The sequence below is a fragment of the Manis javanica genome, chromosome 10 (assembly GCF_040802235.1).
Source record: "Manis javanica isolate MJ-LG chromosome 10, MJ_LKY, whole genome shotgun sequence".
NCBI lineage: Eukaryota > Metazoa > Chordata > Mammalia > Pholidota > Manidae > Manis > Manis javanica.
In genome coordinates, this window is record NC_133165.1 from 49,279,988 (window position 1) to 49,350,567 (window position 70,580).

At 42.9% G+C, this 70,580-nt stretch overlaps 2 protein-coding genes across 5 annotated transcripts; one reads left to right on the forward strand and one right to left on the reverse strand.

Moving 5' to 3' along the window:
- Positions 1 to 32,307: 32,307 nt before the first annotated feature.
- ZKSCAN2 (zinc finger with KRAB and SCAN domains 2) lies at positions 32,308 to 49,274 on the forward strand. Its single transcript, XM_017657494.3, has 7 exons — positions 32,308 to 33,439; positions 34,467 to 34,653; positions 36,859 to 36,944; positions 37,279 to 37,399; positions 39,717 to 40,397; positions 41,952 to 42,443; positions 44,699 to 49,274. Exons 1-7 carry the CDS (start codon positions 33,035 to 33,037, stop codon positions 45,619 to 45,621), a joined length of 2,895 nt encoding a protein of 964 aa, XP_017512983.1. The 5' UTR covers positions 32,308 to 33,034; the 3' UTR covers positions 45,622 to 49,274.
- Positions 34,669 to 60,260, reverse strand: AQP8 (aquaporin 8). Of its 4 annotated transcripts, none has more exons than XM_036992454.2 (6): positions 60,144 to 60,260; positions 59,774 to 60,027; positions 57,139 to 57,265; positions 55,366 to 55,580; positions 53,777 to 53,911; positions 34,669 to 35,426 (listed from the first exon to the last, which is right to left on the reverse strand). In XM_036992454.2, the coding sequence occupies exons 1-6, from the start codon at positions 60,153 to 60,155 to the stop codon at positions 35,423 to 35,425; spliced, it is 747 nt and encodes a 248-aa protein (XP_036848349.1). In that variant the 5' UTR covers positions 60,156 to 60,260; the 3' UTR covers positions 34,669 to 35,422. The 4 variants fall into 4 exon arrangements, with proteins under 4 accessions (XP_036848349.1, XP_073071485.1, XP_036848348.1 ...); XM_073215384.1 differs by lacking the exon at positions 34,669 to 35,426 and adding an exon at positions 49,776 to 49,929; XM_036992453.2 differs by lacking the exon at positions 34,669 to 35,426 and adding an exon at positions 51,679 to 52,361.
- Between the last annotated feature and the right edge of the window lie 10,320 nt (positions 60,261 to 70,580).

A 70,580-nucleotide genomic window follows, 5' to 3' on the forward strand; every position in this document is an offset into this window, starting at 1 on the left:
GTAAAAAATGTAGGAGTACTAGTTTCCACATTTTCAATAGTATCAAAAGATACTGTCTAGAGATAACAAAATAAGAAATTAAAGTTTAAAGATCTACTTTGCAGGATAATTGCTACAAGAACTACATATAAAAAAGTAGCTGGTCCATGGACATACAATGAGGAAATGACAGCCTCTTCAACAGCTGGTGTTGGCAAAACTGGACAGCTACATGCAAGAGAATGAAACTGGATTATTGTCTAACCCCATAAACAAAAGTAAACTCGAAATGGATTAAAGACTTGAATGTAAGTCATGAAACCATGAAACTCTTAGAAGACAACATAGGCAAACATCTCCTGAATAAAAGTATGAGCAACTTCTTCCTGAACCCATTTCCTTGAGAAAGGGAAACAAAAGCAAAAATGAACTCATGGGGCTACATCAAACTAAAAAGGTTTTGCACGGCAAAGGACATCATCAACAAAACAAAAAGGCATCCTACAGTATGGGAGAATATATTTGTGAATGACATATCCGACAAGGGGTTAACATCCAAAATATATAAAGAACTTACACACCTCAACATCCTAAAAGCAAATAACCTGATTAACAAATGGGCAGAGGATATGAAGAGAACGTTCTCCAAAGAAGAAATTCAGATGGCCAATAGACACATGAAAAGATGCTCCACATCACTAATCATCAGGGAAATGCAAATTAAAGCCATAATTAGATATCACCTCGCAACAGTAAGGATAGCCAGCATCGAAAAGAATAAGAACAACAAATGTTGGTGAGGATGCAGAGAAAGCTAGTTCAACCATTGTGGAAAGCAATATGGAGATTCCTCAAAAAACTAAAAATAGAAATACCATTTGACCCCGGAATCCCACTTCTTAGAATTTACCCAAACAATACAACTCCTCAGATTCAAAAAGACATATGTGGGGCTGAGCCAAGATGGTGGCATGAGTAGAGCAGCAGAAATCTCCTCCCAAAACCACATATATCTATGAAAATATAACAAAGACAACTCTTCCTAAAATAGAGACCAGAGGACACAGGACAACATCCAGACCACATCCACACCTGCAAGAACCCAGCACCTCGCCAAGGGGGTAAGATACAAGCCCCAGCCCGGCGGGACCCGAGCGCCCCTCCCCGCAGCTCCCGGCGGGTGGAAAGGAGTCAGCAGGGAGGGAGAGGGAGCCCAGGACTGCTGAACACACAGCCCCAGCCATCCAGACAAGAGCACAGACACAGTGCATGCATGGGGTCCAGGATACTAGGGAAACAGGGCGGCAGGACCAGTGAGCAGGTGCCTGAGGCTGACACCAGAGAACAAAGAAACGGGAGAGGCCATTTTTTTTTCTTTCTCTTTTTTTTTTTTTTTTTTTTTTTTGGCGAGTGCTTATTGGAAGTCTTAAAAGGACAGGGACCACAATACTAGGGAAACAGGGCAGCAAGACTGGTGAGCAGGTGCCTGAGGACAAAGAAAATCATGTGTTTTTCTTTTTTTTTTAATTATTTATTTAATTTTTTTTTCTTTGTTGCTGTTGTTCTTTTGGTTTGGACACTGCTTTTTGCAAGTCTTAAAGGGGCAGGACAGGACACTTAGTCCAGAGGCAGGGAATCTGGGGATCTCTGGGCACTCTAACCTCCTGGGGAGCAGGGAGCACGGAGGCCCCTTACAGAGATAAATAACCTCCTGGCCACTCCCCCTCCAACGGGGCTCCACGATTTTGGAGCAGCAGTTGGAGCCAGGCCACACCCACAGCAACAGCAGAGATAAACTCTATAGCAGCTGGGCAGGAAGCAGACGCCCTGTCTGCGCAGGGCTGCCCAGCAGAAGTCACTAGAGGTCACTATTCTCCCAGGAGAGGAAGGCCACAAACCAACAAGAAAGAAAGCTCTTAAAGCCGCCACTCGTACCAGCTCTGCAAACTATCTTTATCACCATGAAAAGGCAAAACTACAGGCAGACAAAGATCACAGAGTCAACACCTGAGAAGGAGACAGACCTAACCAGTCCTCCTGAAAAAGAATTCAAAATAAAAATCATGAACATGCTGACGGAGATGCAGAGAAAAATGGAAGAGCAATGGGATGAAGTCCGGAGGGAGATCACAGATGTCAGGAAGGAGATCACAGAAGTGAAACAAACCCTGGAAGGATTTATAAGCAGAATGGATAAGATGCAAGAGGCCATTGAAGGAATAGAAACCAGAGAACAGAACATATAGAAGCTGACATAGAGAGAGATAAAAGGATCTCCAGGAACGAAACAATACTAAGAGAACTATGTGACCAATCCAAAAGGAACAATATCCGTATTATAGGGGTACCAGAAGAAGAAGAGAGAGGAAAAGGGATAGAAAGAGTCTTTAAACAAATAATTGCTGAAAACTTCCCCAAACAGGGGGAGGAAATAATCAAACAGACCACAGGAATACACACAACCCACAACAGAAAGGATCCAAGGAGGACAACACCAAGACACATAATAATTAAAATGGCAAGGATCAAGGACAAGGGAAGAGTTTTAAAGGCAGTTAGAGAGAAAAAGGTCACCTATAAAGGAAAACCCATCAGGCTATCATCAGACTTCTTGAACAGAAACGCTATAGGCCAGAAGAGAATGACATGATATATTTAATACAATGAAACAGAAGGGCCCTGAACCAAGGATACTGTATCCAGCACGACTATCATTTAAATATGAAGAAGGGATTAAACAATTCCCAGACAAGCAAACGCTGAGGGACTTTGCTTCCCACAAACCACCTGTACAGAGCACCTGTACAAAGCCTGCAATGGCAATAAGTACATATCTCTCAATAGTCACCCTAAATGTAAATGGACTGAATGCACAAATCAAAAGACACAGAGTAATAGAATGGATAAAAAAGCAAGACCCATCTATATGCTGCTTACAAGAAACTCACCTCAAACCCAAAGACATACACAGACTAAAAGTCAAGGGATGGAAAAACATATTACAGACAAACAACAGTGAGAAGAAAGCAGGGGTTGTACTACTAATATCAGAAAAAATAGTCTTCAAAACAAAGAAAGTAACAAGAGACAAAGAAGGACACAGCATAATGATAAAGGCCTCAGTCCAACAAGACGATATAACCATTCCAAATGTATATGCACCCAACACAAGAGCACCAGCATATGTGAAACAAATACTAACAGAACTAAAGAGGGAAATAGACTGCAATGCATTCATTTTATGAGACTCCAACACATCACTCACCTGAAAGGATAGATCCACCTGGCAAAAAATAAGTAAGGACACAGAGGCACTGAACAACACACTAGAACAGATGGACGTAATAGACACCTATAGAACTCTACATTCAAAAGCAACAGGATATACATTCTTCTCAAGTGCAGATGGAACATTCTCCAGAAGAGAACACATACTAGCCCACAAAAAGAGCCTCAGTAAATTCCAAAATATTGAAATTCTACCAACCAATTTTTCAGACCACAACGGTATAAAACTAGAAATAAATTGTACAAAGAAAAAAAAAGGCTCACAAACACATGGAGGCATAATAACATGCTCCTAAATAATCAATGGATCAACAACCAGATTAAATGGAGATCCAGCAGTATATGGAAACAAGTGACAACAACAACACAAAGCCCCAACTTCTGTAGGATGCTGCAAAAGCAGTCTTAAGAGGAAAGTATATAGCAACCCAGGCATATTTAAAAAAGGAAGAAGAATCCCAAATGAATAGTCTAATGTCACAATTATCGAAATTGAAAAAAGAAGAACAAATGAGGCCTAAGGTCAGCAGATAGAGGGACATAATAAAGATCAAAGAAGAAATAAACAAAATTGAGAAGAATAAAACAATAGCAAAAATCAATGAAACCAAGAGCTGTTTCTTTGAGAAAATAAACAAAATAGATAAGCCTCTAGCCAAACTTATTAAGAGAAAAAGAGAATCAACACACATCAACAGAATCAGAAACGAGAAAGGAAAAATCACGACAGACCCCACAGAAATACAAAGAATTATTAAAGACTACTATGAAAACCTATATGCCAACAAGCTGGAAAACCTAGAAGAAATGGACAACTTCCTAGAAAAATACAACCTCCCAAGACTGACCAAAGAAGAAACACAAAAGTTAAACAAACCAATTACGAGCAAAGAAATTGAAACAGTAATCAAAAAACTACCCAAGAACACAACCCCGGGGCTGGACGGATTTACCTCGGAATTTAATCAGACAAATAGAGAAGACATAATACCCATTCTCCTTAAGGTTTTCCAAACAGTACAAGAGGAGGGAATACTCCCAAACTCATACTATGAAGCCAACATCACCCTAATACCAAAACCAGGCAAAGACCCGATCAAAAAAGAAAATTAGAGACCAATATCCCTGATGAATGTACATGCAAAAATACTCAATAAAATATTAGTAAACAGAATTCAACAGCATATCAAAAGGATCATACACCATGACCAAGTGGTATTCATCCCAGGGATGCAAGGATGGCACAACATTTGAAAATCCATCAACAACATCCACCACATCAAAAAAAAGAAAGACAAAAACAACATAATCATCTCCATAGATGCTAAAAAAGCACTTGACAAACTTTCAACATCCATTCATGACAAAAACTCTCAGCAAAATGGGAATACAGGGAAAGTACCTCAACATAATAAAGGCCATATATCATAAACCCACAGCTTCCTCTGAGATCGGGAACTAGACAGAGATGCCCACTCTCCCCACTGTTATTTAACATAGTACTGGAGGTCCTAGCCACGGCAATTAGACAAAACAAAGAAATACAAGGAATCCAGATTGGTAAAGAAGAAGTTAAACTGTCACTATTTGCAGATGACATGATACTATACATAAAAAACCCTAAAGACTCCACCCCAAAACTACTAGAACTGATATTGGAATACAGCAAAGTTGCAGGATACAAAATCAACACACAGAAATCTGTGGCTTTCCCATACACTAACAGTGAACCAACAGAAAGAGAAATCAGGAAAACAACTCCATTCACAATTGCATCAAAAAAAATAAAATACCTAGGAATAAACCTAACCAAAGAAGTGAAAGACCTATACCCTGAAAACTACAAGTCACTCTTAAGAGAAATTAGAGGGGACACTAACAAATGGAAACTCATCCCATGCTCATGGCTAGGAAGAATTATTATCATCAAAATGGTCATCCTGCCCAAAGCAATATACAGATTTGATGCTATCCCTATCAAATTACCAGCAACATTCTTCAATGAACTGGAACAAATAATTCAAAAATTCATATGGAAACACCAAAGACCCCGAATAGCCAAAGCAATTGTGAGAAAGAAGAATAAAGTAGGGGGGATCTCACTCCCCAACTTCAAGCTCTACTACAAAGCCATAGTAATCAAGACAATTTGGTACTGGCACAAGAACAGAGCCACAGACCAGTGGAACAGATTAGAGACTCCAGAAATTAACCCAAACATATATGGTCAATTAATATTTGATAAAGGAGCCATGGACATACAATGGCAAAATGACAGTCTCTTCAACAGATGGTGCTGGCAAGACTGGACAGCTACATGTAGGAGAATGAAACTGGACCATTGTCTAACCCCATATACAAAAGTAAACTCAAAATGGATCAAAGACCTGAATGTAAGTCATGAAGCCATTAAACTCTTGGAAAAAAACATAGGCAAAAACCTCTTAGACATAAACATGAGTGACCTCTTCTTGAACATATCTCCCCGGGCAAGGAAAACAACAGCAAAAATGAACAAGCGGGACTATATTAAGCTGAAAAGCTTCTGTACGGCAAAAGACACCACCAATACAACAAAAAGAAACCCTACAGTATGGGAGAATATATTTGAAAATGACAGATCTGATAAAGGCTTGACGTCCAGAATATATAAAGAGCTCACATGCCTCAACAAACAAAAAACAAATAACCCAATTAAAAAATGGGCAGAGGAACTGAACAGACAGTTCTCCAAAAAAGAAATACAGATGGCCAAGAAACACATGAAAAGATGCTCCACATCGCTAATTATCAAAGAAATGCAAATTAAAACTACAATGAGGTATCACCTCACACCAGTAAGGATGGCTGCCATCCAAAAGACAAACAACAACAAATGTTGGCGAGTCTGTGGAGAAAGGGGAACCCTCCTACACTGCTGGTGGGAATGTAAATTAGTTCAACCATTGTGGAAAGCAGTATGCAGATACATCAAAATGCTCAAAACAGACCTACCATTTGACCCAGGAATTCCACTCCTAGGAATTTACCCTAAGAATGCAGCAATCAAGTTTGAGAAAGACAGATGCACCCCTATGTTTATCGCAGCACTATTTACAATAGCCAAGAATTGGAAGCAACCTAAATGCCCATCGATAGATGAATGGATAAAGAAGATGTGGTACATATACACAATGGAATACTACTCAGCCATAAGAAGTGGAAAAATCCAACCATTTGCAGCAACATGGATGGAGCTGGAGAGTATTATGCTCAGTGAAATAAGCCAAGCGGAGAAAGAGAAATACCAAATGATTTCACTCATCTGAGGAGTATAGGAACAAAGGAAAAACTGAAGGAACAAAACAGCAGCAGAATTACAGAACCCAAAAATGGACTAACAGGTACCAAAGGGAAAGGAACTGGGGAGGATGGGTGGGCAGGGAGGGATAAGGGGGGGGAAGAAGAAGGGGGGTATTAAGAATAGCATGCATGGGGGGGAGGGAGAAAGGGGAGGGTGGGCTGCACAACACAGAGAGGACAAGTAGTGACTCTACCACATTTTGCTAAGCTGATGGACAGTAACCGTAATGTGGTTGTTAGCGGGGACCTGATATAGGGGAGAGCATAGTAAACATAGTATTCTTCAGGTAAGTGTAGATTAAAAATTTAAAAAAAAAAAAGAAAGAAAGAAAGAAAAGGGGGATTACTCCTTAACAGGATAAAACTATTGGTAAATCAAAGATCAACGCATGCTTTAAATATCCTTAATGTTGATCACTTAAAGGGTGTCAGATGATCAGCTATGGAGGTACTCTTTTCTGATAATATTCCTTTCTCTTAATTAAAAAAAAAAAAAAAAAAAAGCAGTTACTGTGTGCTGACCTCCAATGAGTTCTGCACAGTGGTATAGAGGGCATGTCAAAGTGTGGGCAAAGGGTCTGTTTGTTTCTACGCAGAAGATCAAGGCCTAGCTTGGATACCCAGAAAATGAACTAAGATACGATATGAGGAGGAGCTTCCGGCATCAGCACTCTCTGGAGGACTCGTGCCAGGGGATGATCATCAAAAAGCCTCCACAGGGATCCGGACGATGCTGCGGTTGTGGCTGCATCCAGCCCACCGTCTCCTGGACTTGCCATAAGAAGGAAGAGGGAGATGTCTAGGCTGGCATGTGCATACAGTGAGACAACGAATTTGACTGGATCTGTACTGTTGGAACTCAACCAGGAGTTGGGAGGGGTGCAAGTTGTAGCACCCCAAAATCTCATGACTATAGACTATCTATGGTTAAAAGAACATATGGGATGTGAACAGATCCCAGAAATGGGCTGCTTTAATTTGTCTGATGGTTCAAGTACAGTTGGACAATATCCATCATATCATAGATAAATTTTCACAAATGCCTAGGGTGCCTAAATGGTTTTCTTGGCTTCACTGGAGATGGCTGGTAATTATAGATTTGCTTTGTTTATGTCACCGTATTCCTATTATGTTAATATGTGTGTGCAAATTAGTTAGTAGTTTAAAACCTATACATACTTAAGGTACTATACAAGAAGATATGTCAAAGAAATAATCAATCCTCCCAAGTTTCCTTCATATGCTACATCTATAGCTTTTCTTCTTCCTTCCTAATTACAAACCTTAAATAGAATTCGTGCCTCATATCGAATTTACCGAGTATCATAATTCCTCCAGGTGGTAAAGATACCTCGAGACAAGTGCTGGGCATAGAAGCCACAGGGCATAAATCTGCAAAGAAGTAAAAAGCTAACCTTTGCAAACAATATGGCTTCTCTCTCACTTACCAACTTTACATTTCCCTGTATGGCCCCGGAAGATGACTGGTTAGCCAGAGACGGGTAAGATTCCTCAAGGGAGGAACAACCTAAGACAGGCACAGTCGCAGGGGGGCCATCAGGTGAGAATTTGGGGATCAACAGAGGTGAGGCTCAGAACCTCACCCCCCCTGCTTTGAGAGAAATCTTCTGCATCCGTGGATGTCTTGCTGCCCTTGTCTAGCCTGGATTAATACTTAGTCCATAGGCACACACCTGATCATCTGATCATCTACATTTGCCTTCTTACAGCACTAAACTATGTTTTCTACCTTTATCTTGCATCTACCTACCACTTCAGCATTTTATTAAAAATAAAAATAATAATAATAATAGGAGAAATGTGGGATCAACATATAAATCAAGTACAAAAATCAAATGAATATTCATATTTGACCTGATGGTTTATAGGTCATATTGCATGATCAAAACCGAAAGTTTCTGTGATGAATGCCCTTGTACTGTTCACCATGTAAGAATTTATTCACTCTGTAAGAATTCGTTCACCATGTAAGAACTTGTTCGTTATGCTTCAGAAGATTGGAGACTGACGAGAATTAGGCTTGAGATGGATTAATGATTGTACATTGAGCATTGACCCCCCTATACTGAATTTTATTGTTGTTAACAACCATTTGATCAATAAATATGAGAGATGCCCTCTCAAAAAAAAAAAAATAATAATAATTATCTACAAAATAAATAAATAAATAAATAAAATAAAAATAATAATAATAAAGGGAGAAATGTGGGATTCACATATAAATCAAGTATAAAAATCAAACAAAAAAAATCAACTGGTTCCACTGACTTCCTTAACTGTTTTTCTGCTTCCATTTCATTTATCTTTAATTCTTCTGCTTACTTTGAGCTTAATTTTTTCTTATTCTAGATTCTTAAGGTCAAAGCTGATGTTATTGATTTAAGACCTTTTCTGATATGTGTTTATAAATTTCTATAATCTATAAATACATAAATTTCTAAGAGCTGCTTTACCTGCATTTCAAAAACTTTGATGTCTTTTCATTCAGTTTAAAATGTTTTTCTTCTTTGACTTATTGGTTATTTATTAGTGTGCAATTTAGTATCCAAATATTTGGGTATTTTCCAGATTTCATATTTCACTGATTCCTAATTTAATTATGTTGTGGTCAGAGAACATACTTTGTACGACTTGAATCTTTTTAAATTTACTGAGACTTGTTTTATTCTCCAGGCCATACATGTTCTGTTTGCCCTTGAGCGTGCATTCTCTTGTGGTTGGATGGAGTGTATATAAACAGCAGGAAGGTCAAATTGGTTGAAAGTTAAAAAAAGCTAGAATGAGAACTCATATACCCTGTTTTCAGCCCTGGGCTCTTCTTACCAAATGATGAGTGTACCTATACACTAGTCAAAGGGTCACTGGTGGCAAAAAACACTAGACTAGGAATCAAAAACCTATTTCCCAACTAGAAAGTAGCATGAGGGAAATTTCTGAAGGTAATAAAATGTTCTACATCTTGACTGGTATTATATAAATACATACATTTATCAAATGCACCAACTGGACACCTCAGTTCTGTGCCTTTTATGATATGCAAATTACAGCCCAATTAAGTTTGTTAATAAAAATACATGTTTTTCAGCCCCCCCCCAAAAAAAAAGACATATGCACCCCTATGTTCATCACAGCACTTTTTACAATAGCCAAGATATGGAAACAACCTAAGTGTCCATCAGTAGATGAATGGATAAAAAAGATGTGGTACATATATACAATGGAATACTATTCAGCCATAAGAAAGAAACAAATCCTGCTGTTTGCAACAACATGAATGGAGCTGGAGGACATTATGCTCAGTGAAATAAGCCAGGCAGAGAAAGACAAATGTCAAATGACTTCCCTCATTTGTGGAGTATTACAATAAAGCAAAACTGAAGGAACAAAATGGCAGCAGACTCAGAGACTACAAGAATGAAGTGGAAAGCAGTATGGAAATGAACTAGTGGAAACTAATGGAAAGCAACAATTCCTCAAAATGCTCAAAATAGACATACCATTTGACCCAGGAATTCCACTTCTAGGAATTTACCCTAAGAATGCAGCAGCCCAGTTTGAAAAAAGACAGATGCACCCCTATGTTTATCGCAGCACTATTTACAATAGCCAAGACATGGAAGCAACCTAAGTGTCCATCAGTAGATGAATGGATAAAGAAGGTGTGGTACATATACACAATGGAATATTATTCAGCCATAAGAAGAAAACAAATCCTACCATTTGCAACAACATGGATGGAGCTAGAGGGTATTATGCTCAGTGAAATAAGCCAAGCAGAGAAAGACAAATAGCAAATTATTTCACTCATATGTGGAGTATAAGAACAAAGAAAAACTGAAGGAACAAAACTGCAGCAGAATCACAGAACCCAAGAATGGACTAACAGTTACCAAAGGGAAAGGGACTGGGGAGAATGGGAGGGAAAGGAGGGATAAGGGCGGAGAAGAAGAAAGGGGGTATTATGATTAGCATGTATAATGTGGTGGGGAGGAATGGGGAGGGCTGTGCAACACAGAGAAGACAAGTAGTGATTCTACAACATCTTACTATGCTGATGGACAGTGACTGTCATGGGGTTTGTGGTGGGGACTTGGTGAAGGGCAACCCTAGTAAACATAATGTTCTTCATGTAATTGTAGATTAATGATAACAAAACAAAAAAATTTAAAAAAGAATGAATTAGTGGTTACCAAAGGGGAGGGGTGTGGGAGGGCATGTGGGGAGGGAGGGAGAAGAGGACTGAGGGGTATTATGTTTAGTACACATGGTGTGGGGGATCACGGAGAGAACAGTGTATCACAGAGAAGGCACATAGTGGATCTCTGGCAACTTGCTGCACTGATGGACAGTGACTGCATTGGGGCATGGGTGGGGACTTGATAATATGGGTAAATGTAGTAACCACATTGTTTTTTCATGTGAAACCTTCATTAGAGTGTAAAGCAATCATACCTTAATAAAATAAAAAAGTAGCTGGTTAAATTTGTAGGTGGGATTTTAAATAAGACTATTCCTTAACTTTCAAAATAGAGCATCCATAAATACTGCCTACATATGATAAATAAAAAAGTAAAAGTATATCATTTAAGTTAAGGAAGCAACAGCCAGAATAACTGAAAAGAAAAATGGTTAAAAAGTAGATGATTCTGGGGAGTGGAATGAGAGGTGGGAAGTCTGCAATTGAAAGACTTTTGCTTTTCATGCTATGCCTTCTTGTATTGCTCAGCTTTTTTTTTTATATTCACACTCTAATTTAATAATGATTTTTTAATGTGTTAAAATATTAGGGCAACCACTGAAGAAAAGAATAGGATCTATAACTTCTAAAACCCAATATGGATAAAATGAACCAAAGAAACAGTCAATGTGACAAGATGCAGGAGAATGTGGGAGGAAGACAAAGAACAGGAACAGTAAACAGAAAATATAATGGAGAACAACAGATACAAAACTCTTAAAAGGCAAATTGATCAGAAGATAAATCCATTGTACTAAAGGAGAGAAACATATTAATTTAAGAAATAAATTTACAAAGGGCTTGGATAAATTATGTGTGTCATGTTAATAGCAATAAATTAAGTTGTACATTCAGGGAGGACCTTTGGGGAAAAAGATGTGAAGAAGAGAGAACAGAAGGTTGCATATTCTTGGGGCCACAGGAGTACTGAGAGCCAAAACCACAGCTGAGCCTGGCCAGGAGCAGCAGGAAGTCCAGCTGTGGTTAAATGGGGCCAAAGCTGTGTCTGAGCATCCATAAGACAGTGTTAGGGGCTGAATTTTAGGGGACATCCCTCCAAAATCCATACACTCAAATTCTCTGAATGTAACTATACTTGGAGATAATGTCTTTAAAGGGGTGATTAAGTTAAAATGAGGTCATTCGGGTGGCCCTAATCCAATCTGATTGCTGTCCTAAGAAATGGGAAGACCATGTGAAGCCACAGGGAGAAGACAGCTATCTGCAAGTCAAGGCAGAAAAAAACAACCCTGACACCCTGATCTTGGACGTCCAGTCTCCAGAGGTGTGAAAAAATCCATGTCTGTTATTTAAGCCCGTGGGTATGTGGCCATTTGTGATGGCAACCCAAGCAGACAAACAGAGAGGGTTCTCCTCTTCTTGATAATGATATTATAATTAGTAAAGTCAAAATGCAAATGAAGGGGACAGATTAAACAGTAATTACAGGCAGAATAGCATATGGTCTAGCCAGCTCCACTTTGGCAGAAGGTCTGGGGAGTAGTTTGGCAGGTTTTTGAGCAGTTAGCAAAGGATTAAAATGAGATGGGCTTGGGATATAAATTCAAGGAAGTGGGCTGAAGCTGGGGGCTCAGGAAATTCTTAGCTACTGCAGTCCTATTTTATCTTTCACTGACATGGCCATAACTTATGTAGAAAATGTTTGTAAATCCATGTTGCTTAATCCTTTTACCTGACGACCATTGATCAGTGGAAGGAAACACCAGTACAAATAAAAACAGGGCTTGTTCTCCTTGTTTATAAATCTGCTTCCTAGCGGTTGGTCAGCTCTCTGCCTTCTTTGCTTTTCTTATCCCTTGCTATTACCAAGAAAGATTAGGCCTGATCAAAGAAATTAGGATATATAGAAGGGATACACTGGTATCTCTAGGATTATATATAGAAGGATTACATCAGTAATCTCTAATTCAAAGACACAGACTCAAATTAAGGATACACAAATAGATAAATGGAGAAAAGAGTCCAGGAAGACTTATACTTATTAAACCCACTTCTTTTCAACAGAAGTGCCAAGTCAATGAAATGAAGAAAGGGGAGTATGTTTAGCAAACGATTCTGGAATATCAAATATTCATATAGGAAAAAATAAATAAAAACCTCCACCCCTGCCTCACTCCATACACAAATATGAATTTGAAAGGAACCATAGATTGAAATGCAAATGGCACAAAGCTTCATTTCTTTTAAAGGAATAAATCCTTGAACAGGAACTTCATATGCCAATAAGCACATGAAAAGGTGCTCACCATCAGTCATCAGGGAAATGCAAGACAGAGAGACTCTTTGGTTGTTTTTAAGTTCTGCTAGCCAGCAATGGGCTGTGCATACTTAAAACAAAGATACCTCCCTTAAAAAAGTGTGGGAAATGGATAGAAAATAAGCACTCACACATCATTAAGAATGCTAACTGGCACAGCTTTTTTTGGAGAGCAAACAGGCAGAATTTAACATCATGTCCCACACAATGACCTGTACACAAAGATGCATGTACAAAAACGTTCACTGTCGACTTGTTGGGAAGAGTGAAGATTTGCAAACTCTCTAAACTGCCCAGTTTGGGGAATGGTTAAGTAAGTTATGGTGCATCCATTTTTCATATGATAGATGTAACTGATAAAATAACACAGTAGACATGTATTTACTAACATGCAGAGATTTCTAAGATATACAGACCTACTGCTAAGAGAAAGAAGTCACTGAACAATGAAGGTGATTGTGTTTATATTATTAAAGATTTACATGAAAATACACCTTTTTGTAAGTAAAGGCAAAGGTAAATATCTAGAAGGATACATATGGGACTGTAATAGTGTTCACCTCTGTGCACACAGAGGATAAGGATAACTTTCATCACTTTCTACTCTATTTCTATTTTGGTTGAATGGTTTACCTAACTAGGATAAATTTACTGGCTACCTATGCAATCAAAATAATAAAAGCTGTTTTTTAAAGTACTGAATACTACAGGGTTATGTCCCACACTCCTTGCTAAAGCCTTATATACAGTATCTCATTTAATCCCATAAAATGAGCATTGGTACTCATTATATGAGGAAGTTGAAGCTTACAATGTTTAAGTTAATGGCACTCAATGGCAACTTAAAATCATCTGAGAAGCAATTTTTTTTTTAATCTGATGCTTGGATCTCATCTGAGAATCAGAATCGCTGTGGGTCAGGTCCAAGTATTTGTATTTATAAAAGATCCTGGAGGTGATTCTAATGTGAGAACTAACAGTTGACTTGGATCCTCATTGCTAGGTTACAATGCTAGCAAATTGGAGAGCAGAGGCTGGAATTTCCTACCCTGACACTTCATATACAGAAGATGATAGAGTGGTAGCATAGATATCTGATATTGATGTAGGCACAAATATACATATTGAATATATCTACTTTTTTCAATTACTGATGAAGAGTATCTCACATAAAAAATTGGCCATGCAGTTTTCTCTTCTTGCTCCTTCCAGTATGCCCATCCTGTTTCTGCCTTCTGCAGTGATTACTGAAGCTCCTGCGGGATGATACTCTAAATATTTTAACAGTCAGACCGTATAGGCACTGACCAATTAGAATGGACCCCCAACTTAGTGCTGAAGCATGATTTAGGTGTAACCTTTTGCTCACTGGATCCTAAGAGGTGAGAGGGTCCCACGGAAAGCAGCACTGGGGTGCCACTCAGTGGGCTCAAGATACCAGCTGTTCCTCCTACATTCTTGGGGGGAATGTAAACTGGCATAGCCACTATGGAAAGCAGTATGCAGGTTCCTCAAAAAACTAAAAATGGAAATACCATACAAACCAGTAACTGCACTTCTGGGAATTTACCCAAAGAAAATACAATCTCTGATTCAAAAAAATATATACACCCTATGTTTACTGCAACATTATTTGCAATAGCCAACATATGGATGTAAGGTAAAATCGAGCTGAAATGACCAAGGAAGGGGGCAATAAAGGAGCCAAAAGTTTAATAGGGTGCAATCCCGGGCAATGTTCCCAGGTCTGGTTAGTCACAGGCTGGAGAAGTCGTGCCCAGCAGGGCAGGCAGTGAGTTTATAAAGAAGTTAGGGGGAGAGAGAGCATAGGTCTACAGTGGCACGAGGATTGGCTAGCCTAAGGCACGTGTCATTGGCCTTTACAGCAGACAAAGTACTAGAAAGTTACCACTCCCTTTCCAGGTTGGGAGGGGACAGCAGCCGGGGATTTTGGCATGTCAACAGGCCAGAATCTGTTGGTCTCTTTCCCTTACTAGGCCAGGGTTGGGGGCTTTGCTGCCCCCTTTATTTGGTGAGAGCTGAGCTCATCTGACATGCTCACCCCTCCCTCCAGTGCGTCCAGCCTTACAATGGAAGCAACCAAAGTGTCCATCAATGGATGAATGGATAAAGAAGATGTGGTATGTATAAACACAACAGAATATTATTCAGCCATAAAAAAAGAAACCCTGCCATATGCAACAATATGGATGGACCTAGAGGGTATTCTGCTAAGTGAAATAAGCCAGGCAGAGAAAGACATATACCATATGATTTCACTTACAGGTGAAATCTAAAAACAAAATGAACAAAACAGCAGTAGACTCATAGACACTGAGATGTGACTGGTGGTTACCCTGGAGGAGGGACTGAGCTGGGGGCAGGGGATAAAGAGGCACAAAAATCTCAATCATAATGTAAGTTGGTTGTGGGGATGGAACTGCAGTACAGAGAATGTAGTCAATGGTTCTGTAACATCTTTCTATGTTAACAGATAGTAACTGCACTAGTTAGGGATGAGGACTGAATAATGTGTGTAACTGTTGAACCACTGTGTTGTATACTTGAAACCAATATAATATAGCATATCAACTATACTTCAATAAAATAAAATATGTAGACTTTTTTTTAAAAGACAGCAGCTGTTTACAAACTGGTATGGAAATAGTTCAGCATTTTAACAACTAGTACAGTGGTGCCAGTGTCTATCTGTGCCTAGACTGAGATCCAAGTATTTTATTTTTTAGTATTTTTTAAAGGCTGCTGTGAGACAGTCTGCCTATCAGGCAACCGCTCATGTCTCTATCCAAAGACTACTTCTTGAGTGTTGGGAGAAAAAGGAAGAGGCTGGCAAGCAGTCTCTGTGTCACACACACACACCAGGCTGCCCCCACCAGCTGTTGTGTGCCTAGCAACCCCTCAATCCCAGCCCCACTCATTCTCAGCTCGGAGGAGGTTTGTCACTTTGCTTGTTATTGCCACATTTCCATCCTGAAGTGGTAGCTCCAGGTGTGTTTCCCAGATAACTTCCAAGATGCTAATTGCCACCTGCTGATTTCCTGTAAACACTGTACTTTACACATGTGATTAATCAGAGAGCTGTGGACTGTTCTGAGGAAGCCTGTGTGTGTTCATGTGCAAGCCCGTTTCATTACTGTGGCGGATTCAAGTAACAGGCAATGTTTGCTCACAAAGTTGCATTAGCAAAATGGCAGGGAAAACAAAATTACAAAATATCATAAACTGCAAGTTCACAGACTGTATAAACAACAACTTGAGTCAGTCTGACAATTAATTGACTAAATTCTGGAACTGAGCAGCAGGAAGGTAGTATCTCTAAAGAAGACTTTGAATTATATAGATGCTTGTGTTTCTTGGAGAAAACGAACCTGAAAACATTTTCAAAGGTTTTTGGCAAAGTACATTCTCTTTAGGTTCAAGATCTAGCTTGTGTCAAACTCCAGCTCTCTCACTGACTACCTGGAAGATCCATGCAAATTATCTGGGTCTTCAAACCTCTATTTCTTCATCTATAAAATGGAGGTTATAATTTCTAAGCCACCTGAGATAACATTTAAAATACTTATTTTGTATATTGTTTGTCAGAATTGTTTGGGTTGTAAGAAACAGAAATTTAATTCAAAGTAGCTTAAGCAAAATAAGCAATTTATTGGCTCAAAATATTACAGAGGCTGGGGCTCTGGCTTCAGATGCTGTTGGACCAGGGAGTTCAAATAATCACCTCAGAACTCTATGGTAACCTTTCTACTTTTTGGACTGCTTTCCTGTGTATGGACCTCTTTCTCAGGCCAACTTTATATACAGAAAGCTAGTAAACTAGCCAACAGCTCCTCACATGTCTTTTTTCTTTTTTTTAATTTTTTAATTTTGATATCATTAATGTACAATTACTTGAACAACATTATAGTTACTAGATTCCTCCCATTATCAAGTCCCCCCGACATATCCCATGACAGTCACTGTCCATCAGTGTAGTAAGATGCTATAGAATCATTATTTGTCTTCTCTGTGCTATACTGCTTTCCTCGTGAATCCCCCACCCACTACATTATGTGTGCTAATCATAATGCCCATTTTCCCTCTTATCCCTCCCTTTCCACCCACCCTCCCCAGTCCCTTTCCCCTTGGTAACTATTAGTCTTCTTGGTTTCTGTGAGTCTGCTACTGTTTTGTTCCTTCAGTTTTTTTCTTTGTTCTTATACTCCACAGTTAAGTGAAATCATTTGACACTTGTCTCTGTCTGCCTGGCTTATTTCACTGAGCATAATACCCTCTAGCTCCATTCATGTTGTTGCAAATGGTAGGATTTCTTTTCTTCTTATGGCTGAAGAATATTTCACCATGTATATGTACCACATCTTCTTTATCCATTCATCTACTGATGGACACTTAGGTTGCTTCCTTGTCTTGGCTATTGTAAACAGTGCTGCAATAAACATAGGGGTGCATCTTTTTCAAACTGGGCTGCTGCATTCTTAGGGTAAATTCCTAGGAGTGGAATTCCTGGGTCAAATGGTATCTCTTTTTTGAGCTTTCTGAGGAACCTCCATACTGCTTTCCACAATGGTTGAACTAATTTACATTCCCACCAGCAGTGAAGGAAGATTCTCCTTTCTCCACATCCTGGCCAACATTTGTTGTTGTTTGTCTTTTGGATGGTGACCATCCTAACTGGTGTGAGGTGATATCTCATTGTGGTTTTAATTTGCATTTCCCTGATGATTAGCAATGTGGAGCATCTTTTCATGTGCCTGCTGGCCATCTGAATTTCATCTTTGGAGAAGTGTCTGTTCAGTTCCTCTGTCCATTTTTTAATTGGCTTATTTGCTTTTGGTTTGTTGAGGTGCATGAGCTCTTTATATAAATTGGATGTCAACCCCTTAACGGATATGTCACTTATGAATATATTCTCCCATACTATAGGATGTCTTTTTTTTCTGTTGATGGTGTCCTTTGCTGTACAGAAGCTTTTTAGTTTGATATAGTCCCATTTATTCATTTTTGCTTTTGTTTCCCTTGCCCAGGGAGATATGTTCATAAAGAAGTTGCTCTTGTTTATGTCCAAGAGATTTTTGCCTAAATTTTTTTCTAAGAGTTTTATGGTTTCATGACTTACATTCAGGTCTTTGGTCCATTTTGAGTATACTTTTGTGTATGGGGTTAGACAATGATCCAGTTTCACTCTCTTACATGTAGCTGTCCAGTTCTGCCAGCACCAGCTGTTGAAGAGGCTGTCATTTCCCCATTGTATATCCATGGCTCCTTTATTGTATATTAATTGACCATATAAGCTTGAGTTTATATCTGGACTCTCTATTCTGTTCCACTGGTCTATGGGTCTGTTCTTGTGCTAGTACCAAATTGTCTTGATTACTATGGCTTTGTAATCGAGCTTGAAGTCAGGGAGCCTAATTCCACCTGCTTTATTCTCCCTTCTCATGATTGCTTTGGCTATTTGGGGTCTTTGTGGTTCCATATGAATTTTAGAACTATTTGCTCTAGTTCATTGAAGAATGCTGCAGGTATTTTGACTGATAGGGATTGCATGGGATCTGTAGACTGCTTTAGGCAGTATGGCCATTTTGACAATATTAACTCTTCCTAGCCAAGAGAATGGGATTACTTTCCATTTATTCATGTCCTGTTTAATTTCTGTTAAGAGTGTCCCATAGTTTTCAGGGTATAGGTCTTTCACTTCCTTGGTTAGGTTTATTCCTACGTGTTTTATTCTTTTTGATGCAACTGTGAACGGAATTGTTTTCCTGATTTCTCTTTCTGCTAGTTCATCATTAGTGTATAGGAATGCAACAGATTTCTGTGTATTAATTTTGTATCCTGCAACTTTGCTGAATTCAGATATTAGATCTACTCATTTTGGAGTGGATTCTTAGGGTTTTTTATGTACAATATCATGTCATCTGAAAACAGGGACAGTTTGACTTCTTCCTTGCCTATCTGGATGCCTTTTATTTATTTGTGTTGTCTGATTCCTGTGGCTAGGGCCTCCAGAACTATGTTGGATAACAGTGGGGAGAGTGGGCCTCCTTGTCTTGTTCCCAATCTTAAAGGAATAGCTTTCAGCTTCTCACTGTTAAGTATAATGTTGGCTGTGGGTTTGTCATATATGGCCTTTATTGAGTTACTTGCCCTCTATACCCATTTTGTTAAGAGTTTTTATCATGAATGGATGTTGAATTTTGTCAAATGCCTTTTCAGCATTTTGTCAAATGTCAAAAGTCTGTCTTTATCCTTGATATTTGCCATTTTAATTATTAACCAGATGATCATGTGGTTTTTGCCCTTCTTTTGTTGATGCAGTGGATGATGTTGATGGATTTTCGAATGTTGTACCATCCTTGCATCCCTGGGATGAATCCCACTTGATCATGATGAATGATCTTTTTTATGTATTTTTGAATTTGGTTTGCTAATATTTTGTTGAGTACTTCTGCATCTATGTTCATCAGGGATATTGGTCTGTAATTTTCTTTTTTTGTGGTGTCTTTGCCTGGTTTTGATATTAGAGTGATGTTAGCCTCATAGAATGAGTTTGGGAGTATTCCCTCCTCTTCTATTTTTTGGAAAACTCTAAGGAGGATGCGTATTAGGTCTTCATTAAATGTTTGATAAAATTCAGCAGTAAAACCATCTGGTCCAGGAATTTTGTTCTTAGGTAGTTTTTTGATTACCAATTCAATTTATTTGCTGGTAATTGGTCTATTCAGATTTTCTGTTTCTTTCTGGGTCAGTCTTGGAAGTTGTATTTTTCTAAAAAGTTGTCCATTTCTTCTAGGTTATCCAGTTTGTTACCATATAATTTTTCATAGTATTCTCTCATAATTCTTTGTATTTCTGTGGTGTCTGTAGTGATTTTTTCCTTTCTCATTTCTGATTCTGTTTATGTGTGTAGACTCTCCTTTTTTCTTGATAAGTCTGGCTAGCAGTTTATCTATTTTGCTTATTTTCTCAAAGAACCAGCTTCTGCATTCATTAATTCTTTCTATTGTTTTATTCTTCTCAATTTTATTTATTTATACTCTAATCTTTATTATGTCCCTCCTTCTACTGACTTTGGGCCTCATTTGTTCTTCCTTTTCTAGTTTGATTTATTGTGAGTTTAGACTGTTTATTTGGGATTGTTCTTATTTCCTGAGGTAGGCCTGTATGGCAATATATTTCCCTCTTAGCATGGCCTTCACTGCATCCCACAGATTTTGTGTTGTTGAATCATTGTTGTCATTTGTCTCCATGTATTGCTTGATCTCTGTTTTTATTTGGTCATTGATTCATTGATTATTTAGGAACATGTTATTAAGCCTCCATGTGTTTGTGGGATTTTTCATTTTCTTTGTGTAATTTATCTCTAGTTTCATACCTTTGTGACCTGAGAAGCTGGTTGGTACAATTTCAATCTTTTTGAATTTACTGAGGTTCTTTTTGTGGCCTAGTATATGATCTGTTCTGAAAATGTTCCATATGCACTTGAGAACAATGTATATCCTGTTGCTTTTGGATGGAGTGTTCTGTAGATGTCTGTTAGGTCCATCTAACACGTTGTTCAGTGCCTCTGTCTCTTTACTTATTTTCTGTCTGGTTGATCTTTCCTTTGGAGTGAGTGGTGTGTTGAAGTCTCCTAAAATGAATGCATTGCATTCTATTTCCCTCTTTAATTCTGTTAGTATTTGTTTCACATATGTAGGTGATCCTGTGTTGGGTACACAAATATTTATAACAGTTATATCCTCTTGTTGGACTGACCCCTTTATCATTATGTAATGTCCTTCTTTGTCTCTTATTACTTTCTTTTTTTGAGGTCTATTTTGTCTGATACACATACTGTAACACCTGCCTTTTTGTCTCTGTTAGTTACATGAAATATCTTTTCCATCCCTTTACTTTCAGTCCATGTATGTCTTTGGGTTTGAAGTGAGTCTTTTGTAGGCAGCATATAGACAGGTCTTGTTTTTTAATCCATTCAGCGGCTCTATGTTGTTTGATTGGTGCATTCAGACCATTTACATTTAGGGTGATTATCGATAGATATGTACTTATTGCCATCGCAGGCTTTAGATTCGCAGTTACCAAAGGTTCAAGGGTAATTCCCTTACTATCTAACAGTCTAATTTAAGTCACTTTGCATGCTATTACAAACACAACCTAAAGATTCTTTTTCTCCTCCTCTTTCTTCCTCCTCCTTCTTTATATGTTATGAATCATATTCTGTACTCTTTTTCTATCCCTTGGGTGACATCTATTTAGCCTTAGGAACACTTCCATTTGTAGGAGTCCCTCCAAAATGCTCTGTAGAGGTAGTTTGTGGGAGGTAAATTCTCTCAACTTTTTCTTATCTGAAAATTGTTTAATCCCTCCTTCAAATTTAAATAATAACCTTACCAGATATAGTATTCTTGGTTCAAGGTCCTTCTGCTTCATTGCCTTAAATATATCTTGCCATTCCCTTCTGGCCTGTAAGGTTTCTGTTGAGAAGTCTGATGATAGCCTGATGGGTTTTCCTTTATATGTGATCTTTTTTCTCTCTCTAGCTGCTTTTAAAAGTCTGTCTTTATCCTTGATATTTGCCATTTTAATTATTATATGTCTTGATGTTGTCTTCCGTGGGTCCCTTGTGTTGAGAGATCTGCGCACCTCCATGGCTTGAGAGACTATCTCCTTCCCCAGATAGGGGAAGTTTTCAACAATTACCTCCTCAATGACACTTTCTATCTATTTTTCTCTCTTCTTCTTCTGGTACCCCTATAATATGAATATTGTTCCATTTGGATTCATCACACAATTCTCTTAATATTCTTTCATTCTTAGAGATTGTTTTTTCTCTTTGTGCCTCAGCTACTTTGTATTCCTCTTCTCTAATTTCTATTCCATTTACCATCTCTTCTACTATGTCTAATCTGCTTTTAAATCCCTCCATTGTATGTTTTATTTCAGATGAATTTCTTAATGATTGAATCTCTGACTTAAATTTGTTCCTGGGTTCTTGAATATTTTTCTGTACCTCCATCAGCATGCTTATGATTTTTGTTTGGAACTCTCTTTCAGGCAGATTGGTGAGTTCAGTTTCATTTGACCCTTTTTCTGGGGTTTGTGAGAATTTGGTCTGAACCATGTTCTTTTGATGTTTCATATTTCTGTGTGATGCCCACTAGTGCCCAGAAGCTCCAGTCTCTGGAGCTGCTCAGCCCCTAGAGTGAGGTTGGGGGTCGTAAGGAAGCAGAGCTGGTGCCTGGGAGGAGGAAAGATCTGTTTCCTGATTCCCGTCTGTGGTGCCTGTATCTGGTGTCAGAGCCAGTGGGCCAAGCACACAGGTGTAAGCCTCTGTGTTTTGCATCTCTAACTGTTGTAGGCAGGGCCTCCCTCTGGCTGGCCTGACGCCAGCACAGTAATTGCCGGTTTGCGAACCAGTGCCAGCAGGCTAGGAGGAAGGTGCAGCGAAGTTGCATGTCACAGTGGGGTGCCTCAGAGCTGAGTAGGCAGCCAGGGGGATGGGGTGCCTGAAGCTCCTCAAAGTTCCCAAGCAGCTGGGCCGAGCGTGCCCAGACAACCTTGTCCAGCTCTCCCCTCCCCCACACAGCAAACTCCATGCAAACCTGGCTCCTTCAGCAGCCCTCTTGCTGCTAGGAAACCTCTCAGTCCGTCTGCCTTTCCCTTCCTCCAGAGCAGCTGGATGTGGATGCCCTCCTCCACAAATGGCCAGAATCTCTCTCAAGCACTCCATCTGTTTGAGCTCCCCAACGTCCAGAGCACCACTCAGTGCAGGTTTCTACTCCCAAAGCAGACCTCCAGGGCTAGGTGTTCAGCAGTCCCAGGGTTCCACCCCCTCCCTGGCTCTGTTTCTCTTCCTCCCGCTGGTGAGCTGGGGTGGGGGAAGGGCTTGGCCTGATTAAGGCTTTCATAGGTTACCCTGTTTCGTGAGGTCTGTTGTGTTCAGGAGGTCATTTCCCCTTCATTTCCATTGTTCCTCCTCCTCAACTGTGCAGTCTGGTTCAGCCTTCTTTCTTGTTGTTGTTTTAGGGTAAGTTGTATCAATTAACTACATTTTCATACTATCTGTGGTTTTGGAAGGAATTTTCCACCTCACCTCTCATGACACCATCTTGAATCGGAACCCCCCCAGCTCCTCACATATCTTATATTCCCAGCAAACACAGAGAATTGGTATGGATAGCACCTCACTTGGGAAATGGCCCTGGCCCATTTCAGATCACATAGTTGGGTGAGGTTCAGTGCCTACTCACTCAGACTTACTCAGAGTCCAGAGATATGCACATAACCAGCCACATACAATGAAGACATGGCTGGACCTCTAACCTTAATCAAACAAGACAGCTTGAAGGGCAGATGGCCCTACTTGACTGTGTTCATAAAGGGAAAAATGGGGGTTCTAACATCAGGATCTGAATCCCAGGATTGATACTCAACCTTCCGTATAAGCAGATATACTGAGTGACAAGAGAGAAAGAAGTTTACTCAACTCAGAGTCGGTCAGCCCTTCCTACACATGCTCACAAAGGAGGAGTTCACTTTAGTCCTAGGCCAACAGTGGAAAATGGGTAGTTCACAGACTCAAACCCAGCCACATCTGGCCAAGGCAATCATTTGCCATTTTCTGTTTCCAAGCCTCTCTGAAGGCTAATGGCATTTCTTATGAGAAACTCTGCATATTCCAGCCAGCATTTCTGGTCTTGAAGATATACAAGCCATCATTCTATCTAATCAGTTAGCTCCTTGTTCCTATCCTATCCCCACTAGAGGGGCAAGAGGGATCTTCTGCCCCTTCATTTCCATTGTTCCTCCTCCTCAACTTTTCTCCTGACATGAAGAGCTTCTCTTAGTGTGATAATGCATCTAAGTTACCCTGTGAGAGTTGACCAATATTTGCCATAGCGGTTTGATAATCCTTATGTACCCTACTCTAAAAAAAAAGTGAGAATTCAGGGCAAATGGGGCCTTATCAGGACAGATCAAAGAAGCAGATGCAAAAGAAGGCTTGTGCTCTTGTTAGAAAAGGATGGAGAGAGGGAGATGAAGATAAAGGGGACTTTCTGGCATCCATAAAAGGCTAACTGAGCCTGCCTCAAAGATAATACACACAAAATAGAAAGGAAATGTTGGCAGTAGCCTCTGGACCCTGAATCTCTTCCTGACCAGTTATGAGGAGCACTAAAGACCTTTCTATAATGAACTGAGCTTACTCACCTTTCCAGTCACTGTGGGTTAAAGGAACAGGGTTAGATACAGCACAAAGTGATGGTGAAGAGTAGACTCTGGATTCATACCACGTGGATTTTGAATCCAGGATCCTCTACTTTGTAGAACAACTTGGAGATGTTACTTAACTTCTCTGAGCCTCAGTTTCCTCATTGGTAAGTGAGGATAACAATGGCATCTACCTTCCAGGGCTGGCATGAGAAGGAAATTAGTGTTTATATATGTGTGCATATGTGTGTGAGCTTTGGTATATAGAAACTAATTAAAACCAAACCTAGCTCATAATAAACACTGAATATATATTTGCTATTATACAAGCAGCAACCTGGACTCCCTTCCTTTAAGGGAACTCCCATGTCTGCATGGACTTGGCTGAATGGGTGACTACCCAAGGACAAGTTGTCTAAGGACCTACAGAGGCAAAGTGGGGGTACTCAACAGGGGTGTGGCTTGTACCCAAGGAACTCTGATTTCCTTAAAAACTGCTACTTGCTTTTGCTGCATTTGATTTTCTATCTGGGTGGGAATTTTCTTCTGTTCAGCCATGTTGGAGCACACTCTTGCACTGACTCACTCTGCAGATGGGGAAAGGCCTACAGCAGACTTTTCTTGCCTGAAGCTGAAGAGGCTTGGCAAAGTCAATTACAAGGGGTGAGGCAGGTTGGTCACAGGAGGGCACAACTGGGCAACAGACTTCACTAACAACTAGGAAGCAGTGTCACAAAGCAGGCATTAGGGTCAGTAACAGGTGTCCCAAGAACCCCAGAGGCAAAGGCTAGTTAAAACCCAGAAGGCTTATTATCCAGGCATCAGAGAGCAGGGTGGAGATTACCACACAGGCTGGCTCAAGCAAATTCTGCCTAAAGGTTTGCTTGCAGCTGTCAAGTTCATCTTTACAATTCTGGCATTTCCAACCTCCCTCTCTTTCACCAATTATCCACTCAGTCATTCTCGCCCACTGCATGTACTCTGTATTTCCACTCACCTCTAAAATTCTTTTTATCAAGTTAATTCCTGCTCATTCCTCAAGCTTAACAAAATTCAGTCTCCTCCATAAGGCTTGCTGTGACCATATCCAAACCATCTGAACCAATAGCTCTCGTTATCTGACCCAATTACGTGGAATTATATACTTCTTTATGACACCTCTTATACCAAGGCCTGCTAGGAGAGCAAACATTCATTGGTTTTACCTAAGATCCTTTATTCCTTTTCTGGTAGTAACAACTACCTGATTTTTCTTTCCCTTCTAAACTTTCCCTCCAGGTGGCTCAGAAGGGCTCAGCTGCAGGGATACACATGGGACTCAGGTCTAACCAAACAGGCATTCCATCCCCCTGGTCACAGTGATTGGTTAAGGGATGGGAATGTGACCCAAGCTAACCCTATGAGTGACAGCCCCTGGATTTGTGCTAAAACTATGGGAAGAAAAGGGGAGGGAAGACTCCCTTTCAAAAGACCAGCAGCCACCATATGATGGACAAAACCTTCCTGAGAATAAGGCCAACTCAAAAGCAAGCAGAGCCGAGAAAAGAGGGACTCAGATGCCTGAAGACAGGATCCGGATCTCTCAGGACAGTTATGCCTGGGCATTTCAGTTATATAAGACAATGAATTCCTTCCATTCATTCACTCCATTCATTCAACAAATATTTATTAAAGGCCTACTGTGTGCCAAGCACTGTTCTAGATACTAGTTTACATCAGACAAAATATTTTTTTAACTTACTATGAGCTAAGCTAGATTTCTTCACTTGAAACTGAAATAGCCCTGGATAGTAATGTCTTCTTGCTTTATTATTTAATGCCCTTCATGCAGATGCCTCTTTTTCCCAGGCAGATCCTACATTTATTGAGAACAGAAATCCAATATAATGTTTCTATGTATCACTGACTGTGATATGTACATAGTAAATAATTAACAAATTATTTGTTAAGTCAATAATTAAAGGCTACATTTGTTGGGAATTACCTCTGATGGTGTTGATTCAAACAGCATAGTTCAGAAGAAATGTCCATGGAGACTTGACAGTAAGTCCTGATTAGACCCTGGCAACCAGGAGGTATCTGTGCTCCATGAGCACAAACATGGCATCATGGTGCAATCAGCTTTAATCCACAAAAAAAGGAATCTATCAGAGGTTAGAGGATTAAGATGTCAGACATATGCAAGTGCCTACCTCTGCTCCCAGTCCAAATTCCTAGAAATGACCCAAGAAAAGACATGTTAAATAATAAATGCATAACATTGATGAAAATCAAGAAAATGTGCAACAACGGATCATAAATTCTGAACAGAAGAAAAACATGCAGGAGCAGGTTGGCTATGCAGATGAGAGTGGCACAAATTCAGATTAGGAAGCAGGGGGTAGTGAATGGTGAATGGAGTCACTGGAGATACGAGTTCAAAGCAACTGAATGGTCAACTCATTCACTGAGTTTTAGACACTGGGGAGTAGGCAGCAACTACCTTTTCCTGCAGAACAAAGTAGTGAATACGGACACAAAGGAGAAAGTCCTGCCACAAGTATCTTGCAACTTCCAGATGAGAAACATTCAAACCAGAAGGAAAGCCACCTGACAGCACACCCATTCCTTCTAACAGCTGAAGATAAGCTGACATAATCAAAATTATCATCAATAGGTGAATACTGAATGTCAATCTCAAATATGAGAGGTGCAAGGGGCAAGAATCCCCAAATACTCTGCAAAATCTAATCTGAAAGATCTTTTCTCTATCCTTCTGTTGCTGAATCTCTAACTGCTTTTAATAAAAATGGCCACTCCCTTCTTCTTGCCACACTTGTTTTCCTTGGCTGCCAAGACACCACCTTCTAATTGTTTTCCTTTTACTTTTTTTGGTGATTTCTACTTAGTCTTCTATGCATTTGCTAGGGCTTTTTCTTATACTCCCTAACCAAGCTATTACAAGTTCTAACGGTTCTGCATTCAGAATATATAGGATATATCCATTTCTCTCCACCTCTATTGTCACACCCAAGTCCAAGCCATCACCTTTTGCCAGAAATAAATCCATAGGCCCTTGTCTGGCCACTCTTTCTTCATTCTTGTCTCCCACCAATCCACTTTCAATCTCATCCAGTGTGATTTTGTTCAAGTATACGTCAGATCATATAACCCAGTAGCTTAAAATCCTTCAATGTCAGTTTTTAGAATCAATTATATACCCGTTGCCATGGCCCAGAGGCTCTCTCAACATGGTCTGGCCCTGCTGGCCTCTATGCACTCTGGACCCATCCCTTCTCTAGCTCATTATGCTCCAGCCACACCAGTCTTTTAAGCTGGTAGAACATTTACACTATTTCCACCTCAAGACCTTTACTTGTTATTTCACCTTACCAGGAATGCTCCTCAATAAAATGTGCACATATGCGGCTACTTCTCATCTTTCAGATTCCAGCTCAAATATCAAACCTTAGTGAAACTTTTCCCTGACCAAACTTTCTAAAGTAACTCCTGCCCAGTTACTGTCTGTTCCATCATCCTATTTATTTCCCTCTTAGTGTTTACAACAACCTGAAATTATCCTGTTTATTTATATGTTTGCTTGTATATTATTGGTCTCCCTCTCCAATCTCCACTAGAACGTAAGCTCCTTAAGGGCAGGAATCAAGTCTGTCTTTCACCACTGTCCTTGGTATTCAATATTTTACATGAAACATAATTAACTTCTAACTTCTATATATGTGTATAATGAATAGGTAGATGAATAACAAGTTAATTGATCCTAGAAATCATCTTACTCAAATCCCTGTATGCTGAGGACTCTCTCAGCATACTGTTTCCATAGTGTCTCTAGCCCAGGAGTCTATATGGGAGAGAACTCTTTCTGCCAAAGACAGTTGCCTTCACCTTCTTACAGCAATGGGCACACTTCCCATTGCCTGCATCATAAAGTCCATATTCCCTCCAACCCGTGTGCACAATATCCACCTTCCACCACTTCCTTCCCACAGCAAGTTCATTGCACTCTCAACTTCATGCCATTACATGAAAACACCACTCATGATTATGATGTTACCTCTCTTTGGAATGCCCTTCTTTCCCCCCTGCTAAACAGCCTTCAAGATTCCCTCTGTGAAGTTTTCCAGGTAGCCAGAGAGGCTATTAATCTGTACTGTCACAGGCCTTCAAACATACCTCTACCACATTTATTCTAATATGTGACAACTCTGACTAATTTTCTCCATTTTACTGTCAACACTTTGAGTCAAAGGGTTATGTCTTACACTTATCCCACTACTGCCTAGCATGGTGCTTCAGAGGTATGCAGCAAAAGACTGCTTGCTATTATACATGTGTATCAAGAAAGAGTTGAGAATTTTTCATTATTGTATTGCTCAGTGGAGGGAAAAGCACTGGAACATTTGACAGCTGTTATTCTGTCAGCTGTGTGACCATCATTAGTGAGCCAGTGGAAGAGGTGATTTTTAATTTGTGAAATAGGAAATTATCTCAAAGTTATAGCTTGGCTAATAAACCATACTTGAAACTAATACTATTTCCCAAATGGAAACACAAATATACATACTAAAACTTTTCACTTCCACTTTTCAATTTTTAAGGAAATGTATTGGATTTTCAAGGCTTAAAAGAAATGAGAGGTAACTGGCATTACCGGAAATTGCTTGGATTTTTTTAAAACTTATCATAGACTTCTTGGAACTATTTAATGTATATTTAATGTTCACTGTTATAGTAAACCTACATTAAATCCTATTGGCCAAAAGCAAGTTATAGCTCTCCTCTGGTTGCTGGCCAAAGGGCTGGTAGATCAGCACCATGGACAGAGGAATGCTATGCAAAAATTCTCTCTTACGGAGCTCGGAGCTCGTAAAATGAGGTCTGTGGTATCAGATGTACTACCAAAGCCACTGGTGTGAAGGTACCTCTGGGGAGCATGCAAAGAAAGTGCCTCTGGGTTTGGGTCAACTCAGCGGATGGCATCTATAAAATAACCACACCTCCAAGATGTCTCTGGGTAGCATGAACTGCTTCGTTTATTGACCTATATTGATTCACTTCTTCAACCATCTGCTCTTTTGTTCTCAAGACATCAAAAATTTAATGCTTAAGTCAATGTAAACACCAAATTAGGAAATGTGGAAGACATTTGTTTTTACCCGTCCAGTAGCTATATTTTTTTTTCTTTGCAAACCATCTTTCAGACAAATAAGCTGTATAAAAAAGATGGTATTAAGGAATCCTGGATACTGTTGGTAAGGTTTTTTAATGGTATTAAAGAGTGGCTGTTTATTAGTAATACATTTTGATACTTATAAATGAATTAGTATGATGTCTTGGATTTGCTTCAAAACAATCCAGGATCAGGGAAATGGGTAGAGGTATAGGGAAGACTAAATTGGTAAAGCTGGAGAGTGAGAACATGAGAATTAATTCTGCTTTTCTATATGTTCGAAATTACCCATTAAAAATACCCAGCCATGTGTGTTATAGATGAAGCCATCAAAAAAAAAAAAAAGATTCCTGAGGCTCCTATGAGTTTACCTAAGAAACAGTGAGGGGCAAGCCCTGGTATCCTCTGGGCTTGAAGGAGGCTAGGCTTTAACTGTCTCATGAAGACTTGAGAGTCTGTCTTGCTGAAGTCCACTTGTGGAATAGGAAACTCAGATGTGCAGGATAATCACTTTTTTCTGGAAGATGTCACAGGAGAGCAGTTTCTAAAAAATGAAAACTTTTGTGTACCTTCCCTACAAGCAGCAGCTGGAGGCAGCCTGGATTTACAGGGATTGAGGCTGAGTGTAGAGAAGGGGTGCCTGGTTGGAACAGTGGATCCAAGGTCAATATACTAAAGTGAGAACAGAAACAGAACAAGACAAAAACATTATTTAAATATGAAGTGGATAAGATGCCAAGCACATCAGGCGAGAGGAGCTAAAAAAATGCAGAGGGTGGAGAGATACAAAACAAAAACACACCTAAATATTTCTCAGTGGAATAGGAGGACTATTAGGGGATTTTCATACAGGAACCATGTCAGAAGCAAATAAGGAGCCAACAGGGAGGCTAGTGAATAAAGTAAGAAAAATGAATGTAAAAATGCTTCAAAATCTATGAACTGCACACATGGGAAGATTGCTCAGAGGCTATGGACAGCACAAGAGGTTGAAAGCATACCACGTGTGAGGCGCTGCTCTAAACACTTGGCGCAGATGGTTTTTAAAAAATAGTCCTTCATTGAGCTAACATTCTAGTGGGGGAGAAAGATAAATGTATATGCCAATTATTTAAAAGTGTGGTCCTTTCACCGGGCTGTTTTGTTTAAACAGAAGAGTGTGGCCTCCAATTCATTAGTCTCTACCATTCCCTATTGTCTTATACTCTGCCTAACTTCAGTCACCTATGCTATCTGCCTGAGCCCCGCAGACTTTTGAGTGTGTGACCCCTGCTTTCCAGTGTCCCTGAGCTGCTTGTGACACTTGCCTCTCCTAAAAGCACCAAATGGTCCAAGCAGCATATAAAAGACCCTATTCTCAGTTGAATCCGAATGTTAGGTTGCCTCTTTATATGAAGTAACCTTGGGCAGTCACATCATCTCCCTGAGATCTCAGTGTTCTCAGCTCTAAAGTGGAGGTAATCATATCTGCTTTCTGGATGTCTGTGAGGACTGCCTAACCAGCTTTTACTCTTTTGGATCTCATCCCTAGCATCACTTCTTCAAAGAAACCTTTCCAAACCCCCTGACTAGGTTAAAGCCCTCTAATATAAACATATTCTCAACACCATGTTCCTCTTCTTGGTAGTACCTGCGGCAGTTAAAACTATACCTTAGCTTGTGGCATTATCTGATTAATGTCTGCCCCTCCCACCAGCGTGAAAGCTCACCAGTGGCAGGGATTGTTTTTGCTCACCACCTATCACATGTCTGGCACAAAATAGGTGCTCTATAAATATTATTTTTAAAAGAAATTAAAGAAAACTAAGCTGTGTAAAAACAACCCATGGCATACACTAGGCGCCCAACCGATTCTCTCTGACCCACCCTCCCCTAATACCGGTTTCGTAAATGCTAACAAATGCTAACATTAGCCTCTGGGATGCAGGAATTTGCAGCCCAAGTTTTAACTAAAATTTTCTACGAGAAAGAAAAGTCTTCAAGCTTTGTTTTCTAACAGGCTATCTACCCTTTAGAACGGGGATTTCTGTTTTGTCCGCTGATGTATACAGCTGCCTAAACACTGCCTGGCACCTAATCAATTACAGGATGGACGGATGGGCGGGCTTAGCTCCGAGTTTCTCAGTTGGGAGACGTGGACGGCTCCTCCTGGCAGCAGAGAGGGAGCACGAGCTCTAGTCCCCGGCTTGCCACGCCGACCCTCACACAGCCCGGCGCCTAAGAGGCCAGCGAGAGGCCCCTCGCGCCGGCCCTGGGGAGTGGTCCGGACCGTTCACGGGAGCTCCGCACGGACAGCCGGGGGCTGCGCCCGGGCTTCGGCGACGCTCCTGCCGAGGGTCGCCGCCTGCAGAACACACGCCAGCACGCGACCGACCCTGTGCGACAGACCGTCTGCCTTGTCCTTCCACCAGGCTAACGAGTTCCGGCATCTTGTTCACGGCAGAAATGACTTCGCACCGCGGGCCCAGCTGAGCTGCTCCACCTTGGAGACGCCTCCCAGACTCCTCGGCAGGAGGCGCTCACTACCCTTTTCCAAGCTGTTCCGCTGTCTGCCGCACAATGGCGCAGATGATCGACGTGTCCCTCCGCCCCGGGAAAGATCCTCCGCGCCCCTCCTCATTCCTGAAGTCCCTCAGCGGCGAGTCCCTGCACTGCGCGCTCTCGCGAGAGTCCACCACGCAGCCCCCTCCCACCAGCCCCTCGCCAACAAGGAAGCCTCCCCGGGACCCCGAGGCGCGCGGTCGTGGGCGGCGCATGCGTGGCCGCGGCTCCCAGCGCCCCCCGCGCAGCCGCGGGCGGAGCGGACTGGGCGGTGCGCACCGAACTAGCTGTACCCCCCGCGAGGCCTTGTTTTGTCCCCGCGGCTTCTCTCCGCTCAAAGGCTTCGCGGCCTTTCGTCGGAGTGTGGAAGTTGCCGAAGGACTGCCGGGGCCGCCCTGGGCCGGGAAGAGCGCAGCGCTGGCCTGGGACACCGCCAGTCCCCAGCGGCCACCCGCAGCGGCCTGGGCGCGCGGCGATGCCCGAGCCTCGAACCCGTAACCGGGTAGGGCCTGCGCAACCGGCCCCACCCACTCGGGGCCTCGCCTCCCAGGAGCCCGATCCGGAGATGGCTGACACACCCCCTCCCGGCTGTTCGCCTCCGCGCATCCTCCCTCAGCCGGTTTCGCTTGGTTTTCTCCCGGTCCTCTAGCCTCGCTGGTTCCGGCATTGCACTAAAAGAGATGCACCCTGGAAAACCACATCGCGGGGACACATCTTGGAAAAGAGGCCTAGTTTTTGAACCTTTAGGTACATATTCACCTTTTCAAGGGCCTCGGATAGATTTGATTAATCAACCTGGAGTACCCTGCTCCTGGTGACACAGCCGGTTTTTACCCGCCCCCTACCGTCCCACATTTACAAAACATTAAGAAGGGAGCCCTCAGGGTTTGGTTTATTGGAGTCTACTTTGAGCTAGACGTGAGGTTGACCCCCGGGTTGCAGCATGGCTGCATCCCTGGACCTTCAGATTGACGCGCCCCTGGAGGTTGAAGGATGCTTAATAATGAAAGTGGAAAAGGACCCCGAGTGGGCATCGGAGTCCATTCTGGAAGGACCGGATAGCTCTGAGTCTGAGACCTTTCGCAAATGCTTTAGGCAATTTTGTTACGAGGATGTGACCGGACCCCATGAAGCTTTCAGTAAACTCTGGGAACTTTGCTGCCGTTGGCTGAAGCCAGAAATGCGTTCCAAAGAGCAGATCCTTGAGCTGCTGGTGATTGAGCAGTTTCTCACCATTTTACCCGAGAAGATTCAGTCGTGGGCACAGAAGCAATGTCCGGAAAGTGGAGAGGAGGCGGTGGCCCTGGTAATACATTTGGAAAAAGAGACTGGAAAACTAAGACAACAGGTGAGAGAGAATTTTCCAAATGTTTGTATTTAGAAAGAAGGGGCGGGTTAAGCAGATGGGCAGGGAAGCCATGCAGGAAAAGTGCTTATTATGGAAGGATAAATGGTACCAATGAAAGCCCTTGAAAGTTAATCTACTTAAAAGGGGATCAGAATTTCATATTGAATGGAAAAAAAAACTTTAGTTGAAATATTATCTTGCAAGTGAAACTAAACATTATGCACTTAAATATTTGTTTCAGATATTTGTCATGATGTTTCCCAAACAAATTACGTGAAACAACAATACATTATGCTTCACAGAATTAGACTTTTGCAGTTGGATCCTAAAGAGGGCTGTTTTTGCAGAAGTAAATAAATAAAAGCAAGGATTTCATCAGTTATCCCAGCGTGCCCTCTGATCCTTTAATATTCTGATCCATATATGTCTTTTGCAGTGCCCTTAATGCCATCATCCTGTCACTCTTCTGTGGTTGAACTGCCAAATTGATCTTCATTTGTCAGTGTCTTTGAATGCTCTTCTGGTTATTTTCAACTGCCCTTTCATTAACCTCGTAAAGTCCTGCAATATCTGCACTTTCACCTTGCACAGGATTTGCATTTGTGTAAAGATCTATCTGCAGGTTGCTGTCTTGGTCAAGGATAAACACTGGATGTGGAGATTCATTCTGTTTTCCATTCACTAGTGAGCTTATTTGTGTTCTGATAACTTTTGATTCTCCATGAACCTAATAGATGTGAGGACTCAAATAATACCTGTTCTAGTAACAATGAGGCTCTGTATTTCACTTCTGCCAGATTTTCCCCCTCTGTATATTAATAGCACTCTCCTGTCCTGTTCCCTTGTGCCTAGACTTCTAGACAGTAATATTAACTCATTGTCCTTAGAAACTCTTGGGAATGGAGTGAAATTTTCATTCCTACTCACATCTTCTATCCCTCTTTGATATCTTTCTTGGGAAAATTTGGCCTTCATCTGGCCCTCTCTTCCTCCCTCTTCCCCTTATGGCCTTGGCTTTGTTTCCCAGGTTAGCAGTCCTGTGCACTCGGAGAAGCAAGTGCCCCTGGGAGCAGCATGGGAGGTGGCCGACTTCCAGCCAGAGCAGGAGGAGACCCAACCCAGAGTGCTGTCTCGCGAGGAAGCTGCAAGCCTCCACTCCAGACACCAGGAGCAGCTGAACCGGAAGAGAGAGCATCGACCTTTACCCAAGAATGGTAAGAACTCAGAGCATGCCTACTGCAGAGACCATGGCAGATTTATTTTGTGGCCCTAACATGGTGACTTGCTCCCCTCAATACATTTTGGAAATAAATGGAATATTTGGGGAGAAAGACTTGGTTAACTTCAGGAGTTGGAAATATGTGCAGCATAAAAGCAAAAGGGATCTTAGAGATAGAGTCTGGGAAAACTTGGATTGACCAGGCTGGCCTTGAGATCTGATAGTATCATTGAATAATCTCCCTTCTATAATCAGCTTGTGTTTTAGTCCTGTGGTGTATATGTGTATGTGTTCTCGGCTGGCCATAAATAACTTGAAAACCTGTTTGGAAAGGGAAGCAAGACACCTCTTTTCAAAAATTGACTCACATGTAAGGTGTCATAGAAAGTGGCTTATGAGAGGACTAAACCACAGGAAAGGGATCACTGATGTTCATAGCTGCCCTAGAACTAAGTCAAATACAAGTAAATGAACACCCCGTCCATCCTAGTCCACAGTGATCTCTCCATCCCTTGCAGTGTGGTGTCAGGCTTAAGGAGAGGAATGGAAAGATCACTGACCCTGCAATGAAAAGACTTGGGTTTATATCTTGTCTCTGACCCTGTCTCTATTTGATCATGGACAAGTAATACGAAAGGAGTATTAATGTTTAGAGGTTAAGCTGCTAGCGTTTAGAGACAGGTGACCTGGTTTCGAAACCTAGCTCTGCCATTCTTCTGAATGGCCTTGATCAGGTTACTTAACTTCCCAAACTCTCCATTCTGTCATCTGTAAAAGGAAAATAATAAGGTTGTTAGTGTAGATTAAATGAGGCCAATACATAATAGTGTTCAATAAATGTTAGTTTCCTCTGTTCCATAATGGCAAAATTATTTTCACACTTCAAATCTGTCTGATTTACACAATCCCTCACCAAGAAGCAAGATACACTATGTATGCCACCTCCTTATCCATCCTGAAATTCATATTATGATAGAATGCATTCCAAATATAAATATTTCTAAATTTTGCAGTCTGTGGCGTTCATCAGCATTAAAGCCCCCTTTTCACATGGATAGATGCTCTGAGTTATTTTAGTTAATAAGCTTAGTCCAACAAATGCATGGTGTTTCTGGATTTTGCCATCCCAGGGTGATAAGGAATTCCTAAAGTGGAGAAGTTTGTTCTCTTAAGGTACTTACAGGGGGTATGGAGGACAGAAACCAGGTATCTCAGAAAGGTAAATTCATTCTAAAAGAAGACCTGTGATTTCAGCCATGTGTGTTTAAGGGAATAATGTGTTTCTGAGGAAATGATTCAGTTTGCTTCTCTAGAAAGAAGTGGAGCAAGCTTTTTGCATTATTGGTCACAGTAATAGTTAGTCTGGAAGTTTTCCCTAGATAGGGAGTTCTTGAGTGGAAGTTAGACCATAGATTGAGCTATAAAAAAGTTTATATCTATTCATTACACCTTTCAAGGGGCATATTTGCCTGTACTATCCAGGACTATATATCTATATATGCTGACTTTTTAAGCATACTAAAAGGATTAATTTTTACTAGAGATTTCAAACTGATAATTCACATGTCAAGTCAAATTTGTTTTCTTTCACCCACAAAGAGTTTTGGTTTGGGGGTTTTTGTTTGTTTTTAGTTCCAAGGTTTAAGACTTTGGGTATTTTACGTAAAAGTCCAGATTTCTGGATTCTCTTGAAAAAATGAGAAGTGCTGGCTATTCCACAGCCACAGTGAAGCAAATGGAGCTGAGCATGGGCTGTACCTTCCAATGGGACGTGTGCTCTCCAGTTCCCCATGCTCCTTACCCGGAGCCTCTCATCATACGCTCTGCCTGCTTACTCCCTGAAAGCATCTGCGTTTGTGAGCCCTGCTTTAGGAGGTCATGGTTTGAAGCATTGTTCTGAACTCACTGAGAAAATGATCAATATTTATTAGTTAGTTTTCTTATACATGCTCATTTCTTAAAAGTAGAAGCAGCATGGAAGACAAGTAGTGATTTTACAGCATCTTACTACGCTGATGGACAGTGACTAATGGGGTATGTGGGGGGACTTGGTGAAGGGGGAGTCTAGTAAACATAATGTTCATCATGTAATTGTAGATTAATGATAGCAAAATAAAAAAAAATTTTTTTTTAAAGTAGAAGCAGCATGAATTAAAGGGCCAAAGCCCAGAACAGTAATTGTTTCTTTCCCTTCTTACAGCACGCCCTTCTCCCTGGGCCTCTGCTGATGAATGGAACATCATGGGTCCGGAAGTAACAGCCATACGACCTCCTGTTGGGTCTCAGGTAAATTGTTACTGTTCTCTCTGGCCTTCCTAGGGTATTCAGCACAATGATTTCCTGTGCCTTTGCTATGCTCAAACTTTTATATTCCCTCCAAGAGACTTTTTCTCCATTGTTCCTTTTCCAGAAAAGACTGGACCCAGCTTCTGATTAATGGGACTCCTTGTGGGATCATCTGTCTTATGATTCTAATGTTTCATTTGCCACATAATATACACTTGGTTCCTTGATTTTTAATTCCTCTTTAGAGCCCCCTTCTATGCTTCATCCATGATCATTCATACTTCACAGACCCATGTGGTTATCTTGGTAGTCATTGCTGTTAGTGTTGTTGCAGGGACCAGGGAAAGATGTCCACGTGGCAAGAGGTTCTTCCTACAAAAAAAGTGTGCATCCTGCTCACAGAGACCTCTACCAAGATGTTAGGAAAGAGACTGTGGGAAACATGGTCTCCCTGGGTAAGGATTCTTTGCCCTTTGAAGTAAAAAATTGGGAGATTTCTAATAAACTCATTTCTAGTGATCATAAAACAGTAATAAATATTAATACTTAAAGGACCTCCATGGGTTGTCTAATCATTTCTGTGGTCTAGCTTACCAGACCTAAAAACCATTTATCTGTGTTTTCTTACCTCATTCATTCCTTTTTTCCAGTTTAAAAAATAATATGTATTCTTATAATTTAGTAATTAAAACACTGGAGAGGTGCTATAAATGACTGTCATATTTATATTATTTAAATATAAACTTATATCCATGAGATCAAAAGCTCCATAAAGTCATAGGGTCATTTTAGGATTTTTGTTCAACTGTAGTAATCCCAACACTGCACAGAGCCTCACACATCAGTGGGTGCCCAGCAGATAATTCCTGGAGAGATGGAAATCTTATAAATGGAAGGAAAAAAGTAATTTCAGTGTGATCACTTTGATAGCATGTTGTAAATTACTTAAATAGCACAAGTTTACCTGCACACATAACTACTGAAGTGTCCTTTCTGAAGGATATGTCATTTGCATTAACAGTAGGGATAAGTGATTCATTCATATGTAAGCTGCAAGTCAAAGACTACTTATAAATAAAAGTATAGGCCTAAAATTGCACTAACACACACTATAGATACTGTAGACCTGTCTAAATAGGGTAGCCACTTGCCATACATGGCTATTTAAGTTTAAATTTATTAAAATTGAAGTTAGAAATTGAGTTCCTCAATGGCAATACCCACATTTAAGGTAACTTCAGCACAATTATAGACCATTTCCATCATCACAGAAAGTTCTGTGGGACAACACTGCATAGAGACACTAAAGTATAGAGATTATAATATGGGCCTTGTCATTCTGAATGAATAAAGATAAACCAACAATTATTTATAATTAGAAAACAATTAAAGCAGTTGGAAAAAATGACCAACTTAAGGGGACACTGATGACATACCAGTAACAAAGCACTCTTCCCAAAACAGCAGGCATCCCAGCCCTCTGCCTCCTTGTGCTCATGATTGATGATTCCTAACATTGCTTGGACATACAGCATCCAGACCTAGTATAATGCTGAGTTAGAGTCCTTAGTAAAATCTGACATGAGTGGGATAGGGACTGTACTGTGAGAATTCAGCTCCAGTCCAGCACCTTCGCATGTAATTACATACAGAAAGACCCAGCCCCAGAGACACCTGCCCTAATCTCTTATCATAGGTTGTAAACCAGTGGCTCATGGGCTGAACCTGGCTTTTACACACATTTGGTCTTACACAAAGAGTTTTAATTTAAAGTCAGTTTGTAAATCTGGATTTCCCGTATCTCTTGAGCACCATGGGCCCACTGTCTCACACACTGACAGCTGGCCAGAGCTGAATCAAGGAGGTCTTGCTGAACTGCCCTAGTTCACTCCAGCTGCCCCCCTTGTTTACATTGTCTGCCTAGTCCTTTTAGGTAGTTGAGCTTTCAATTATCCCTAAACTCCTCTCATGTAAAAACAGCAAATCTCCATCCCCCAGGTTCTCTCAGAAAGGATTTAATTTGATATCCTACTAGAGGAGAATTCCTTGACACTTCTGTGTGTGTTGTCTAGAGAAGAAAACTGATTTTTTACATACCTGTTAGACATTAGACACTTTACAGATAATCATTTATTTAATATTCCCAGTATGTCTTTGAATATATTATTTCCTAGGAAACTGAGGCTGAATGAGATTAAGAAACTTCCCCTGGTCGTAAGGTAAAGTAAGTGATAGAGCTAGGATTCAAATTTAAGACATGTTGATCTCTACAGTATCATAAGGTAACAAACCCTCAAAGAGTTTCACTATTCTTACATCACTTTCCTATGATGAACTTTGTCAGATATATCTAAAAATTCTTCATTTCTCATCTCTCATGGCCCCAGTATGTGTGTGTGTCGGGGTACGGAGTATAAGTAACAAATACTGGTTAGGAGCATACTGTGACCCTGACACAATGTTAGATGCTGAGATGGGATTGAAGGTGATAAAATACATGTTTCTTCCCTTAAGAACTGGCTGGGGAAAGAAGTACATATATGAGAAGTAAAATGATGACGTGAGTTAGTAGATGACTGTGCTAAAGAACTCATGTACGAATAACTATAGTGTGCACTGTCATGGTTGAGGAAGGCTCTAGAAGAGAGGAGACTGGGACAAGACCTTTAGGGGATAGGTGTGAACAAGTGGTCCAGGAGAGCACATGACAGAAGATTGGGACATGCAGTAATGTCCTCTGTTTAACATGAAATATGTTTATTCTTTCTGTAGGAAGTACAGTGTCTGTGTCTAACAAGATAGCCCCGTTAGAGCAAAGGAAGGAGACATGGACCACAGGTCTACAGCCCTCTAATAAAAAGAATATTCTGCGAAGCAGCTACATCAAGGGAAAGTCAGTTCATGCTATTCAGATCCCTGCAAGGAACGCAGCAAAAATGTGGAGAGAGCAGCAGCAGTGGGGCTTAGAAGATGAAAAAATAGCAGGTGTGCACTGGAGCTATGAGGAGACTAAGACTTTTCTTGCAATTCTCAGAGAGTCTCGCTTTTATGAAACACTTCAGGCTTGTCCCCGAAACAGCCAGGTGTATGGTGCTGTAGCTGAATGGTTGCGAGAATGTGGCTTCCTCCGAACACCAGAACAGTGTCGGACCAAGTTCAAAAGTCTCCAGAAGAGCTATCGGAAAGTGAGGAATGGCCACCTGCTAGAACCCTGTGCCTTCTTTGAGGACATGGATGCTCTGTTGAACCCGGCAGCACATGCTTCAACCACTGCTAAGGCAAAGGAGACTCTCTCTCCCCCCAGACTAAAAAGAATTGGTATCAGTGCTAAAGAACAGGTCAGTTTGGCAGAGGAAGAAGCCACAGAAGAATCTGATAGGGATGAAATGGGCGTTGAACTTATCCGGAAGTCTGAGATTCGTCGTGCCCCTGTCTTGTTCCAGAACCTGAGTGGTAAGAGCTGTGCTTGCTTTTTCTGGTATGAGAATGGATGATTTCTTGGAAGGAAGTGTAGACCAGAAGTGGCCACACCTGGGGAGTGCTGTCGCACGTGCCTGGCCACTGACCACTGTGATCAACCACATGGTCAAGTACTCTTAGGTGTTCATCGCTGCCCCCATGCAGTCTGAGTGACAGCAATGAGTGACTATGGAAGGTTCTTTCTCACATCAGAGCACAGCAAGGATACTGAGTAATTGGGGCCCATGGAAGGAAGAAAATTTGAGTCAAAGGATTCTAAGGATCTGACATTATCTGAGAATTGGTATAAAGCAATCAATTGTATTAGATTATAGTAAGTCAAAGATACATTACTATGACCTTTAGGATAACCAGCAAAAAAATGTGTAACTAACAAAAAAATGAGTGAAAACAATGAAATTCTAAAAGAAGAGAAAAATTAACACAAAGTAGATGACTCAGATGGAGAGAAACAGTAAGATGGTAGATGTAAATCCAAATATATTGTTAATTACAAACTTAAAAGACTAAGATAATCAGATGTTTAACAACTGTATGTTGCTTCCAAGAGATACATCTTAAATGCAGGAACACAGAGACATTGAAATTAAAAGGATAGAAAAAGATGTACCATATGCCACATAAAACTGGTATTGAAATTTGGGGACTGGGATGTTCAGAACTAAATCGCCAATTCATATCTGTGTGACAGTAGACACATCATAGAAGTACTTTGAGCTTTGGTTTTCTCATCAATAAAATAAGACTGAGAATACCAGAGCCGTGGTTAGTGTTAAAGGAGAGAATATTGATGACAGCCTTCTGTAAATGTTTAAGTGCAATAAAACATTGTTTGGTATCACTGCTATTGTAACATTTCTCTGTTCCACCTTATGAAAAGGTAAGTTCTTCGATAGAATGGAAAAATAAATCAGGCTAAGAGAGCTGGGAGTGTATCCATGCATTTACTTATTCAAAAGAAGTAGACATCAGGAAAAAGATGGGAAGATGATCTTCAGAGCATTTCATCTCAAAGTGGAGGAATCAAAAACTATGCTGGACATAGTTCTAGTTGTCGAGGAAGACTGACTAAAAAAATTGGAGGGGAAGTTCCTCTTGGGTGTCTAGACCATTATTCATAACCATTTTGAAAAGACAGCTAAATTCTTAGTCCCATAGCGATGGCTGATTTGATGGACTGCATTGTTACTCAGCCAAGTAAACATTGAAATCAGTCTGTCAATTTCAATTCAAAAATCTTATTGGGATTTTGACTATAGATTCATTTGAGAATTAGTATCTGTTACAACATGAGTCTTCCTTCCAGAAATATAATGTCTCTCCATTTTCTTTAGTTCTTTTGTCTTTCCTTAGTATAGATATTTTTTATACACACTTTCTTATTTTTCACAAAGCTTATTCCTAGACATATAGTTCTTGTTCTACTGTGAATAGGAATAGTTTTTTTCTACTCCTTATATTCTGTAATGTATAGAGGCTACTACAGATACTTTTCTTTTATCTTTTAACTTTATCTTTGCATGGCAGGTGTGCACTGGGGCTATGAGGAAACCAAGACTTTTCTTGACATCCTCCAGGAGACTCGGTTTTATGAAGCACTTCAAGCCTGCCATCGGAAGAGCAAGTTATATGGGGCTGTGGCTGAACAACTGCGTGAGTGCGGCTTCCTCCGGACACCAGAACAGTGCCGGACCAAGTTCAAAAGTCTCCAGAAGAGCTACCGCAAAGTGCAGAATGGCCATGTGCTCGAGCCCTGCGCATTCTACAAGGAGATGGATGCCCTGATCAACTCCCGGGCCTCTGTGCCTCCCCCCGGTTCCCCAGAGGAAGTGCCGTCACCCTCAAGGCAGGAAAGAGAGGATCTTGAGATTGAACGCCAGGAACCTACAGGCTGGGAACCTGAGGAGACCTCACAAGGGGCAATAGTAGAAGATTCTGGGAGTGAGAGAATGAGTGAGGAGGAAATTGCACAAGACTCAGAATACCAGGGACCCCCAGGTCTGCTGCAAAGCCCAAATGGTAAGAATCAAGGGATTGAAGTCTAAGAGAAGAGAAAATGTGATCTACTGAACAGTCATTACATCTGGCATAATGCTCATGAGTATTTATTCATTAAGCAAATATTCATGTGTCCTGTGCTATCTGAGGAGCAGGAGATAAGCAGTGAGTGCCACAAAACCCCTGTTCTCACAGTGCTTCTATGGGTGGGAGGCGCATACATTCTAGTGAATTGGTCTTTGGGGTCACAGCCTCATTTGTCCAGAGGGAGTCAAATAATGTTTTATATCTCCTGAAAATGCTTGGGGAGTAAGAACTGAGAAAAAACTTAGATGAAGAAGTTTTGGCAGTAAACTCAAGAAATAACTGAGAAATACCTCAGTTATGTGTGATGTGCATGAGGATGTGCATGAGGAAAGGGTAGACAGAGAGAGACTTTATTCTGGTTCTCAGCTCCACCTGCATATTTCCCACTGGCTGCCAGATGCCCTCATGGCCATCTCATCAGCAGCCCAGACTTAAAAGTTTTAAAACTAAAACCACTGTCTTCCTTCCCACACCATCCCTCTTCCCTGTATCTTCCCACAGGTCATCCAGACTTAAAACTTTACAGATATTTCTGATGCCTTCTCTATCACTATGGATATCCAGGCAGATAACACTATTTCCAACTGTTGTAGAACTTCTGTCTGTCCCCTTTAGTTACCACAACTGCTGCCCTAGTTCAGTCTTTGTTGTTCTCCTGCCCAGACTATTGTAAAAGTCTCCAACCCAATTTTCTCCACCAGTCTTGTATTAAGTTTCCTCAGCCATCTGTCATCTGAGTCCTCTTTCTATGCTTACCTGTTGTTATTTTCCTCCCAACACTCTATGCTATTCAAAATAAACATCACAGGAGGAACTTCATACAGATTCTCTCAGGTAGTATTTATGTGGGGAATTGGAGTATGAAGCTGAAATTGTTAGGTTCTGCATGACCCTGTTTTTGATAACTCTGGAAACAGAACAAAGTCCTTAGTACCATCTCTTGTGAATTTCATTTTTTAAGTTGAGCTCCAGACCTGTCACCAAATTATCAGGCTTCACCTGAGCCAACTGCTAGGCTGTGACTTCCTCCAAATCCCAAAACAGAATACTTCAGAAGGGGTACTGCTAAATAAAAGATGGCATCATTAGGGCTTTTTACTTAATGAAGTGATTGACAGCTGCTCTCCTCTCCCCAACCCATGCTACAGCCACCCCTCTTGGGACAGAGAGTACAGCAATTTCCACTCAATGTGTAGAAGGAAGGTAACATTAACACTGGCAAGTAGAAATAAGATTGTATAGCAAAATGCTTAGGAACAAGGGTTTGGGAATCAAACCTGGACTGGGCCTAAGTTACACAGCTTGTGAAATAGTAATGGATGAAATAATGCAATTATGGAATTTGCTTCAAAACAATCTGGGCACAGGGAGCAGGAAGTGTGTGGGAATAGAAATGAAACAAGATTGGCCACGAGTAGGTCATTGTTAAGGCTGGGTGAGTGGTTCATGGAAGTGCACCATACTGTATGTTTGAATTTTCCATCATGAAAGGTTAATACAGAACTGCACAGTTCATAAGTGCACAGGTGGAATCAGAATCAGCTGTCTGATTCCAAGCGTATGTCTCTTCACTGTATCATCTCTCTGTCCAGAAAACTTATTGGAAAAGCTGGTGAATGTGAAATGTAGATGGATGAGTGAGGAGAAGAGAATTCCTGTTTGGGGAGCACTGAGAATTGAGATTTGGATTCATGTGGTCTGTGAGACAGCCAGAAAAACAAAGTGATGGGAACTTTTGAGAGAAGGAGGAAATATGGTTGGGCGGGATATGATCATGCACTGATGAACTCAGAAGCCAGTAGGGGAATTTGGACCTGATCCCAGGACTCTGCTCTGACCACTAGTGTGGCACAGTGTCTTTAGTGTGCACGGGCACATTTGGAGGCAGGAGAAGCTAGGGTGGGACTGCGAGAAGGTAAGCATAGGTGCTCCCATGCTCATCAGGATATGGCTGGAATAATGGCTTGGCTCATAATTCAATTGAGGAAACATTTCCAAAGGCCTACTTTTTACTGGGTGTTACTGACTGAGGAACTGAGTGAAAATAAGGCATGAAATAATAAATCAGGGAAGAGTAACAGACCTGAAGCCTGTGAAGTATGTGGGGATCCTCACAAATGAAGCCTTATAAGCCATGTTATGTATGTTAATACAGGACTGGTCTGAAATATTTGTCTTTTTTTTTCCAGATTTTGAAATTGGAGATAGTATCAAGGAAGATGCAATGCAAATAATATATAAGGACATGGAGCAGCATAGGGCATTAATAGAAAAGTCTAAAAGGGTTGTTTCCCAGAACACTGATCCAGGTAAATACCGGAAAAGAGAATGCATCTCAGGAAGACAGTGGGACAGCCTTCAAGGAATCAGACAGGGAAAGTTGAAGTCTCAGCCTAGAGATTCAGGGAAAGCAGTGGTGCCTCCGAGGCCTCTCCCGGGGAAGAGGTCCTACAGACTCCTCACATACGGGGAGAGCTTTGGGAGGAGTGCCCATCTCATGTGCCGGGTGACCCACCAGAAGGAAAATCCGTGCAAGTGCAGCATCTGCGGGAAGTGCTTTGGGAGAAGCAGGAGCCTCATCAGACACCAAAGAATCCACACTGGAGAAAAACCTTTTAAATGTCTTGACTGTGGCAAGAGCTTTAACGACTCCTCAAACTTTGGTGCTCACCAGAGAATCCACACAGGGGAGAAACCCTACCAGTGTGGAGAATGTGGAAAGTGCTTCAGTCAGAGCTCAAGTCTCATCATACATCAGAGAACCCACACTGGAGAGAAGCCCTACCAGTGTGGAGAGTGTGGGAAAAGCTTCACCAACAGCTCCCACTTCAGCGCCCACCGCAGAGTCCACACTGGCGAGAATCCCTACAAATGTGTGGACTGTGAAAAAAGCTTCAATAACTGCACAAGATTTCGAGAACATCAGAGAATACACACTGGAGAGAAGCCCTATGGATGTGCCCAGTGTGGCAGATGTTTCAGTAAGAGTTCTGTTCTTAGCAAACACCGGGAAGTTCATGTGAGGGAAAAGCCCCTGCCACTCCCCCCACCCGTGGGTCCCCCAGAGGGCCCCCCCAAGGGGAAGGTGGATGAACTCAGGAAAACCTTTTGATTACGAGCTTTTCTCTTCCTCCATGTCCCCTTAGACATTTTACCTTAATCTCACTCTCAAAAGCAATCTTTTCTTAGCTACGAAGTAAGCTTGAGAATGTAAATAAAGACTTGGATCCTGTTCTCACCTCTGCCTCTAACTTACCGATCTGTTCCTCTCCTGTGTGTCTCAACTTCTCCTCAAGCCAAGTGGAGGGGATGCCCTTTCCAAGTTTGGAATGAGATTTTCTTCAGGATGTCGAGGCCCTGCTAAGTCCAGCAACAGTCAGGATCCTTCAGTGGGGGTGAGTTGTTTTCAAGGGGAGAGAAAATGCTGAAAAGGTTTTTTTTCTTTATCTACCACATGAGATCCTGGATGCAACTTGATCACAGAGCTTCATGTCTGAGTAGGACTTTAAGGAGTCTGATCAGAACTGCATCAAATCCATCTTGGTTTTGACTCAAAAAGGAGAGTGAAGATTTCACAGCTTCTACCAGAAGTCTGTTGCAGTGTACCTTTTTTGTGCCAAGCAGTTGATCCCAAAAGCTAGGATAGACTCCCCGTGTTGTCGCTGAGATCTTGTTACTAATGCCATGCCCACAGCGATGAGAAGCAACCGACACCCATCATCTGTACCCCAACCTCTCTGTACCTGAAGACCGACACCCACTTGGCTGCTGCTTCTCCAGCCTATAAATAGTTCACTTTCTTTTCCTGCTTCTCCTAAGTCCTACACTTACCTCTTAATTGTTCTGGGTGCTCTTGTCTGACCCCTCTGAACTGCCATGCCCTCCTCAGATTGAATAGGATGCATGCTCATGGTGTGCCTCATTAAAATAAAGTAGAATTTTAATTCAGACACATTCTGGTTCTATAACCTCTCTGGTTCCTACCCAGAACATGACTGGTATGTTGGTGTATTGTATGCTTCCCAAACCACACTTAAATGTAATGTTATATAATAGTAGTTTTCTAAAATGCAAGAGGGAAGTGAGGTTGAAACCTGAAATATTTGGTATTTCTAAGACCAGTCGGACTCCTTAGGTGTGCTTTAAATCACATGCCACTGAGTTCAGAACACTTCCAGGACTGTTTGCTAAATGTCCAGTTCTCTTTTCTGAGCCTTCTAGTCCCTCTTCCTCAGACCACAAACCTAACAAGCCCTGAGTAATTTATACGACTCCATCTCTTACTGAGTGAAAGTGAAAATACTTAACAAAAACTTCCCATCCAGAACACTGTTTTTGTTTTCCTTGTTTACCTTTTTGTCTGAAAAATATCTTTGATACCCACCTAGTACTAGGCCAGCAAACACTGAAGGAAGAGTTCAGGTGGGGGAGGTAGTCAGCTCAGTTCTGGAAGTTACGGAGGAGACCGGGGAATTCATCATGCAGCTGTTTGCTCCGGGGTGAGGCTGGTGGCATTCACACCCTTCACACACGTGACCGGCAGCAGCTTCGCACCGGGGAGGGGAAGTCATAACTTCAGTGGGAAAGAACCAGAGGCAGGGCTGTGTGTGTGACCTGACCTCTCCTTCCCACTATTAGATGCTCTTATTTATTTGAAGACACCTGGATGTAATACTTCTCCTTTGCATATGCTTGAATCTTTTGAAACTCATTTGGCAGTGTACCAAGGAGCATAGGCAGCATAGAAAGAAATCGAGTCCAGCATGTGGTGCTAGAATAGGGTGTTGGCCTATCAGAAGGCAGGTGACTCAGGTAAACATTGATAAATGTTTCTGATTTACATTTCTTGGAAATGTCATGATTGTTCCCATCTCAGTAGGTCGGTTTCCTCTGCGTTGTCTGAATTGTAGACTCATACTGGTAAGTGCAGTTAGCGTGCCCAACACAGTAAGGTATATGGTGTCAGTGGGCATGTGCTTATATTGTGTAGATGTTCTGGAGTCCCAATGCTAGAGAAGATGCACATAAATAGAAATCACTGCATAGTAATATTGGTAATACTGATACTGATAATTATGTTGAAGTATGATTCAGGAAAGTAGATGAGTTATTCATAAGTATTTATTAAGAACTGATTGTGTAAGGCTGTGTTCTAGGCACAGTGGGGGATACAAAAGTGAACAAAGGTATGGTGCCTGTACTCAAAGTAACTTAGATGGTAGAGGAAGTACTGCAGCAAAAGTGAGGCCAGTTACCTCATGTCATCTGCCAGGGTCAGTGATGCAGTCATGAGAAAATCATGTCCCCTTGCAAAAGAGTCTTTCTCGTTGCCTAAAATGCTGTGCGTCTGTCTCTAAGACATCCCAATGGCAAGATACGCTCCATCTCCATATGAGACTGACTCTGTTTCCGTCTCCTATGTCTGGGAACAAGCTAAAGTGGAACTTCAGTTCCCCTACCTACATTCCTAATTAGAAATGGGCTGTTTGGACATGTATGTACCTCACTTGATGAACTTTGTCTCTGTTCTGAGGAAGTAGAAGGTCATACCCATCATCTTAGGCCAGGCCTACTTGCATTTTATCTTTTTCAGCTGGAGCATGAAAGTCAAAATGAATAATGTGTCATTTATATCACATATCGTTGTTTTTATGAGGGTGCATAGGAAAAGGTTTTGTTCTAGGCCTCAGTACCAGGGAAAGCTCTCATCCTAAGCAAAAAAAAGTTACCTAACAAACACTGTGATTTTTATAACTTAAAGCTTTTCTCTCTTTGTTCTGGCTGCTGGAGAGCTCAACAGAACCTACAGCCCACCTCAACCCACTACCTAAAACCTGAATTTATTTAATCCTATTTTATTTCTTTGAAAATTGTCCCAAATCTTATATTTAAAAAGTAACTATTTTTTTAAATGTCTACAAATAGACATTTTATTCTCTGATACCTTACCCAAGGCACTTTGGGAACTTGGTTACATTCCCTGCCTACGCATGCTTTATTGTTCCCACAAATAGCTCCAGTTCCTACTGGTGGCTCTATTAAACATACAACCTAATTTATTCATAAATCTTCTTTAAAAAGGAAAACTTCATACATATTCTTAAACAGCTCAGGGCAGCCTGCCATGGTGGAATGAGCATTAGACCAGAAGCCAAAAGAGACACATTTTAGTCTTGTTACTGCCACTTTGAGTGTTGTTTGACAAACAATATCCTCTCTCTGGGCCTGTATCCCTTACATTTAAGAGAAGTTACTTGACTGCCAAGATTGCTCCAGATCCAGTGTTTGTGAGACTGTGGGGCATGGTGCAGATGAAGAGGTTGTAAGACTGGGCTACGCGGCCTGGCTCCCTGCTGTGTGCAGCCCCTGGATCCATTTCCTGCTTTGGGAAGAAGGACACTGCTTAGGAAGCAGTCCAGCAGCTTGCTCACTAAGGAGGAAGGACAAATGGTGTGTGTCCAATACAGGTCCTTGTGCTCAGCAGCAGGCAGCCCCTGAGACACCTCGCGGCCAACAGCGGGTGGCTGCAGTGAAGGAAGCTGTGTTTTGAGGTCTGGTGCCCAGTGACAGACACGACTGAACCATGAGGGAGCTGGGAAGCCCCAGATGCAAGGAGTGGCTGAGTGACGTGTAGCTGTAAGCTTTGCCTCTGTCTGAATGCATTCCAAGTGTATCCATTCATTGTTTTGTATTAATGTTCACTTAGATGTCTCCTTGAAAACTTGTATGTGAAATAAATGTCTAAAAGAAATGACTCCCATTGGTTTTGCCATAATTTGAAGGATGTCGTCTCTTAAGGGAAAAGACCACTTACTTAAGAGGTAATAAAAGCTGACCCTATTAGTAGCTAAGGAGAAATCCATCTCCTGCCGGTTTACTACTCCCCCCACAATCGGCAGGGAGTCCTCAGCTTTCCTGTGCAGCCCCACCTGTTTACGGAAAACATCACCTCTAGCATAACTAGTATTAGAGGCACTGCCTGCCCCATGACTCACATTAAACGGCCGCGGTATCCTGACCGTGCAAAGGTAGCATAATCACTTGTTCTCTAAATAAGGACTAGTATGAACGGCTAAACGAGGGCTTTACTGTCTCTCATCTGTAACCAGTGAAATTGACCTCCCCGTGAAGAGGCGGGGAGCTGTTCCGATAATGGTTGGCTTTAATTCTAGGGTGGAATTAGCACATATTTCATGTATTCTGGGTGAGGCACTCATCCACAGCCTTTCATGGTGTAACAAATATTGGCAATTTCCACAGAGAACCGGTGTTGCCTTTGATTTACTGTTTTGGTTTAAAGAGTTCCAGTGACTTCCATTTAGCCCCTCTTCCCACAGTAATTCCAGCTCCACGGGTCCCAGAGGCAGTGTAAAGATTTCGCCACTTGATAAGGCTACATCTCCAACTATTCTGGCAGGAACTGTAGGAAGAACCCACAGGATGGGTTTAGAGAGCCAGTTCACCTACACATGACGTCAATCCCAGGCAAAGTGCATCTCACCTGGACTTCACAAGCCTCAGCTCTGTGCAGCCGACTGCAGTAGCAGCCAAGGTCCTCAAGAATTAAACTGCTCAGAATATCTAGGAGTCCCTGTGAGTCTTATGTATATTCCTTTAGTAAATGGTCACAATCTTTGGAGGAAGTGAAGATAAAGGCTCTTAAATTCATGTGGTATCAGAGTTCTTCACAAGACTACCTGACCCCCACCTACCCACCATTCCTTCACAGAGATTAAGGTTTGTGAACTGACTCAGGTCTGACAATTAGATAAGAGACTTTGTAAGGGGGGAAAAGAATCTCTAAGGGCTACAAATTTTCAATTCCTATGAACCAGTGGGGCAATTAGACTCTATGGGAGGAGAACAAATGCTTTGTGTTTCAAGCACCAAAAAGAATACAGCCAGTCACAACCCCAAACTCCACAATGGATCCGGGGACTTGGAAGGAAACAGTGTCGCCAGCTTCCAAGAAAGGTGAATAACCTAACCCCAGAGGAGGCAGGACTCACTGCCTTGAGGACAATGGTGTGGGCAGGAGAACCAAGACCTGCTAGGCCTCAGCCTTGGGGCGTAGAACCCAAGAAGCACGCAGGTATGCCTGGCATGGAAGCTGTGGGATTGTCGGGGCAGGACCCCGCCTTCAAGTCACGGCCAGGGCTTGGACATGTGTGACTTGGCTGTAGCACTTACCACCCCTAGGGACCACTTTCAACAGCAGCAGCAAGTAGCAGAGCCGTGAACGGCCTCAACAGCAGGCTTAAAGTACAAAGCTGCAACCTGGGAGTAGATTGGCCTACTTCCCTCTTGAATTGCTTAAGTTCTCAGTTTTGGACAATCTGGTGAGGGAGAGATACAAGAGTGTAATCCTAGGCTTCCCACCATGGGAGGATCAAGCTAATTCTGACAAAAACAAACAAATCAGTGCTTGTATCCCAGGGTCTGGAGCAGCACATGCCGAGGGCAGTGGAAAGGACACTACTGACTGTGTGTCCAGAATCCTGGATTCTAATTGAGCTCTGCCACTAAATCACTGTGTGACTTAGTCAAATTATCTAGCCTCTCGGTGTTGGGGTCACACAGCATGAGTAGTTCCCACCCTTTTTCCCTTGAGAAAATACATATAAAGCATTCTGCACAGGGCCGAGCACATAATACTCAATAAATGCCAGCTATACACCTGTATGCGTATGTGTATGTGTAGGGATATATGTATGTGCACATACATGGGTGTGTGTATATATAGTTATTAGATTTACCAAAGGTTTGCTTCATTATTTCACCAAAGGAAAGAGTAACTTTTAACATTTTTCACTCTTTTTGAATGTTCAAATTTGCTTGTTTCTGATTTTATCACATTATTTCCTACTTTTCTTTAGGTTTGTTATTTGTTATCCTCTTTTTCTCCAAAAGTGTTTTGGATGTTTGGGTATATAGTGTGTCCATTTTCTCCACAGACAGTCTCTTGTATTGGTGATTTTCTCTAGTGAACATTTTCTTTATTTTTTGGCCCATCTTGTAGAAGTGTGTGAGTGTTTTGTTTATATATTGTTGTGGACAGTTGTTTTTCCCTAGCACCTCCTACGGTTACAATGATCCTCTTCCATAAATGACCCTTAGAATCTTACAGAGAAGATGACACACTCTAAGATGTAAAGCTCAGAATATGCCTTTTTGTCCTTTTTTATTCTTTCTTATGCAGTACACTTATATCTTCCATCCAAATACCATTGGTTCCCCAAACCTGTATTATGGCATATCGTCAGTTTCCTCTGGAAATCCCCGCAGCTCTGGCTCACCCTCGTGGCCCTCCTCGCCCCCTGCTGGGGAGGGGTGGGGGTGCTGATCGTGTCCTGGATAGCACTGTGCACCGAACCAGCCCCTGGATCTGTGCTGGGCTTTTCAGTAGGGTCCCGCGTCTGTGATCTGGAATTGACTAGCCCAAGTCCAATCCAGACTCTAGAAAGGACTGAGCTCCCCTCCAGAGAGGGTCCGGCTGAGTGGGAGACGGGCTCTGCGCTGGCCTGCGCGCTGAGTGCTTAACACTGAACTCTACGCTGAGCTCAAGCTAACCGGATTCTTAACAGCTAAAGCCCGACCCGGACTTTGCTTCCTCCCCAGAAGCACCCATTTCTGAAAGGCACGGCCAGCCAATAGACACTACCAGGAAATACTGGGCTATTTATTGCAAAGGTAGATTGGCAGCTCAGGAAGCAAGGAAAGAGACCACAGAAGGTCCTTCCATCACAGAGGCATCAGGGAACCGAGACGGAGAAAGAAAGGGAGCAGGGCAAATGAGCTGGCAGACACAAACAGCCGCCTCTTCAGACTGCTTTTCTGATCATGGGGCCTTTCCTGTCAAGAAAAACCTGCTCTGTTTGGTGCTGTTTCTACCTCCCTCTGGGCAGTGCTGACAACGCATTCCCCAGGCTAAGGTCTCCCGTGAGCACAAAGGAATGAGAAGAACCTAGAACATCTCAGAACTTAGTGGTCTATCAGAAACAAACTAGCGGAGTAAGGCTGCAGCCCCCTGGGCCCCCGTCCCATCTGCAGCCCAGGACGGGTCCACTGAGGGTTCTGCCCTCAGCTTCACTGTCCTGTTAGGATGAGGCGGGTTTTCCCATCTCCAATGAAGAACCTACAAAAAAAGATGGCCCAGTGAGGTCTCTGAGCCTCTGGGGGAGAGACCCAACGCTCCATCAAATGTCTCTAGGCCCAGAATTCTCCAGAGAGATGCCTTCCTGAGTTTTTCCAGCCTGGAGAGCCAGTCCCTTAGGAAGGGGCAACATCCTAGCCCAGTCAGCTTTCAGCCGTTTTCCCAAAGACGCTCATCTCTGTGGCTCTGAAGGCAGCAGTTATTAGTGACGCCTTTCACTCAGCCACATGCTCATCCAGAACTACAGATGGGCCCTGGGGCAAGCAGCCTAGGTCAGCCAAGGACAGTCCCGGCTCATACCAAGTCCAGACCCCAATCCCTGCACAGCCTGGAGCAGAAAGAGCAGGACCCTCTGGGTCCGGGAGGCTCACCAGGAGAGAATCCAAGGAGAAGCAGCCAAACAGACACTACCCATCCTTCTAATCACCTAAACCCTAGAATCTGCTGCACAACTCCAGGGCACGCTGTTCACACTGCATTTTATGGGAATGGCATCACCTGACATGCATGCTCCTGGGGCCTCATTTACATGGTTTTCTATGTGGCTAGGACCATTGGAGTGGTACAGCACCCCTGTGGGATTAGGCTCATGCTCCAGACAAGCAGATAGAAGTGCCTCATCCCCAAGACCACAGTAATTGATTCAGTGGTGGACATGACCCAAGCTGGGCCAGTCTTAACCGGTGAGCATCAGACCCAGGACTTTTGCTACAACTGTTGTTCTCCTCCCTCTAGAGTTAAGCCGCTAGGATGTAAGCCCAGAGGGCCTGGTGGGCATCTTTGCCTCCCTAGACGTGAAGCCTACACAGAGGATAGCATTGCCTCTGCGAAAGACCAAGTCCTGAAGATGCTGTGAGCACCCACCTGAAGCCAGTGCTCCCTGTGAACTCTTCAGTGACGTGAGCCAATGAACCCTCCTTTATGACATAAGTTGTACTGAGATGGATTTCTATCGCTTACAACCGAAGTTCCTAGAGCCATAATCTTTGCCTCTCAAGAAGTCTTCCCTCATCCCTTCTCCAAACCCAAGTGAGAGCCTAGCCCTCTAGCCCTGGGTGCTCTGGGCTATCACCAGATGCCCGTCAGATAGGCCACTGACCCTGTGCCATCCTACCTGACGAGCAGTCCTACAAGCAGGCTGGCCAGGAACGGGCCGAGCCAGTAGATCCAGTGGAAGTCCCAGTGGTTGGCCACCACGGCAGGTCCAAAGGCACGGGCAGGATTCATGCAGGCTCCAGACACAGCACCCCTGCAGACACCCCCCACACTGGTCAGCAGGGCCCCCGCCAGGCTCCAGCTCACCTCAAGTTCATTTCCCCAACTAGGCCTCAGTCACACACCACCCAGGGACCCTCTCATATCGTGGGAGCTCGGGGGTCGCAAAGGAAATGCAGGTGAAGAGGCTATGATCACTAGGAAGTGAAAGGCTTCACTCATCCCTGGGCATATGGTCTAGAAGGGCCACCAGAGAGTGCCTGCTCAGTGTTGGCAGTGGAAAAGGTGGTCCCAGGCCCCCTGTAAAGCTGAAAAAGCTAAGTCAAGCAGCTGTCAACTACGTGAACTCTGGAGTCAAGCTGACCTAGATTCAAACCCCAGACCAGCTATTTCTAGCTGTGTGACCCAGACCTAGCTCTGTGGTTAAGCTGAGGTAAAAGCACCTATCTCATAGGCTGTTGTCAGGAATGAATAAGAAAATGCTTTTAAGAGCCCATGTTGTGTGCATAATAATTCATGTACAAGTGTTAACTCTAGCTGCCCTGGTTGAGGCCCTTACTGTGCCACAAGCTTGGGTCCCAACACCTCCCAGAGGAGGACTATTCCCGGAGGGCACTGCTCTAGTTCTGGTGTCTGTATCCGTGCCCCATTCACTCAAGCTGGGTCCTACAGACCTCGGCGGACTAAGGTCCCATAGCCAAAGCCCACGCAACAGGCTTGTAAGTGAACCAAAAGCCACTAGGGGGCAGCAAAGCATTGCCACAGCTTTATACACACATTCCCACCTCCCGGACTCCACCTCCCGAAGGACGGAACAGGATTGGAGGGCAGAGCACGGAAAGCCACACGTAGCTCTGTGTTCAAGAGAAAGGAAGGGCTCGACATTAGGAAGGGGTCCCTCATCCCCTTTAGCAGATTTGGGATATTGTCCCAGATCTGTTGCTTAATTTGCCACTGTCCAAAGACCTTAAATAAGTTATTTGTGTCCTCTCTCTGAGCCTGTTCCCTCATATATAAAATGGGAGAAAATCCCTGAACTCCTCAATCCCTTCCCACGCCTACTGAGAGGCTCTGCATACGTGAGGCAGTGGGTATGGAAGCTCTTGGTAAGTCTGGGGCTAAACCCTGGCTGTCTGCTGGCTGAATAAGCACAGCCTACAGAAATGTTTTATTGACTCTACAAAAATTGGAAAATTTCACACAGAAAGCCGGTTTTTCTGACTTCCTTGGAATGAACTCAGAAGGGTCAAACCACGCCCACATTCCCTCACAGCTGGGAGTTAAGGGATGTGAACAGTGGTTCCTCCTTAGACACCACAGTTCCCGCCACTCCCTGCTGTGCGCCCATTGCCAGCCCATAACCCCCCACTTGCATTACCTTTGTGGCCCCTATCAGCAACTGAGTCTGTGACTCTCACATGAGCTCTGCAGGCCTCCCACAGAGCCAAGCCTTGGCCCAGGGCTGGGCACTGTAATCCCACCGCTCACCCGGCCAGGATATCCACAGTGACAGAGAAGCCAATGGAGAAGGGGGCCAGAGGGCCCCGCGTCCTCTCGTTGACGGCGCCCATGCAGACGGCCAGTGCCAGCAGTGCTGTCAGGATGATCTCTGCAACCACCGCCCCCACCACCTGCGCTGGCTCCTGGATCGTCACAAAGGCTGCCCCAGATGCGTTCCAGAACCTCTCCTCCGCACTCACTGCCTGCAGAGGGAAACCGCACAGCCTCACAGTGGGAGCAGAGACACGCTGGGAGTTAAGGGAAGGAACCTAAGGATACATGCCCCTCATCTTTAGAGCCAATGAGGGGTTCTGCTCAACCATACAGTCAGCATAACTGGGTCCACATCCTAGCTCCACCAATTTTTACCTCGTGGCTCAGTGAGGGTTATTAGACTTCTCTGAGCTCCCTTTTGCTCATCTGTAAAATGGACATAACCCAGTGGTCGCTCCAGATTTTGTGAGCCTGAAGCTAATAGATGACCCTCTCTGAGAAAACTAATACAAAGATTCCTTATTTTACAAACACATATGACCAGGTGAGCCCACTGCCAGCCCTCATAGGACCCCTTCACAGGGGCACAGGGAGCCCTGAAGCCTAAGCTCCACCAGCTTCACAGGAAATCAGCCTGAGGGGCTGTCAGGGCACCTGGAGAGGGAAGACAGTGGAGCAGACAAGCATCTGGGCCCTGAACCTAGATCTGGGCTCTGCTACTTACCAGCTTGTGGGAAATCGGGCAAGTAACTGGCTTCCCTGTGCCCCTTTCCTCCTCTCTAAAGTGGGGGTGATAATAGCTCCTAGCTTGGATGATGAGTGCCCTTTGAGAACTGACTGTGGCTTCTCTGGTGAAATGAGAGAAGGTGGGCAAGGAGCTTCTCAGGGAGGGTGTGCCCGGTGGGCAGCAGATGTGGCTCTGCCCTGGTCACCATCCTGTTCGACAAGTTTGCACATGGCCCCACCATAGCGGGAGCCTGAGCACTCCTTTCCATTAAGACTCAGAGAGAGAGGGACAGGCCTCTTTCTATGGGAACCAGGCTTCAAATGCGAGCGTGGGGAGACCAGGGCAGGAAGACAGCAAATGGGATTCAGGATCAAAAGCTGCAGTGGGTCAGCGCTTACTGTTGTAGACCAAACCCCAGCCAGACTAACGCCCCAGCCTCACCCCCCAGGCCTCCCAACACATACACCAAGCTAGGTCTTCATCCTGAAGGGCCCCTGGTTGGACCGACACTTAAGGGCAACAGAGAAAGAGAGAAGGGAAGAGGGAGTCCATGGGAGAAAGAGATAGCCTTCCTGTCGGGATGGGAGGATTCCAAAGTTAAATTGAATATTAATTCCCATCACAGGTAGAGCAGACACACCGGAGAACACATGAGAAGTTAGTTCAGGAGTTTCTCAAGGAGAATGATCAAATTCATCCCGGGCCCTCAGTGCTGACGGAGATGTTCGTAGAATGTTCGTAGAACCAGTGAATGCATGAATGAATGAATGAAAAAACACTCGTACTGTCCAAACGCCCTCAAAGCCAGACATGGACTCAGGAAGAGAAACCTCAAGTCCTGAATTCTGCTTCCTGGTTTGCCAGGGAAAGTTGAGTCTAGACACGGACAGAACAGGGTGGGTTTGGAAAGAACTAGAAGCCCTCCCCTACAAAAAAGAGCCCAGTCCTGCCAGAGGAAAGAAGAGGAGTTGGGCAGTTTCCCCGTCCCCACCCCAACCCAGCAGCCCCCTCCGAGCCCAGTCCCCGCGGGGATCACCCACCTTGGCCAAGGCAGCCCCGATCAGCCCCCCGCACAGCTGGGAGATCCAGTAGGGAAGGAGCATCATCAGGTTCAGGCCTCCGATCAGCATGACCGCCAGGGACACCGCAGGGTTGAAGTGCCCACCACTGTCACCCACAGAAGCAGAAGGAAGTCATGAGGCCAAGGTCTGGGATGTCACCAAGGAATGTGTCCCAACCAGCCTCCCAGGCTGGCTTTGCCACACCAGAGTCAAGTAGAAAGACTCAAGGCCTGGCCCAAGTGGGAAACAGGCACCAAATTGTGCACATTTCCCCTGAGGTGTCAGGTGGTGGGACAAGAGATGCAGGGGATCGCTGGGGAGGGGAGGAGAGCCCCCTTCCCACCCTGCACCCAGAGCCCGGGTGCCCAGAGGAAGAGCGTGATGGGTGACCATCCCGTCACACCTTCCAGACTCTGGAAGAGCCCCCCCCTCATCCCTTCAGAGACGTGGCCACCAGTTAGAATGACCCCAGGCTCCAAATCAAGGGGTAGCCGCACTTCCCCTCGTAAGTTAACCAGGCCCTGAACAACAACTGATTGGTTGAACTGTTCAATAAAAGCCCTATTTTTGGTCTAAAAGTGTGATAGCATTGAGTGTAAAGTTGAAATTAGGGGTTTAGGTTGGAAATGGCCTTGGGAATTGGGAGCACGGTTAGAGGTTCATGAGTGGGTTGGTGATTGGGATGAGAGGTTGGGGATGTGAGGGGGGGTAGACAAAAAGTTGAACCTAGGGTCAAAAGGCAGGTTCAAGTTGGCCAGCCCCTCTCCTGGTCATGGGCACAGTGTTTCCTTTCACCAACATGCCCCACCAGCTCGGGTCCCGGAGCCAGGAGGCCCCCGGTGCCCCCTGGTGGCCCTCACCGGCATCTCAACCAGCCCCACGAGAGTGGGGCACCTCTCCTCAGAGCTAGGCCTGTTAAAGCCCTCTGGTACACAGAACGGATGCCCCCCAAGAACAGGGAAAGTAGCCATAAGACCCCCCCATGTCACACACAAGTCGAAGCCCCCAGTGCCGAGAGCCCACCCACGAGCCTGCTGCCCCAGGGGACACGGGCACCAAGCCGAGACTGGACAGGGGGCCTCGGCTCTGGACAAAAGGACCTTATCCGACACACTGATGTGTCAGGACAGGCTGCCCCAACTCTTCCGTCCCAGCTGCGCACGCAGGCCCTCTGGGGAGGCTCATGCGGGGTTTGGATGCACCAGCTGGCACTCAAGCCAGCAAGCAGGAGAGGGCCAGGCAGGCCGACTTGGCCTCCATGACCGAGCTCAGCCTGGGCTCTGCCATCGCACAGGGGTGCAGGGAGGGGGTGGGGATGAAGCCCCCCAGGAGACCGCACAGGTCGGGCCCTCAGGCCATCAGCCTCTCCACCACAGCCCCCAGCCTAAACAGAGAGAGCAGCTGGTATCGCCGCACGGCTTGGCCGGAGAGGGCTGGATTGTCTAGAATGCCACACATGTTCCTGAGACTAACTTCACACTCATTAGCAATAAAACAATCAAGACACTTTCTTGGTTTATTCATTCATCATTCGCTCAACAAATGACTGAACTATGCGCCAGATGCTGTGCTGGCTGCTTCCTGTACCTTATCTTGGATCCAGTCAACAAGCCCCCAGTCAATTCCTGGCACGAGTAAGTGCCAAGTAACTATTTATTAAAAAAACAAATGATTGAATAAAAGGTTGGTATTATAGAGAAGTATTCTCCCTCTGTGCATAATAGATGGTCTCTCCAACTGACTGACCTGGGTTCAAAATCCATCTCTGCCACTGAATAGCTGTGTGACCTTGGGCAAGTTGTATAACCTCTCTGTGCCTCAATGATCCATGCCTCATAAAGCTGTTGCAAAGATGGAATAGATTAATAAGAGTACATATACAGTATTATGTATATAGTTAGTATTGGCATACAGTTACTCCTCAATAAATATTGCTGTTATTACCATCCCCACTTATACCACTGCACACAGAAGGGTTCAGCGACTTGCCCTGGTCCCCTAGCTAGGAAGTGACAAGTCTGCATTCAACTCCAGACCCATCAGAAGACACCACCTCCCTGAGACATTTAAAGAGGGAAGTTAACGTTCTCTTACCATTCTGCTTTTCTAGGCAACAGCACTTTAATTTCCCTATTGAGATCTATTTTCTGAGTGGGATTCAATACAGAATGGGCATGTCTTAGATCACCTGGCCAGGCGCCTCTTCTGAGAGAGTCAGCCTTAGGGCTGGTCACTGATCACATAACCTGGGCAAGCCTCATGGCCTTTCTCCAGCACAGCTGGGAAGTGGACATAATAGCATTACCCACTGGGGGTTGTTGTGGGGCTTAAATTAGTTAATATATGTAAATTGCTTAGAATGGTGCCGGTACATGGGTTGCAGGATACATGTATTCAGAAAAAAATAGTTACAGAAGTACTCCACCATTTCCATTTTACAGGTGGGAGGTTTGCATTTGGAGAGTAACCTACGTGCAGACCCAGGATTTGAACCAGGTGGTCCGACTCCCCAGGTGAACTATCCACAGGGCTCTGGGAATCCTGAGTATGCTCTCCACACTCACTGCGGACAGCTCTGTGCCCTGACCCCACGGCTGCTCACCTGCATGCTCACCTGATACTCCCCAGCGAGGCGATGATGAGGCCCAGGGCCAGCCCGTGGGCCAGGGCCGGCTGCAGCTGCCCTGTGTCCTGCCCGTTCTCGATGACTGAGAGGCATCCAATGAAGATGAAGAGGGCAGAGCCCAGCAGTTCAACAAGACACGGCTGCACAAACCGCTCATACCAGGAACCACACCACCTGCCCCCCATGCTTGGCTCCTTCACCTTGTTGCTGCCAAATTCAGGGTCACACACGGGCACATCCACCTGCAGTAGGAGAAAGGGAGAGTGGACGCAGGTGGGACAGAAGCCCAGAAGGAAGCCCCCATGACCCAGTCTTGAATCACTCCAGGCTGCAGGGGACGAGACCAGCACAGACTCACCTCTGCAGACATCAGGGCTGAGGCGGCCCAGGACCTGGGCTCTTGCCTGAACTGGCTGGGAAACCTGCACCTTCTCTCCTGGACCCTGTCTCCTACCTGGGGCTGCTGATCCCCCAGTCTCTGCTCCTTTTAAAGGGCTGAGGAGGCTTGAGAACAGAGCAATAAAGCGGGGTGGGAGGTGGCTCTGAGGCTCACAAGAGGAAAGATTTTTTTTACCTCAGCCGGGCAGGGCAGGGGACAGTTAGGCATTGCAAGCTTTCTGCCAACAAGGGGAAAAGTTCAGCTGTTGACTGAGAGTGCCCGAGGCCTGGCCCCAGTGACCCGTGACCCCCACGAGGGCCCATAGGAGACCCTCACAGTAGGCGGATGCAAGGAGCCCGCTGGGTTGGGACACACATGGTCATAACAGCAATCTCATCTTCAGTGATTTCTCCACTGATGCCCATGGACATGTCCTTGTATCTGAGGCCTCAACACCCCCCACTCACTCCCCTTTAGCCTGATCCAGGACATTGTGTAGACAGAAGACCATGGGCAGAGGAAACATGGAGCTGTGGTAAAGCCCCTGGACTCTGGAAACAGGCTACCTGGAGTTTGATCCCAACTCCGCTGTGAACTAGCGCTGTAACCCCAAGCGTGTCGCTCACCTCTCTGCACCTTAGTTTTCTCCACTGTGAATTGTGGATGACAGTGATACTGGGGTCGTTGCACAGGCATGAGACAAGTGCACAATTCCACTTGTATTTAGAGCATATCTTTATGGGTTACAAATATGTATTGAGCACTTTCTACATAGCAGGCACTGGGCTAAGTATCTTGTATTAAATGTATTATCTCATTTGAACCACAATAACCCTAGGAGGCAGGTGCTGTTATTACAGCCATTTTACAGGTGAGGAAGCAGAGATTTAGGAAAGTGAAGTTTCCCAGGATCTCATAGTCCTTGTGATTGCAAAACTTGTGGGCCAAGTCACAAAAGGACAAATACTGTACGATTCCACTTACATGAGGTTCCTAGCATTGTCAAATTCATAGAGATAGAAGATAGAATGGCAGTTGTCAGGGGCGGGAGGGGAGATAATGGGAAGTTACTGTTTAATGGTAGAGAGCTGCAGTTTGGGAAGACAAAAAGTTCTGGAGATAGATGGTTTCACAGCAATGTGGCTGTACTTAATGCTGCTGAACTATACACTTGAAAATGCTTAAAATGGTAAATTTAATGTTAGGTATATTTTATCACAATTGAATACAAAGAACAAACTTGTGGGTTCATCCACTCCACCCCATTGCCTTTCTAATGGGCGGATGGATGGATGGACAGATGGAAGGAAGGATAGGCAGATGGCTGGATGGATGGGAAGAAGGAAGGGAGGGAGGAAGGGGTTTCCTTATTCATACATTCAACAAATGTTTAAACACCTACTGTAGACCAGCCACGTTCTAGCTGGCTAGAAATGTAGCAGTGAACAAGACAGGCAAGGATTCTATTCAGTTTTCGTAACTATTATCTGAGCATTTGTATAGACAGCGATAGAGAAATAATGTCAAGGATAAGAGCATTTTATTTAAAATTTCTACTATATATTGACTATCCATTCCTAGCACATATCTAATGCTGTGCTAAGCACTCTAACTATACTAACAACCTGATAAGTCCTGTTACTGCTTACCCCCATTTTCAGATGATAAAAACAAGGTACAAGGAAGTTGAAGAATTTGCCCAAGCAGATTAAAAAAGTATCTGCTGCAGGACACAAGTGGATGCATCGCAGCTGGACAGACGGCTCGATGCTTCACTGGTAGAGACCTGCTCTCTCCCTCCTGTGTCCCCACAGTGCCTCGCACACGATGTAACCAATACCCTCCTCCCTGTGTCCCTGCAAGTGGCAACATAACTGTTCAACCCTCAACTCCCCATCTGCCTCGTGCTTTGCCCAAGTCCTGCTAGGTGCTGCTTCTGGAATATTTCTGTCCTGTTTTCACCCAGGCCTTTATTAGTTCTTGCTTGGTCTCTTGAAAAAAAAAATCAAACACTTATTACACATCTGCTAGGTGCGAGGCCCTACACTGGGCACCTCACATGCATGATCTCAACACTGGTGATGGTCTATGATTTTCCCATTTCACAGGCAGGAACTCCCAGCTGCTATTGCTGTGATACTTCCTTATCTGACCTCTTTGCCCAACTCAATTTGAATCCATTCCTTTACTACTGGGAGCCAGCAGGGCATAATTGGGCACTTGGGTCCAGGCTCGGTGACCAGGTTTCTCTGCCTTTACCTGTGGGCTGCTCCCTCAGCCTGTGTCCTCTTCCAGGAAAGTGGGCTATTGATGGTACCCATCCCCGCAGGGTTGTTGTGTGGAGAGGCAATCAGTGTGCCCAGTTCAGAGCAAGTGCCTGGTAAATAGCAGCTATCGTGGTTTGTACTGGTCAGAGCAGGCTAACCGATGTAACAGATCACCCCAGCATTTCACCGGCTTCACATAATAAATATTGATTCACTGCTCACATCCTAGTCACCCCTCCATGTCACCCACATGATAGTCGTACCCAAGCTGTTCCCTCTATTCAGAGTTCTCTCTTGCCCTTTTGACCAAATTCTATTCCTTGTTCAAATCTCAGATCAGGTGTATGTCATCCCCAACTCCTGGGCCAACTAGATATCAGTCTGCCAGGTCCTGGCAGTGACCGCCCCCCACCTCAATAGAGCCAGGATTAAACTCAGTACATCCAAAACCAGTGGCTTTCCAGAGAAACAATAAGTGTCATTCAGGCAAAACAACACATTTCCACAACACAAGAATTCTTGCATTTCCCAATGTCTCCATACACAATGTACTATCTCCCTTTAACCACTAGAATAACTGGTGGACTGAGGGGATAGTATCTTCCTAAGCAATTGTTTGACCGGCAAACTTTTTTAGGCTTTCCAATCCCAGCACTGGTTGACTGGTTGTCAAGATCTCTAATTTGTATCTCTGTTTGATGGCAATAATTTAAGACGTCTCTGCATCGATAGGTACCTGTCTGCCATTCAACACCAGGTCTAGATGGAGTTTAAAAGCAGGGAGAATTTTATCCTGCCATACCACCTTCTTTCCTTTCTTGCACTGATGGCTGCATAATTGTGCAAGAACATGATGCTTGTGCCATGCAGCAATTTTGTGACCCCAAGGTGCAACTTGCCAAAAGGGTATATCCTTGTGAGACAGGGACCATGGGCTTAGACAGACTAGGGCGAGGGCCTTTGGAAAAAACAAAGCAAGATAATCCATTGCCGGATTTGCTTTGGCCTGCTGGGGGTCCAGCTTGTTTTTCTGACTTCATCCAGTGCTGCTTTTCTTCCTCCAGCCCTAAACAAATGATTTGCAACCTGGGCAATGTAGCAAGCAAGCCCAAAACAACCTAGTAAAAACAGGAAGGATTCCATCTTGAAGATAAGATTGCACTCTAAAAGCCCAGTTAGTTAAAAAGTAAGTTTCTTAACATACTCTTTAACAAACAGACAAATAACTCAGCCCACCTTGGGAGCAAAGCAGGCAGTCTTGACCAGGACATTGCTATCCTGGGAGGAAATCAGAGCAGTAAGTTTCTTGTTAACACCTTGGAAGACTAATAAGAAACTTAATGTCTCTTCAAAGATAAACAATTTGGGACCACTTAGCAGGTGTACATGCCTAGCCCTTTGTCTCTCAACAGCCTATGAAACCCCTAAACAATGCACCATCCCAGGGGTCTCTCGGCCCCTCCTGGCAAGAGCCAGGAGCTCTGTCCTCTTGCTTTGTCTCTAAATAAAAGCCTCTCTTTCGCTCTCCTACCTTGAGTGTTTGCGAAGTTCATTCTTTGACCCTGTGAACAAGAACCCCAGCATCACTTGGTGACATCATCAAGCCACCAGACTAACCTCAGACCAACTACTCCAAACTTCTTGTTAAATAAACCTGCACTTCCCAGATTGTGTACCAGGACACCCCAGAAAGCCACAGTGAACTAACAGAGGGATTGGAAGATACTTTAAATTTTTAAGAGAAATATAGGGATACTTAATGTTGGTCAGACACTGTGTGAATTACTAGCTGATAGCAGTTCAGTTTTAATATTAAATGGCTCTATATCCCTTTCAATGACATCATATCTTTGCAAGGTGGGTTTTACAGAATTGCCATAATAAAAAGCAGGTACTGTATGAAAATATGTGAAGAGGAAATGTGGCAGTGTCCAATCTTATTCCAAGGTCTGAGAAATTGTGCAGTGCCCCAAAGTAACCATCCTGTCCCCATGGTGTCCCAGGGTAAGTAACCATAGTATTTAAGAATTAGTAAGTATTTAAGTTATTTAAGAACTCAATTGAGTTATTTATTATAGTTGTTTAAGAATGAGATAAAAATATAAGTATTTTCCTTTTCATTATATGTGTATTTTTTTTCAAATGGCTACTAAGTTGTTAGGATATAAATATTTATTAAGTTTTTTGGACCTAACTATTTAAAAAACAGAACTATCAGGCATTTCTCTTGGCCTAGGAACACCATGAACCAAGGAATTCTGAAATAAACAACGTATGTCCTTCTGTTTCAGGCACTGGGAGTTGAGTTTTCTATCACCTGTGGCAGAGAACACTTCCAGCTGGTATACTCCCTCCCAGTATTCCAGAGATATTGGGCTTTCAGTTTAATAATTTCTTCTTGAAACTGGCCACTATTCATAATGCAGATGATCAGTAACTCAGGCTGATCCTGAGATGTGTGCTCTGTGGACAATCACAGAAACATAAGCAGGATCCTTCACTCTCTTCTGAAACAGTGGCCCTATTTTTATTTCAATAGCCCTGTCGGGTATGTTGCCACTTGGAGCTCAGGGTCCCTTAGTTGTTGGAAATGAGTCTGGTTTTCACTTCTCTCTGTATAAACTGCAGGTTCACTTTGAACCTGAGCACCCCCCTTCCTTGGGAATGCCACCAGCACCCTATTTCCTCCCCTGCAGTGTCAAATTCAGATGTTGATGTCTTTTGAGTTACTGGTAACCAGACATCAGACATGTTTATTTCACAATTCTTTACAGCCAGGAAGTCATTGGACTGAGGGAGCAGTCCAGGACATCTCATCAATAATTTGCTCTCCATCTGTATGTTCTGAAGAATTAAAATCGTAGTGACAATGGCTAGTGACATTCACCAAGGACCTACTGTGAGCCTGGCGCAACAGACTCACTCCGTAGGAATAATCACAATATTCCGACATCTTCTTTCTCTTTATTTTTTTATCCTTTGGTCTGCTTTTCAACTTAAATAACTTGACAGAAGAGGAAATCCAAAGGTCAATAAACAAGAAAAGACAATCTCTCTAACAGCCAAAAAAATTAAAAATAAAATAAAAGTAATAGAACAGAACATTTTTTAAAGTGATGAACTTCCAGTACTGACTGAGTCAGGGAAATAGGGAAACACACACATTGCTGGTGGAAGTGTGAATGGCTACAGTGTTTTTTGTAACATGACCTTTCAATATTTATTAAATGTTTAAATGCGCCTACCTGGAGACCCAGCCAGCCTCACATTTGAAAATCAATCCTGTGGAAATAAAAGCTGCAGTAGGTGAGAGCATATGTCCAGAGACATTGATTTCATCATTGTTTATTGTAGGCAAATCTGGCAACTACCTGAATGATCACAGTTACGGAAACAGTGGATACTAAATAGGAAATACCTCCTCCAGAATGAACATCTGTTTCCATGTCCTGAAGATGCTGCAGTTTTACTCACCCTCATCCCTTTGGAAAAGTCTGTTTCCTTTTAGCCAAACTGGTCTCTAATTCTGGCAAAATCTTACTCATCCTTCAAGTTTCAACAAAGATAGGATGTTTTTAAAGAGAGTAAGAGAGAAAGCAGGGTGGAAAATAGATGTGGAAACTGGTTAGCAATCAGATGCATGTCACAGACAAAGAAGCCAGACAAAAGAGCACATACTGAGCAATATTAAGTTCAAAAATAAGCAAAGCAGACCACATTACTAGCTTTGGGGGCAGTTCCTGGGATGCAGTGCATGGAGATTTCTGTGCCATTGTCACCTTCTGTTTCTTGATCTGGATGCTGGCTACAGGTTGAGTTCATTTTGTGAGTTTCCCTAGCTGTTACGATTTGTGTACTTTTTGGTGGGTATATTGTACTTTAATAAAAAAGTTAAAAATAAAACCAATCTGTTTTTAGGAAGTTACCTTCTGGACATAACCAAGAGGATAATCCACAGATGAGTCTATAACCCTTAAGAAGAGAATGCTGAATTCAGTCTCTCTGTTGTCGGCTGTAACACTTTGTCCCCCTAAAATATTAAAACATGCCCATTTAGAAATTGCCTTTAAAAAGCAGAAGCCCTTACTATGCCCTTTATTTTTCCAGCAATTTATACTAACACAGTAAGGTTAAGGGTCACCAAGCCCTATCCCAGACATTGCAGTGAGCTTTCAGCAGACATTACTGTGCTGAGTCCTTGTGACAATCCTATGTGACAGGTATTGCTTCTATTTTGCGGATGAGGAAACCCAAGTTCAAAGACCCAGCAACTCACTAAAGGTCAAAGGTAATTAGGGGCAGCCTCAGTTTGCTAACTCCAAAGCCTATGTTTTTACAGGTAAAAATATCTCTATAAGAGGTGAACTATCTAAAAACAGAAAACAGAAACATCTGTGGAGAGATACATTTTTTTTATTATTTCCTGAACAGCTTACAACCAATAGACAATAAGTCAGACATATTTAAAGTGCACAACTGATGTTTTTACACATGTATACAACCATGAAGCCATCACTACAATCAAGACAGTGAACATATGTATCATCCTCAAAGTTCCCTTGTGACCTTTTTCCTGTTCTTAGGCAATCACTAACCTGTTTTTCTGTTTTTCTAAGTTGGTTTGAATTTTCTGCAGTTTTACATAAATGGAATCAAACGGCATATGCCCTTTTTTTATCTGACTTCTTTCACTCGGTTTATTTGTTTTAGATTTATCCATGTTGCATGTACAAAGTTCGTTTCCTCTGGTCGTTGTGTAGCATTCTGTTTGGTGGTCACATCACCTGTGGATGGACATTGTCCCAGTGTCTGGATGTTATCAATAAAGCTGCTATGAACATTTGTGTACAAGTCTTCATAACAGCATATACCTTTCATTTCTCTTGACTAGATACCTAGGAATGGAACAATAGGCGTGCACTGAACTCAAGAAACCACCAAATTGTTTTCCAAATGGCTGTGCACCCCCACCTGCAATATCTGAGACTTTTGGTGACTCCATATTCTCACTAATGGTGGGTCTTTTGGATTTTAGACATTTTAGTGGATACATAGTATAATCTCACTGGGGTTTTAATTTGCACTCGTTGTGATGAATTTTGTTGAACATCTTTTTATGTGCTTATTTGCCATCAGCAGATCTTCTTTGCTAAAATGTCTGTTTAAATCTTGAAGCCCATTTAAAAAATTTTTGGTTGTTTATTTTCTTATTCAATTTTGAGAATATTATATATATATATGCTGGATATAAACCCTTTATAAATTATGTGTTTGGCAATTTTCTCCTAGTCTGTAGGCTTGTCTTTAATATATGAATGTTAAACTATGTTTAACTATTTTTAAGTATATGTTCAGGGACATTAAGTACATTCACATTGTAGGGCATCCATCACCACTGTCCATCTCCAGAACTTTTTCATCTTCTCAAACTGGTACTCTTATACCCATTAAACCCTAACTTGCCATCCCCATCCCCATCAGCCCCTGGCAGTCACCATTGGACTTTCTCCTTTTATGAATTTGGCTACACACGTAAGTATGGACTTCATATAAGTGGAATCATACAATATTTGTTGTTTTGTGACTGACTTATTTCACTTATCATAACGTCCTCTAAGGTTCATCCATGTTGTAGCATGTGTCAGAATTTCCTTCGTTTTAAAGACTATATAATATTCCATTGTGTGGGTGTTCCACATTTTGTTTATCCATTCATCCATTGATGAATATTTGGGTTCTTTCCATCTTTTGGTTATTGTGAATAATGCTGATAAACACGGATGTAATGATTCTCTCTTGATTGCTAAAACAAAAGGCACTTTTTTCTTAAAATTAGAAAAGTCTCCTTTTTTCTCTGTCTCCTGGCTTCCCTAACAGCCTCTCTCTGTAATTTTCTTTCTGTTCCTGTAATGGATATCTGGCATTAGTGTTCATTCAGGATCTAATCCCTCCTTCCTTGGGTAACAGTATCTTGATTTTCCTTGGGAAAAACATAGGTCTCTTGCTTTCGGTTTGTACAATTTGGGTAGAGCTGACAGTCAGTCATTAAGCTCCCAACCCTAACCTCCCCATGCCTTCAAGGGTTGGCCATCCATCCACCCATATATGTCCAGCCAATCAGACGTTCCATCTCCTGAGTCATCCTGAGTGGTTCAGGGATGGGCATATGATCGAAGCCAGTCATTAACATACAATTCTTGGAATTTTCCTGAGGTTTTCAGGAATAAGAAGTGCTCTTTCTCTGGAGCTGCTGCCAGCAGTCATCTTGGCCACCACAAGGGATGAGCCCAAAGCAAATGGAAACATGGAGAAAAACAGAGGTAAGAGGACAACAAGATCAACTGACGTTTGTGTTGTGTTCTCAGATCCAGCCATGCTGTACTATCCTTGGTCTTTTCAGGTCCTTTTCTTTAAGCCCTTTGGAGCTGGGTTTCTCTCCCTTGCCAAAAGAAGAATCCTGCATAATATGCTTCCACAGCTATCACTTATTTTTTGAATTTCAGAATTCTGAAGTCTGAGCAAATGAATATTTCCTTGGTGTTTCAGGGCCAGAGACAATTGTTCATGGGTGGGGGGCAGGGCAACACTTTAGTCATCTGATGGCACACCTGTGTATCCAGAATAGCGATCATTAAGAGAGTGAGATAATTTCTCATGAACTTCACAAATCAGGGAGATGTGTCAGACATACAAATAACATACATGACTTAGGTAAGACAGAACGTGAGGGCAAAACCACCTTCAGATGAACTGTCCCAGATTTTATGGCTGCCACCACAATGACCTGACCCTGAGCCAACAGACAGCCTGTGCCCTCATTGTCACAATGCCAGAAATTCTGGCAACATGAGCAGTCATATGCACTCCCAACCATCCTCCTTGGGAATGCAAATGCCTGGGTGAGGATTATGTATCCTAGTTATCCACAAAGGGAAAGGAAAGGTGGTGGGACCCCAGCCAGCAGCCCAATGTAGAGGGTTCAGAGGACATGGTGGCTTCTTGCTGGAGCTACAGGGTCTCACCCCAGGTGGACCAGGATTTCTGGACTGGGGCGAGAATAAAGTCAAGCGAGTGATGCTGGCCTGTGATGGGGGCAGAACTCTAGGAGTAATGGGGGCAGGGGTGGGCAGGGACAGAGCCCAGACCAAGGGCTGGGTAAGTGTACAGTGTAGTCAGGAGTTGGCTTGTTAAATAACAGCAGGAGCTGGAGGTGTCAGTGTGGGGTGGGGAAGGGTTTTAAATTAAGACCACTGGTCTGGGGGTACCTGGATATCAATGGATAACCTCAGGTACAGTGGATTCCTGCTTTATTTCATTCAATCACCCCAACCACAATGTGAGGTAGGTGTTATAATTATCAACCCACTTTACAGAGGAGAGAGCAGAGGCCCCAAGAGGAGAAGGGCCATGCCCAGGCCCACATACCTGTGAACTGTGGAGCTGGAATTAACCAAGACTGTGTCCAAGCCACTACCTTTTTTATGGCTCAAACTTGGTGAATTTCATCTTATAATCTTTTTTTAACTCGTTAAACTTTAGCTTTTTTTTTTATTCACCCTGAAAACTTTTATTTGCATTATTCATCATTACACAGACAGACTACAAGTGTACAGCACTAATATCACTAATATAGCTATATTTCTCAATTCTAAATAATTTTATCCTTCTGCTCAGGGGAAACACAAACAATCCTAGCAACCTGAGTAATAAGAATTTTATTTTTGATATACAAGTTGCTATCACATAGAAATGCTTCCAGTTATAAGACATTGTTTTTCAAGGAATTCTTCATTTAAGGCCAGGAGTGAATAATTGCTAGAATTAAAATACTCAGTTCCTTTGTAGCCGGTAGGTTTCTTAAATGAGTCCTTTTAGGCCCAAATATAATCATGGAAAGCATGTATTTGGCATTCAAAATCATGGATTAAAGACGTCTATGCTGCATTACAAAAACTGGCTAGCCATATAGAAAAAACAAAAGAAAGTGAATATCTCATTCTGTACCTCAAAATAAATTCTAAATGAACCAAAAGTTAAAATGGAAAAGAAAGTCCATAAAAGCACCAAAATAGAATATGGATGAATGTTTTTGCAATCCTAAAAAGGGAGAGGCTTTGAATGCATACTAAATATCAGTTATACAGGAGAA

What these genes read in the sequence shown, in the direction of transcription:
- ZKSCAN2 (XM_017657494.3), top strand. Translation starts at nt 33,035, where the DNA reads ATGGCTGCATCCCTGGACCTTCAGATTGACGCGCCCCTGGAGGTTGAA. An exon ending in CTGGAAAACTAAGACAACAG is followed by an intron (nt 33,440 to 34,466) that starts GTGAGAGAGAAT and finishes TTTGTTTCCCAG; the next exon opens with GTTAGCAGTCCTGTGCACTC. An exon ending in GACCTCCTGTTGGGTCTCAG is followed by an intron (nt 36,945 to 37,278) that starts GTAAATTGTTAC and finishes GTGTTGTTGCAG; the next exon opens with GGACCAGGGAAAGATGTCCA.
- AQP8 (XM_073215384.1), bottom strand. An exon ending in TCGGGGCTGCCTTGGCCAAG is followed by an intron (nt 55,581 to 57,138) that starts GTGGGTGATCCC and finishes TTCCCTCTGCAG; the next exon opens with GCAGTGAGTGCGGAGGAGAG. An exon ending in ACTGTGGATATCCTGGCCGG is followed by an intron (nt 53,912 to 55,365) that starts GTGAGCGGTGGG and finishes GGGTGTCTGCAG; the next exon opens with GGGTGCTGTGTCTGGAGCCT.